Source organism: Mus musculus, chromosome 13 (assembly GCF_000001635.26).
Source record: "Mus musculus strain C57BL/6J chromosome 13, GRCm38.p6 C57BL/6J".
Classification (NCBI taxonomy): domain Eukaryota; kingdom Metazoa; phylum Chordata; class Mammalia; order Rodentia; family Muridae; genus Mus; species Mus musculus.
This window is the reverse complement of record NC_000079.6, coordinates 22,921,649-22,993,737: the sequence shown is the minus strand read 5'-3', so window position 1 is coordinate 22,993,737 and position 72,089 is coordinate 22,921,649. Positions and strand designations below refer to the sequence as shown.

At 40.5% G+C, this 72,089-nt stretch overlaps 4 pseudogenes; 3 read left to right on the top strand and 1 right to left on the bottom strand.

Annotated features, from left to right (window-relative positions):
• Nucleotides 31,965–32,866, bottom strand: Gm11318 (predicted gene 11318; annotated as a pseudogene).
• Nucleotides 49,444–49,926, top strand: Gm11322 (predicted gene 11322; annotated as a pseudogene).
• On the top strand, nt 53,559–53,878 carry Vmn1r-ps120 (vomeronasal 1 receptor, pseudogene 120; annotated as a pseudogene).
• Nucleotides 61,539–62,440, top strand: Gm11321 (predicted gene 11321; annotated as a pseudogene).

The window sequence follows — 72,089 nt, the reverse complement described above, 5'->3', positions numbered from 1 at the left end:
CTAAGGTTGCTTGTTTTTATTCTTTCTGCTAACCCTCAGGGTTTCACTCCTGTCCCCCCCACCACCCCTGAATACCTGATCATGCTCTCATTTTCCCCTCCCCTTTCCCTCTCCAACCCTGGTCCCTCCCTCCTTCTGCCACTCATGATTGCTTTCTTCTCCCTCCCAAGTGTGATTGAGGCATCCTCACCTGGGCCCTTTGTCATGTTATCCTTCTTGAGTTCTGTGGATTGTACCCTAGATATTCTGTACTTTTGGGGCTAATATCCACTTATTAGTGAGTATATACCATGCATGGCCTTTTGAGTTTGAGTTACCTCACTTGGGATGATATTTTCCAGTTCCATCCATTTGCCTGCAAAACTCATAGTGTCCTCATTCTTAATAGCTAAGTAGTATTCCTTTGTGTAAATGAACCACATTTTATGATCCATTCTTTCATTGTGGGACATCTGAGTTGTTTGCAGCTTCTGGCCATCACAAATAAAGCCACTGTGAACATAGTGGAACTCTTGCCCCTGTGGCATGGTGTGGCATCTTTTGGGTATTAGCCCAAGAGTGGTATAGCTGAGTCTTAAGGTAGATATATTCCTGTAACTGTCCAGTAGTCACAGAGAACTGGGTACACCTGAAAGGGAGACTGGGAATGCAATAGGACAGCTGGAAGAGACAAAAATGAAGGCTCAAAGTTTAGTTTTCAGCTCTGCTTTTACGTAAGGAAAACCCAAAGACCTATCCTTTTTTTAGCTGAGTTTTGTTGCTTTGTTTCAGTTGGATTGTGTTGCAAAACAAGCTCAGCAGGTGGTCAGCTCCTCAAGGCTCTGTAGTAAATACCAATGTGGCAAGGCCAGGCACTGACTCTAGCCAGGTTATAAACCTGTCCAAGTTTGTTTAGCCTATTCAAGACTGGGAGAAGGGCACAATTCCCCCCTTTTTTATTTTTTGAAGATGGGGGAGGGCACAAGATTTACTTATTTTTCTTGATCACTTCTTGGAAATACGGTGGCTAGGTAGCTGTGTCTGTCTTAGGTCTGGGTCTATGTATTGCTTCTTCTTACCAGTCTCAAGAGAACTAGTGCAGTGTGTTGGTTTTGCTTGGACAAACATGGCCTTTTGGCACTTGTCTCTGTCTTAGGTAAATAGGAACTCAAGGAAACCAGCTGCCCCTCTCTGACGACTGACCCTCATAAGCACACCCTTTTCCTGTTCAGACCAAAGCCACAAAGGACATATGAATATGCACTCAATGCATTTCTTCATAGTGATGAGTAACTGCTAAGGTGACTAACTGAGCTTGCTGAAGGTGATCCTGTGTGAAGGCAACCTATCTGCTTAAGATACAAAGTCAAAGGTTAAAAGCAACAGGATTAAAGTTGTCTGAGTGAATGTCCTAGGTATTCAATTCAGCTGCTAATTAGCAAAATCCAGACACAAAGTCTGGCTACCAGGTGTATGGGAGGTGGCTTTGAGAATTGATAGAAAACACTTACTTTTCCAGTAAGAGTGGAGACTGTGCTCCAAGTTAACTCAGCTGGCTGATAGGGATTTTGATCTTTCTTCATAATTGGCATCATACTTACTAGAAGACTCAGGATCTATGTCCATTTGGCAGACCAATCTTTCAGGTAGCCATCGGGTTCCATTTTCTTTTTGTGAAAAAAACAAAAAAAAAAAAACAACAAAAAAAAAAAACAAAAAAACAAACAAACAAAAAAACACAGATAGAACCTCACTCCCATATTAAAAACTTGATCTGGATCATGCCATATGCCAGTAAGTGGATCCTTCCATTTCACCTAGGCATAAGTATGCCTAGTTGCCATAGACACTCAGCAGAGAGTTCCTTGGCATGCAAATTTAAAAAATAAAAATACCATGATATAAATAATGTGATGTATGGGGGATATAATTTTCCCTTTTTTGTTTTTTAATGAAGATATTATTTTAAAGTTCCACAATACATTGTCCTTGAGATTTATAAAGAATCCCAGTAATATGTGTAATATTAAATTGTCTACAAAACATCTCAAATGCTTGACTGTATTAGCCAGTTACACAATCGATTTTAATCTTATTTGGAGCATCAAGCATAGAAAAACAATGCAGGCAATGACTAATTACATTTTTATTTGCTTCTCCTGTTAAAGCAGTTGCAACTAGAAAACCTGAAAAGGTGTCAAAAGTCATACGTATTACCTTTCCAAAATCAGGAATATGAGTACCATCCATTTGTAATAATTGATTAGGTATAAATCCTCAAGGATTAACACCAATGTGTAGTACAGGTATAAATTGAGGATACTAAGAAAAAGTCTCTACAATTTGACTTGTATATTCTCTTGAATTCTCTAGAAATAACAAATTATTGTCTCAAGCTATTACTATTTTGATGATGTAAAGAATGAAATTGTAGGGCCCATTGTTGCTGTATAAAGGCCTATAATGTGCCTGGTATAAAAATCTCCAGTGGCATTGCTCTAAGAAGTCTTGTCCAGACAATCTAGGATGAGTCTTAAATGTCCAAAGACAGTCCTTTAGTAGTTTCTCCCAATTTGAGTTGTATTTGCATAAATAATTGCAAAATTTGAGGATTAGCAGTATCTAAAAAACAAACAATTTCAAGCAATTGCAAACCATGAGCTATATATTGGCTATCAGTATACAAATTAAAATCTTGATTTTCAACCTTTCACAAACAGTGGTTATAGCATGTAATTCAATTATTTGTATTGAAGCAGTAGGAAACTCAAGAGAATAAGCATGTGATCCAATCACGTTTCGCTCCCATAGATGAGTTGTTTATAAATACAGTAGATGCATTCTTTATGGGATGCATGCATAAATTTACAGGAAATATAAAAGCACGCATAGAAGCAAATTGTGAGAACTTGTCTTTTAAATAATTGTTGGGCATCGGGCATGGGAGAATAAAGGGGGTTGGAGGGAACCCAACTCCTGCCAGAGTTCCAGTGCTCTGAGCGCAGCTCGGTCAGCCCTCGGGCTGAAAGGTGGAGAGGGCAGGAAGTGAGGGGGCTCTGGGTCGTTCCCACACGGGCAAGAGTCTGGTCCAGTCCATGGCTGGAACATAGGAAGGCCTTTCGTCGGGAGATTGGACACGGCTCTTTAGGGGAAATCCTATTCCATCATTCAAGCACGGTGGGCCTTGATAAGCAGAGATGGTCTATAGTTTTAGAGCTTTATTGTAGAAAGGCATAGAGAAAGAGCAAGGTAGAGAGAGAGAGGCCAGTCATGGCCACTTGAAGAGAGGGGGAAAGGAGAGGGGGGAGAAGGAAAGCTAAAGATAAGAATGAGAGTTAAGAGCTTACAAGAGCAAGGAGGGGCCAAGCAGTTCCTTTTATAGTGGACTGACTACTTTGTTGTTGCCAGGTAACTGTGGGGAGGAGCATACCTGGCTATTGTCAGGTAACTGTGAGGGTGGAATCTAGACAGAATGCCAGGAGCTTGGGAAATTGTCTACATGACTTCTAGTCACAGGATTATGGAGTTGGGGGCTCCATAGACACCTATGTCTGAGAATGTGGCTCACTCTTCTGTCCCTTGGAGAGTTTTCTACTGGGACTCTGGAGTAAGCCTCGGTTGACTAGAAAACAGGCTATTTTTCATGGTCCCACAATTAATGATTATCAATTTTGCCAAAATGTTTGCCATGCAATAGGACAAATATCAGTATTCTGCAATAACCAATTTAATTGCTGTTTGAAATTAGGAATAACTGTTCCATTAGGTTCTTAAGACATTCTCTCCAAAATACTTTCATGATTCTATCCTATAATTGTGTATTAACACAGCAACAGCTTCATAATAGGGTGTTCAAAGAGATGAAGAATGATGAATCCATATTAATGCTCCCTTTTGCCAAAGAATTGCTGTGAAGACATTGAGGAACAATAACTAACACAAACAGCCAACAATTGATTACAGTAGCATCCTCTACTTTCTGCAAAGCTACGTGTCTCCCATCAGTTAATTTGCATCCACCTTGAGAACATCAAACAAAGACTTAAGTCCTCCTGTGGTGAGCTAAAAGAGAGGTCTTAGCCACTTAACATCTCCTAGAAGCTTTTTAAAGTAAGTAAACTGTCTTTTCTTGTTTGTATTTTCTGTGCCACAATTTGTTTAGAATATAACTGATGTCCCAAATATTGAAAAAGACATTGCCTTTTATTCTTTTTCTGGAGCAACAACTGCTCCACAAAATTTTAAAGCTCATTGTATAACAGCAAAGATTTGTAGTAAAATTCCCCTTCAAAGGGATTAACTAATAAAATATCCGTATAATGAATAATATACACTGAAGGACTCAAACTTCTTGTATTGAAGCAGCAACAATTTTTTTAAATAATGAAGGTCTATTCCCTCTGGCAAAAGTTTCCAATGTTATTACTTCATTGGTTCCTTAAAATTACAAGCAAACAGGCTAAATGCAAACATTTTACAACCATCAGGATGCAAAGGAATAGTATAAAAACAATCCTAATTTCATTAACCTTTCATAAACCTTGTTTGAAGTTTGTTTTGGATTAATGGAATAACCAATCCCTTGAAGGTGAGTGCAAGTAGAGACTGCCTTCTAATCAAGCTAAACCAAATCAAGGGATGGATAGCCAGCAGATAAAGTTTTAACCACTTTTTGTTTTGAACATGAAACATAAAACAACAGTCATTCAGACAATGAAACAAAAAATTGACACACATGGACAGATTGGTGGTGTACCATGGACAGACAACACACAGAGAGGGAAGAGAACTTGATGTAACCAGAACCAAGGATATCTCCTGTAGGAGCCAGAGAGGAAGCAGGACATCTCCTAATTTCTTCCTGTCTCTAGGAGAGCTCTGAAATCCATTTTCTTCCTCTTTTGCTAACACTTCCCAGACAGGGGACAACTGCTTTTCTGAAACCTATTCTGTCTCCTATTACAATTCCTACTTCTGGGAACCATGCACAGCATAAATATACTTGAGCTAAGAACTTTTGTAACATCCTATTTTTGCTGTTGTTTTTTTTTTTTTTTTTTTGGTATTTTTCTCATTTTATTTTATTTTATTTTATTTTATTTTATTTTATTTTATTTTAAACCCTGCTCCTCTCACCTGATGCAGCTTCTGGCTGTGGACAAATGCCTATATAGAATTCCCCCATTGCAATGCCACTGTCATACCTCTAAGTTAATTCAGCATCAGGTCAACTCCGACTCAGCCTGGCTCATATTCTTTTGCACCACTTATAAGTACAGCCTCTAAAAGATGAACTTTATGATTAGTGTTAGAATGAGTTCTGTTTGTTGCTTACTGTGCAGGATACAATAACTTCTTCTGTTTTCTGTACATTCACCAAGACTATGTCCTTCAGTTGATCCCCCCAATTTTCAAGCCCTTCTTTCAGGTGCTACCTGTAGCTGTCCAGCAGCCATGGAGAACTGGGTACCTGTAGGGCACCTGGGTACCTGAAAGGGAAGCAGGGAATGAAAGAGGATAGGAGGGCGAGAGAAGAATGCAGCTGATACAAAGATTTCTAATCAAGGTTCAAAGTTTAATTTTCAGCTCTGTGTTTATATAGGGGAAACCCAAAGACCCATCATTTGTTTTGGCTGGGCTCTGTTGCTTTGTTTCATCAGGATTATGTTGCAAAGCAAGCTCAGCAGTCAGTCTGCTCCTGTAGGAAATTGCAGGTGTGGCAAAGTGGAAGACTCCACCCTAGGTCAGCTAGGTTGACTAAAGACCAGCTGAGGCAAACACTTAAGGTCTATTTGACCTGCTCAAGGCTGGGGGAAGGGCACATGAAATAATAAATAAAATATTTAAATAATTTTATTTATTTATTTAGAGACAGGGTTTCTCTGTGTAGCCCTGGCTGTCCTGGAATTCACTCTGTAGACCAGCCTGGTCTTGAACTCAGAAATCAGAAATCCACCTGCCTCTGCCTCCCAAGTGCTGGTATTAAAGGCATTCACCACCACTGCCCAGCTTAAATAATATTTTTTTAATTATAAATAAAATAATTATCTCTGGTCCAATATAGAGTTCTTCCTCCTATTGTCTCTGCTTTTTCCTTTAGAAAATGTCAAAATATTTTCTTTCTTTGAAATACAAAGAAAACTAATAGTTTAAAGCTTGTAGTTTTCTGACTAGTTTATTCAATAAAAATCAAGGAAATATCAAAAAGAGAGAGCACTTTGCTCAGCTTCCATTCAGGAGTTCCATAGATAAAGTTGTTCCCTGCATTGAGAAGACAAGCTAGGGTTCACTGGTGATTTCCCTATGTCCCTCAAGCTTGTGAAGGCTTGATACCCCAGTATACGGGAATGCCAGGGTGGGGAGGCAGGAGTGGGTTGGTGTGTGTAAGAACACCCTCATAGAAGCAGGGGGATGGGGAATGGGATAGGGAGTTTCAGGGGAGGGGACCGGGAAAGAGGATAACATTTGAAATGTAAATTAAGAAAATATCTAGTGGGTTTTTTTTTTTAAAGAAAGATTCTGACTTAGTAAAGTGGAAGAGGAAGGATGATTCTTGATGTCAGCCTCAGTCTCTGTCTCATGTGTATGAGCACAAATGTAAGTGTGTAACCTCACATACTCATGGATCTACTCACTTACACAAATGTACCCACCCACTCACACATATGTGTCCACCCAACACACATATATGCTCACCAATTCACATGCATGTGCCCATCCAGTCACACACATGTGCTCACCCACTAACATACATGTGCCCACCATTCACACACATGTTCATCCATTCTTACATGTTTGCCTTCACAGTACACACAGATACACACACACACACACACACACACACACATCTATGTCTGCCCAATCACAAAATGTGTATATATTCAATACATACATGCTTGTACATGTGTACATGCACACCCACCTACACATCTACACACAATGGAAACTGAAAAGATTTTCACTCCTTTCTTAAACAAATCAGAGAACAAACTGACAAAAACAAACAAACAAACAAAAAACAAAACCAAAAAACGGCTTTAATGATGTTTGGCAAAACTAGAAAGAGAAAGACTCTTCCCTTCTTTTCACATTTTCTATTGCAAGAATTTTATAACAGAAGGAAAAATCAGAAAAGCTGCATATGTCATTAGAACTGTATGAAGCCTTGAGAAGGAAATGTCCTCCCTTGACAGAGCCAGGGTTTCAGCCATTCTCCTCCCGAAGGGTGGAGAATGCTCATTCTTTGGGTTCGTTGAATCAATACCCATTGAAAAGCATTGGATACATGTGCTTCTTTAAAATATCTACCCTTCTGCCTGTATAGTTACTGCTCAACCTAGAAAACATCTTTCTGTCATTGACTAAACTAGTATTTAACATGACCATAATTTAACTATTAACTTGCATTTCTTAATTATCTTAAACAGTTTCTAATAAAATCTTTCAAAAGGACTAGAAGTAAACATTGAAGTTTCAATACTTAGACAACATCTCTAAAAAGTTGATACATAGTATATCATAACCAAATATAACCTTAAGTTTTTATCAATATACAAAGATTTATTGTTGCATCCAACTGGACCAGCAAGGAAAACGCAACCACAGGTTCTTCTTAATGCAGTTTACTCAGGCAGTTTCTCTCTTCAACTCCCCCCCCCCCCCCCCGAGCCTCAGGGTACAAGCATTTTTATCCACTCAAGCCACAACCACGCCTCAACCAATCACCACAGATCACATCACCTCACCAGGCAGGCTTGCTCAGCCAATGGCTTGCTCAGCCAATCAGGGATTAATGGCGAGCCATCCACCAAATATGGGCTTGTTTACTGCCTGGCACAGATTTCTGTCCGGGCCAGGGAGTCCGGAATGGCTTCCTACAATTCCCCCTTTTATATTCTTTTGAAGCAAGCTCCGTGGGTGAAGATAGAGGTCTGATCCCCAGTGTGCAGAAATAGGGGCCATGTACAGGATTGACTCTTAGGCTCACAGGTTTTTACCCAGAGCATCCCTGACCTGCTCCCATGCTGTTTTTCCTGGGGGAAGGACACTCAACGCTCATGCAATCAGACATACCCCCCAGAGATTGTCAAACAGCTTCCAGACTAACCTCTGTGCAGTGCTTAGCCTTACAACCCTACAGAGCAATGGCTTCATTGTTCATTCTTCATGGCAGCAAGCCAAATCTGAGGTGACTACCCTGCTTCCACTGTGGCAAAAGCTTGCACCACCATGGCGGCAGTGCGGACCTGGGCATTCCGCAACCAACACATACACCATACACACAACATGCATGCCAAAACAGGGGCCACAGCGAGGGCACCTATCCCAGCCCATTCTTTCCCAATGCCAAGCCAGGATCCACTCGGGGAGAATTCACAGTGACAATCGCCGAGCGAAGCTCATTTATCTTGCCATCATAATTTGCAGTCCAATTTCTTAACAGGAATTTCTTAACAGGAAGCATCATCACGAAGAGGCATCGGCCTGGGAAACACCAACAGTATTCCCCATCGGGGTTCTGCACCCATCAGGGGCAGACACATGCTCATCATCAGCAAGATCAACTTTTACATTTTGGCAGTGTCACACTAGCCGCTCCAGAACCCACACTGGCTCTGCGCGATTCTGTGGAAACATGCAAACAGACCCTCTTGCCCAGGCCAACACAGGATCCGGACCATTCCATGATCCTGTAAGCACATCCTTCCATTTAGCATACCCCAGTTTACTGGGGCTGGTATTAGCATGTTGTTCAGCAGCAGAGCGACCTTCCTTATCCAATTGCAAAAAATTTAAGGTAAAAAGAGCTAAGGAGAGTCTTTTCTTTGGGGTATGGCCATAGCCTATTCCTCCTTTTTGTTTTATTAATAATTCTTTTAAGGTTCTATGTGCTCATTCAATGGTTCCTTGGCCTTGAGGATTATATGGCAGGCTGTGTTTAACTTGTACTTCCATCTGTAGACAAAAGGACACCAGGGTTTTGGCAGTATATGCAGGGCCATTATCTGTTTTAAGTTGTTGGGGTTTACCCCAAGGGGCCCAGGCCTCCAAACAATGCTATATAACATGGGAGGCCTTTTCCCCTGCCATGGGAGATGCATAAACTATTCCTGAACATGTATCAATGGATACATGAACATATTTCAATTTGCCAAATTCTGAAAAATGTGTCATATCCATCTGCCACACCTGTAGAGGGAGCAGTCCTCTAGGATTCACTCCATAAGAAGGCAGGTGTTGAAACTCTAGGCAATGTCCACAGGTAGTGACTACATCCAGAGCTTGTGCTCTAGAGATTCCAAATTTTCTCTGCAGAGTTTTAGCATTAACATGAAATTTAGGATGAAATTGTGAGGCTAACTCCATAGGGAATGCTAAAAATATGAACTCCATACGAGTATAATTATCCACAATATCATTTTCCCTACTTAAGGGTCCTGGAAGCCCACTATGGGCATGGACATGTCCAATATATAATGATTGGCGTCTTTCCCACAGCAACTTCTGTAATTGTAAGGTCAAGGCTTGGATGGTACTACGAGCTTTTATTTGGCCAGCCACTTCTAGGGAATAAAACTAAATTAACTACATATTGTGAATTTGAAATTAGATTAAAAGGAAAATCACAATCCTTAATGACCTCAATAACTATTTGTAATTCCACCATCTGCGGAGTACAGGGATAATACTGCCTGACCACAGGATCTTTCCTCTCTACTATATATACTTCACATCCGGTTTTTGATCTATCAGTAAATGGGTCAATATTTGCTGTTAGGACCTTTTGCTGATACCCATTGTAAGGGACTACAATAGAGCTGGGTTTTATACCAAACAATTGTAAACAATGCTGAATTCCCAATAAGGCTAAAGAAGCCACTGTTGTAGAGTAATGATCTAATGTCCTTCCAGCGGATATTTTGGAATGGATCCATAACAATGGGCCTTCTTGCCACAATAATCTTGTGGGTTGCATCTCAGTAGGTAATATTATCAAAATGATGGGTAACCCTTCTCTACAATGCTGAAGCTGGGCTTTAATCAATTCTTCTTCCACTAGGGTAAGGGCCTTTCTAGCCTCAGGTGTTAATTCCCTTTTGGAACTTAACTCTGAGTCTCCTTCTAAAATTTGAAACAGAGGTTTTAATTTAACATTTGGGATCTTCAAATTGGGCCGAATCCAATTGATATCGCCTAACAATTTCTGAAAATCATTTAAAGTATGCAAGGAATCAACCCTCAACTGTATCTTTTGAGGCCAAACGGCCGTAGGGGTGATCCTTGCTCCTAAATAGGACACTATTTTATCTTGTTGCACAACTAATTCCTTAGCAGCTTATAATTTTTCTGAGGATAATGGCCACTGAGTCACCCACACCAGCTCCTCAGTTTTCCAGGTTATGGGAATGCTTCCCCCAGTGGCCCCTAGGAAAAATCCATTCCTTCCCGATGCTTTCTTTTAATTGAGAGAATTGGGGACTTCCTTTCTTGCAGCCCTTTTCCCAACCTGAAGGATGGGTGCCATCCCATGTCTTTCATCATCTTCTGGGAGGCATCAGAATATTCATTAGTAAGTCTTAATTGTAGATTCTTCAACAAATCCCTACCCCATAAAGTAATGGGCAGCTCAAGCACATATGGTTGAAACATCCCATCATGCCCTTCCTTATCTTTCCAAGGGAGCATCCTGCCACTTATGTCTGGGCTCTTTGCATAGCCCAGGCCATGTAATATTTGTTCTGACTCCTGAATAGGCCATCCTTTTGGCCAGTCCTTAAACCAAAAGGCAGTAAGAAAAATTACCCAAATGGCTAGAAAAAGAAAGTAACCCATAGACTGTCCCTATTACCCTCTTATTTTCACTACCCTCTTACTTTCACTTTCTCGTCTCCAGAGCCGGAGAGCCTTATTGTCTCTTTACTGAGAGCCTAATTGTCTCTTACCGAGAGCCTAATCCCAACCCCAGGATGGTGAGTTACTTACCGTACTCATCCTGTCGACAGACCCTGACTGCAGAAAGTTCTGAACCTCTTCAGTGGGGGAGTTGGGTCCTGGGTTTCGGCACCACTTGTTGTGTCCAACTCGACCAGCAAGGAAAACGCAACCACAGGTTCTTCTTAATGCAGTTTACTCAGGCAGCTTCTCTCTTCAACTCCCCCGAGCCTCGGAGTACAAGCATTTCTACCCATTCAAGCCACAACCACTCCTCAACCAATCACCACAGGTCACATCACCTCACCAGGCAGGCTTGCTCAGCCAATCAGGGATTAATGGCGAGCCATCCACCAAATATGGGCTTGTTTACTGCCTGGCACAGATTTCCGTCCGGGCTGGCCAGGGAGTCTGGAATGGCTTCCCACAATTTATACCAACATAACCTATTATAATCTTAGTTTTTTATCAATATAGAAAGATCTATCAGTGAAACCAAATAGAACCTTAATTTTCTTTTTTTTTCACTTTTATAAGCATTTAATGATTTGGAGAAATCAGGCATTCCAATATCATTGACTCATTGATACAACAATGTTCAAAAAAGAGAAAATTATAAAGTTTATGTAATTTACAGTTTCTTGAATAGAACCTTAATTTTCTTTCACTATATAAAGATCTATACTGATGTAAAATTTCTGGCTAGTTTAAGAGTAGATTCAGTAATCAACCCTTTATTCCTATTATTCCTACATTTCATTTCCCCTTTTTAGTATTTCAAGCCGTTTCCTTTCCATCCCCCTTAATACTAGATAGGAGAGAAAGGATAGAGGAAAGAGAAAGAAAGAAAAAGAAATCCCTGAGCCCAATTTCCTATATTTTGTTTCCTTTTTGATCAAGACCATTTAAATAACTTGTAACCAAGCATTCTTTAAGGATTATCATCACCCAAAGAACAACCAAACACCATCCACTTCACTTTTTGGGGAATGGGGGACTGTAGGACCATGAAAGGCAGCCTGGTTTCTGGTTGATCTAAGACTAGAAATGCTACCCACCCTATACAGATATCTCCCTTCTGGGGTTCTGCTTCTCTGTTGTGATTACCATACAGGTTTATCTACAGTGCTACTCCCACAGATCTAGCTGAGACTGAAAGACATCTCCTCAGACCTGCCTGGGACAACAAAGCTGCCATCCTCCAGACACCTCATCTGACTGAAGAATCCTGAGACACATGCTGAGATCCAAAGACATGCACTGAGTCCCACAGAGGACAGACTTGGGACATTCCCACTACAGATGAACTCTCTTGCCAAAGTCAAATGGCTATCCAACTTGGGGGAAGTTACATGATAGTAAGGAAAACATGATGTCTATGTAGATGAATCAAATGTTGTTTAAAACCAATGTTAATAGCCTTAGGAACTGTACACCCCATGGAACAATTATTTGATTCAATGAACCCTTGTCTTCCCAACCCCCACCCTCAAACCTCATTACCACTCTGAATTGTGCTACCCCTCCAGGATGTGTAGTGTTGACTTTTGATACTTCTACCCCACCCCAAATTTTCATTACAAATGACACAGTCATCACAGTGATGCCTCTCCTTTAAAAAAGTAAAAGGTGGTGGTGGTGGTGGTATATGTAGGACTATGAAAGGCAGCCTGGTTCCTGGTTGAGCTAAGTCTAGAAACCCTGGTGACCATAAAAGGGCAGAAGGAGTTTCATCTCACCCCCTTGGGAACCCAGCTCCTGACATGAGGATGGAGCCCACAATAGATTTGTGGCCATCAGTCACATAAGGACAATACCCCAAGCCCCTACACAGGTAAAGGACATGACCTGTGTAGACTCAAGACAGATCTCCATTTTAATCAAGTACATAAAGGCCTGGAGGACTAAGCCAATAAGCTTTCCTTCCCAGATACTCCTGCCTGCAAAAGGTATTTAACCTCAGGCCCACCCTGAAAACTAGGGTATGGTTTTACTTATCCACTTTCTGCCATGACAATAAATGCCTTAAAACCATGTACTACCTCTTTTCATTGGGATCTGCATCCTCTCTTTCCCCCTTCAGCCCCAGGCTTGATCTAGCCTGTGGATCCCCACTCTGTTCCCAGCTCTTCTGAGGCATCCAGCCTCAGACTATTCTCCCCTACCCCTCATTCCCCAGAGTGGAATTATGGCTTCCCCATAGCCTGATACTGCCCAGCAATGGCATGGGGTAAGCACAGTCAAAACTCCCATGTCCTGAGCAGCCGAGCCCTATGGCTGAGCAGACAAGGGACCCCACAAACCCTACGGGGCATTGCACTCTAAAAATTCTTTCCTGCTGATTTGGGACATTATTTTCGTTTTGGGGGTCCCATAAAAATTGGGATATTGGTGAGTCTTAACAAAGCTATCTGTAGCATTTGCTATCTAGTCTTTGCATGATGAGAAAGTTCATGGCTTAATTGAAGTCCTGACTGGAACATTCTGTGATGCTGGGCTATCTATCTATCTAGCCATTTCAAAGTTGTCCTAGGTACACAATTTTTTTTTTCTTTTTCTTTTTTTTTTTTTTTTTTTTTTTGTGGAAACAGTATTGAAGCAGTCTGTGGTAGGATCAAGCAGGGTACTGAAATATCTTTGTCTCAGCATCCCCAAGGATGAATCTTGTCAGGGTTGTATTGATTTCACTGGTATCTGCAAGCATGTAAACTCATGCAGGTAATATACATTTCTGCATATGTATGGAATTTTTAGTGTGCACAATTTAGTTAAAGATGATTTGCTTATCTCTGTTTGTGCAGGTAAGGCACCTGTCTTTATAGCTTGCAGTGTGTAACCAAACTGTAATATAAATTTCCATCTATGCCATTTGAAAGGATGGCATGATAAGTCTTGAGGGCTCAGTAGCCAACAGGACATATTGGCTATACGTAGTTGAAGTACTAGCTGGAGACATTTTCATATCTTAGCCAGTCTCAGAGTTGTTTCCATGTATTCTTCTTGATTTCTTTCTTCCTGTCTGCAGCCAAGATCTTCATGGAGTCTCCCTGTCAAGTCTGATTTGTATCAATTTGAAAGGAATCCACAGCTTTTCTTTTCTGGTGAAATGAGAGCATATTATCTTCCTCAACACATTTCCTGCCTTCCATTTTGAGGTTATCATATATTTATATTGATCTAATTCAGCAGTCTTTCTAAAATAGAGTGATTTTCAGCAACTGTGTTATCTGCCTCATTGGCATTTAAACATTTTGAAGTCAATAAAGCATTATTTAAACTATCTTTTGGAGATCTCCCTATTGTTCTATGAGAATATCCTTTAAAGTTTTATTGGATCTCTCTACAATTGCTTGACCCATAATATTGTAAGATATATATGTACACTTTTTATGCCATGTCTAAAAATTTGTTGTATTCTAATGGATACATATGTTGAAACATCATCAGCTTCAACCTGCAACAGCATTCACAAAACATCCATCACCTCTAATAAATGCAATCTCAGAATCAGCCTTTCTAAAAGGCAAACACATATTGAAATCATGAGTATGAATCAACTGTATATTGTATTAACATATATAAATATTTTAATTCCCTAAAATCTACAAAATGAAACACATAATCTATTGTATAACATTGCTCTAAGGTAGCATGATTAAATAGAATCTGGATTCTAAACTCAGAATATTGCATCTCTATGGGCTACTATTCTAATTCCTCAAGCTTTGGTGACTTTTCTCATCTGGAATTCTGTTATCTGCTGTCACCCTAGGTTCCAGATTGAATTCTTTTGAAGATTCTTTAATCTGATTTAAAGAATCTTCTAATCTCTATTATATGAACTATAACCTAGCATATCATCTTCCAGTCCTCTCCTTATCTATGTTTGCCTTCTTTAGATCTCTCTTTAAAGTGGTATATAAAAGTGTAGTCATTGCTGAAAAAAATTATTATTTCTATGCTGACAAGCATAGCAAAACTATATGGAATCCAGATGCCCTGTGCCATTGCATTTTTAACATGGAAAAGATTTTTATTTTTAATCTTTAATTCTATTCTTAAGTATTTCCCAAGTATCTTATCAAGTCTGTTAACTGTTCAGCTTTTCCTGCCATTTCCACTTACCTGCACCTGGCATCTGCCACTGAGATAGCCTGTTACACCAGCAGTTGGCTCCTGGCTCTGACCTCTTCCAATTGGTCTAGCAGGCTGCCCTTGCTGGTTCTGGGCTGGAACTGTTGTATGCCCTTCCACGAGATCCTGGCTCAGGGACCTATCTCTTAGAATAACATTACAGCTATGAATCATTTCTCCTCAGAGCTCTGCTGTACTCCTGGCTTTTTTTTTTTTTTTTAAAGGGATGTAACCTCCTGCCTGGCTAGGAAATTTTGTCTAGCTCTGGGATATGCTTGCTCCTACCTTCCACCAACGTTCACTTTCACAGCTTTCTTGCCTGGCTTTCTGAGCTTTCTCGGGCCTAGCTTGGATAACATGCTGCACAGTGGACATCATTAGTAAACTCAAAGTTTTCTACCCATGCCCAAGTTCATGAAATTACAACTGAGACTGAATTATTATGACTAATTCCCCAGGACAAAGCTTGGGTCATTCCCACTAACTCATAACTCAATTATCTCATTTATTCTAGTCCACATTTGCCACATGGCCCATTACCTCTCCATCAGTCCCAGTACATCTGACTCCCCACATGTTTGGCTGATAAATCACAACCTCCCCCCCCCCCCCGTACCTGTTTCTGTCCCAGAATCCTTCTCACTCTGCTGGATGTCTCTCATTCTAGTCCTGCCTCAGTTTATTGGACATAGGCTTTTAGGCTTTTATTGACAGGCGATGCTTAAGAGATTCCCTCTACAGCTGGGGAACTTCCTTCACAGGATAACCACGGAAGCTCATTGAGAGGATCCTTAGTTATTCCTTCTTTATTTGTAGCTCTAGTTCCTGACAAGGGGGTCATCTTCACTGTTTGCTGCCTGCAGTCCCAGGCATTATGTTGCTCCCAGGTCATGGGGCTTGAACTGAAGATTTGGATAGATCTCCCCTCTTGCTTTTGCTCTGGACAGGACCCTACCTGGGGATCCACTGTCCCACTAGCCAGATATGAGTGCCAAGAAAGGATAGGTAGGAAGTAGTAGTGTGATAGTTTTATAGATTCATCATGGGTCAGGCTGAATCCACTGAGAGATCTATGAATAAAAATGTTCTTTGTAAGTTATTGCTTAAAAAGGGAGTTCACTTTGAAAAACAGCAGCTCTTTGATTTTCTCTGCTTCGTTCCTTCCATGAACCCTTGGTTACCTGATAAAGGGACCTTGAATGAGGCAGCATGGAAAAGGGTAGGAAAGGATATGAAAACCTGGCACCTGAAACATAAGGATGAGGAGGATGAATGACAGGTCCCAGAGAATGCAGTTACGTTCTGGTTTGTGGTAAAACAAGCATTATCCTATGCTGAAATAATGGACTTGCCCAGTTCATCAGAAGATTCTTTTTGTAGTACAGAAAATGTTATGGAAGAAGGTATTCCTCTATTGTACAAAGAAACTACTCAGAAATAAAAAATACCTCCTCCCAGTATATTGTAGAATTGATGGAGAATTCATCCACCTCTGATAAGGAGGAAGAAGAGCCTTTGGATTCTGGAGAAGATGCATCCGAATTAGAGGAGGAAGCAGCTAGATATCATAATCCTGACTGCCCCCCTTTTATGACCTCCTCCTAAGCCTAGGAAAATGGACAAGAAAAGGAGACACCCTCAGTCCTGTATTGTGTAAGCAGTGCAGAAGGCTAGAGAATAAGGGGGGAAATTTGATGCTTCTTTCAGTAGTAAGCATGGATGATGGAGTTCCAGAATGGAAACCCATCTCCTTTAAACTTTTAAAGGAATTAAACAAAAGCACTTCTAAGTATGGCTCCACATTGGGTGCTATGGAATGCTGGGGTCCAGCCTTGACACAGGATCTGGGAAATTTGGAAGGTGCATAATAAACACACAGAGACAACTTTTTTGAGTATAAGCTGACAGTCAAATTTCGAGGGTTGAGGTTCTCTCTCTCTCTCTCTCTCTCTCTCTTCCTCCCTCTGTCTGTTACAGTCTGTCAGTCTCTCTGTCTCACTTGCTCGCTTATAGCTTGAGGCTGCATGCTTTCTAAACTCTTCTGCACACTCTGCTTTTCTCCAGTGTGCTTTTCTTTTCCTGAACTCCCACACTCATACACACCTCTGTGCACTTTCCTTTCATTCATTCACACAATCTTCACACACACCTCATATGCTCTCCTTTCAATCTCTCACACACACTCCTCTTACACACTCTCTCATGCACACCTCACTCTCCCTTCACACTCTCTCTACTCTCTTTCACTCACTCCACACTCCCCTCTCTGCTCACACATTTCTCTCACCTTTAACTTGCCCCATACTTTTATTCCAAAAGCAGGTAGAGGAAAAGATATTGTATAATCATTGCCAAATCAAATTCAGAAAAATGACCACATCCCACAAAGAATCAAGAATTACAATTGTTCTCCAAAGTTTCAAGCTTCCCCTATTCCCAGGCCTGTGGCCAAAATGGTAATAATTGCAAACTTTAATTTTTGACTTATTGTACTGCAAAGCTCAGAGCTCTGAGGTTAGCTACTTGCATTTTCCTGTTAAGTTCTAATGATAAATGACATGGGCAAAGCTGCCAGGCAGTGGCCAGAAAGAGTCAAGTTAACCCTTAACTCAGCAGTTCTGCTAGCTTTCTGCTTCTGCACATTGCACACAACGACTCTCCTAAGAGTCCCAGTGTTTTGACTTAGTTTTGCTACTATATAGTTTTATGTATTCTATACTTGCTTATCCAGGAACAAGTCTCAAATATTGTATAAAACTTATTTCATAACTTCAATAATTTTTCCTTTCTCAGGGTCCCAATATTGCCTCTGGTTCATTTTCTCATAATTTCTAAACATGACTTCTTCAAACTTTCTTTGCAAGTCAAACATTAATCCAAAACTACCTGTGCGTAGTTATTACATTGTTTCCAAGATGAGAATGCATCTGGGCTATTAGGAGGGTGCTGTGCCCCTATTACTCCATTTTTAATTGTTTAAGAATCTTTACATCAAGGAAAATCTAGTTTCACAGAATTCACCAGAGCAGAGGGAGAAGGGAGGAGGAATGTCAGATATAATAGAGTATTTATGCACACAAAGGATAACTGAAAAGCAGTCATACACGAATCTCTACAGTCATTGTCCAAGGTTAAAGCTAGGAAAAATGGGAACAATTTCTTCTTCTTCTTCTTCTTCTTCTTCTTCTTCTTCTTCTTCTTCTTCTTCTTCTTCTTCTTCTTCTTCTTCTTCTTCTTCTTCTTCTTCTTCTTCTTTTCAAAGAGCTACTCACAGGCTACTGAGATGCTCCATCTAGACCTGCTGCAAACAGTCCTTTATTTCTGATGGTAGGTCCCCTGGAGGGATGTGACTCCTGCTTCTCAGGGTCCCAGGCTCCATCTCCTTTCTTACAAAGAGCTGCTGCTGGCTTCTGAGATGTCTCTCCATCTAGGCCTGCTGTGGGCAGGGACTTCTGAGGTGTCTCCATCTAGGCCTGCTTCAGGCACTCCCCTGTTATAGCAACTGTTATTTCCAAGTAAGTAAGATACCCAAAGCCACATTATGGGCACAGTATAGGATGAAATTTAAAGGGTGCAGTTTGTACTCATCTGGCTAACTCCCAAATAATTGAGATGGAGACCTATTGATCTATTCAGCAGGCTTTAGGCACAATAATGGAGCAGATATTTTTAATCCTCTATGTTATCTGTGTCTAAGCTGCATGCTTGGAGTTACTTGCATTTAGTCTCTCAGCTTGCTCTCCTGTAGCTGTCTGTCCTCATGAAAAATTCAATTGGTGACTCTTCCTCATGCCCAATCTTATGGTGACTTCATGACCATTCTTCTCCTGGACCCACTCCTGCTTCATGGTGAACGAACTCCTTCTACTTCAGTCTTCCTTCTGGGACCCTTGGGATGGGAAGTCTGGTCTTTCTATCTTCTTTGCCCAATCTTTGGCTGTTCAGCCTTTTATTAACCAATCAGAAATAACTGGGGAGCATTCTTTATATCACATTGATACAGGAAATTCTCCAATATTCATGAGAATGTCTGTGTTTGGACTATAACTACATCTAAGGGCACAGAAATCAGCATCTGAATATACAGTGCACAAGACCCATTCAACAACACAGTAGAATGGGAGCCAGGTAGGAATCTGTCCTTCCAGCATTTTAAAATCCTTGAGCAGGTCTTAGACTGTCTAGTAATAATTTAATAAAATGCAAAGCTATTTTGAAAAACCTTGATTAACTTACTGATTTAAAATAGTAAAACATGAGGGAACTTCAATGTGTAATATATATATATATATACACTTTTAGCTCACCAAAGAGTGGATGTAAAGAGTAACTGTTGCATTTGTCAGTGTGCCCCTTCTCATTTAGCAATACCAACATTCCTACTGGTGATGACAAAGGTGGTGAGGACAGCAGAGCCAAGGTTTTGAAACATCTTATCATTTAGTGTTATTATGTATTGTAATGTTATTATGTAGTGTTATGTATTAAGGCAGTTAAATGTTTTAGGTTTAGGAATCAAGGGTGACACTGAGGTGGATTATTTTTTGAAGGTAAGAAGTTTATTAGAAGTGCTATTAACACCAGGCACACACAGCAGTATACTGGGTCTCTGAGAAGAGATCTGGCCCAGAGGGACAGTGTTGTCCCTTCTTAGGTTTTTGCCGGAGAGAAGGGGAAGGAGACTGAGAAATTTCCTCTTTTTGTTGCATGTAGCCTCCCCTCCCCCAGCCTTAATGGTTCCACTGTTTACACCTGGATGGAGCTTGCCAGCTCAATCGTTCTGCCACACCCACTGCTGGAACCTGCCCTTTGCTGTTCGGAGCTGTACACGTGGTCATCCTGCTATTGGACCCCAAGATTAATTGGCAGAAATCGGGTTCCTCCCTCTTCCTTTATAACGGAGTGTCAGAATAGTAAAAATTGAACCTTGAGCTGAGACCTTTGTCTTGGTTCCTTCCTTATCTCTCGCAGCCCAGCCCCTCTTCTCTTCCAGGTTTCCAAAATGCCTTTCCAGGCTAGAACCCAGGCTGTGATCTGCTGGCCGGACAGAACATTTGGCGAACCAACTCGGGACTGAGAAATGGCAAAGGATTTTTGGAAGAGGCACTGCTGGTTTGGAGCTCCATAGAAGAAGAAAATAATTAAAGGATAAAGGAAATTCATACCGGAAAAGGTCGGTATGGGCTAAGCTGAAACAGTGTTAAACCCGAGCGCTGGTTCACTTAGGTTCATCAGTGAAGCTTCACAGGAGCTGGGAACTGTAACAGGCGGTAGGCCGTGGCTCTCAGAAGCTACATTTTTAAGCATGAGAAAAGAAAGGGTTTATTAAAAGGAAATTAATAATCAGGTGGATTGTATCATGAGGGAGGAAAATGTCCCAAAAAACAGAGAGAAATTTCAGGAGTGCCATGCTTTGTTCTCTCTGGGCCTTATAGCAGAAGTAGTACTGTGTCCCCTTTTGTGTCTTGTCTAATGTCTGGTGCACCAATCTGTTCTCGTGTTCAATTCATGTATGTTCGTGTCCAGTCTATATGAATGAATGTTCTATGTTTTATGTTGGATAATAAAGATGGTATAAAAAAACTTTATCTGCAAAGCCAAGAGCTGCCATGTGCTTCAGCCAGGAATCAGACACATGGCAGGAGGGCCCCTGCTGGAAAAACTGTTCGTTTTAGGAAAAAAGGGCGAGTGTACAGCCTCTTAGTTTCGGAGTAAAAAAGCTGATAAATGGTTTGTGATTAATGTGTTTGACAAATGGTAAAGTGCCTTTTATTCTATGATTGTATCTATGAAAATTAATATTCTCTGAATGGTCTAAATGTAACTGCTTCATTTGGTTCTTTTTTATTGGTAATGTGCTCTGCATGTTTTCACATTCAGCTCTAAGTTGTTGGTTAAGATTAATAATTGTTACATTGCTACAGATGGTTAGTGTTAAATTTGATAACTCAAGTTTAGAGTCCTTCCAACACGTGGCATAAGGCAGGCCAAGAGGCTGTGTCTCTAAAGATATTTCTAGTTTAGATAACAATTAATGTGGTTCCTATCCTAAATAGTAAAATTTAAGATAAGATTTAAAGCAATGCCTCTTTATTAAAGCATTAAAACTTGCTTTAATAGGTATTCATAGGTATTAATTGGCAGCCAAACTTCGTAATATGATAGTAATGCTTCTAATATTGATATTAAAGATAATAAATTGTTTTAAACTTGGGTTTTGCTTTCTCAAGGTTGTAGATATTATCCTAACGTTACACAAGAAACTTAAAAATTATGGTTAAGACTGCCATTGTTCCATTGACTGCAGCTTGCAGTTTGATTACAAATTTAAGATTTTCTACTCACCCATATATTGTTAATTAAGATTATTACAAGAGTAATCATCTTATGAGAGCACTCATACAGCTCACTTCATACAAAACTGTGACAGAGTTATCTAGTTATGTTTGTCTTTGTGCATAGATTAGACCCTCAAGCAATCAGTTTGGCTATAGTTGCTGCCTGGCAGGAAACTGCAGTATGGACAATTTTTTTCACAACACTAAAGTTGTGAAGAACGTTTTAACTGTAAGTCATCTTAAGATAGAGTATCAAAAATTAGAGGCGTAGACAATTATATCCCCCAAGGTCACCAAAGACTCATTTTGCCTTTACTTTATTTGTTCAAAATTTTTTTGCAAACTGATATTAAGGGTCAGTCTGCAGCAGATCACCACTGGCATCCAGTTACTTCTAATTCTTATACATTGGTAAAATGGAAGGACCCGCTGACTAACGAATGGAAGGGTCCAGATCCGGTTCTAATCTGGGGAAGGGGCTCGGTTTGTGTTTTTTCACGAGATGAAGATGGAGCGCAGTGGCTGCCAGAGAGATTAATTCGTCAGATGAACACAGATTCTGAATCTCCTTATAAGTATCACCTTGAGGACTAAAATCCCTCTTTTGCTTAAAATTCAGCTGGAAACTGAGGCTCCCAGAAAAGCTGTTTTCCTGCTACTCTCTGAGCCAGCTCCCCCACAGGAGACTAGCCTTAGCTTTACAATTTGCAACTGAGTAAAGTACCTGGACTTCCCCAAAAGAAGATCTGCTTTCCTACTTTCTCATTGTCTAGATCTTGTGTTTTTCAAGCAGGTTAATCAACATTCTCCAGCTGACCAGCAGGCATGCATCCCCCGCCCCCAAGAGCACACAGGTGGCAACTGCTGTCTTCATTCCAAAGACATTCCAGCACGTGGCCTTCGGTCTGAATTGAAATTTAGGTTTACCAAGAGGGCTAGAAAAGCAGATATTTCAAATGTTAAAAGAGATTGGTTTTTATTCTGATAGACAGGCTTAGTCCCTTAGCTGGCCTCTGGCTTTTCACCCTTGCTGTTATTGCAAGGTCCCCTTAGTTCCTCAGGCTGTGGGAATAACAGAGATGAGGAAGATGACTTCAAGCTCCTATTTCAGCCACAAATCGTGATGTTACTAATGACATAATTCTTGTCTAGGCCTTGCTAAATCTGAGGTTGACAATTCTCCTTTAGGAGCTGCACAGTACTCAGAACTGTGCATACTGCTTCGTGATCATACGAATACAGTATGGGTATCACTTGGTGCAGAGAATTACTGCAGGGGGAGGTCCAGCCTGACCATTTCTGAGTTTCCTGTGTGATATACCTGTTTGATGGAGGTTGGTATTTATTTACAGCTAAAAACCAAAAATATCTAGGACTCTGCCTCCCCTCCCCAAACGATACCAAGAGCCACAGGTGTGTCAGCACCCACGGGAGGAATCGGGTCAATGTCCACCCAAGCCAAGGTTAAAAGCCCACTCGTCTACGGATGAGAAAATCATTTGATCACCTCAGCTTAAAAATCGTGGCCTTTTTAAACTTAATTAATATGGGGGAGAGAGGTTGGAGACCGTACTGTTGGAAGGGCAAGCCCTTCACAGCCTCCCACCCCCCCAAAAAAAAAAGCCAATTGGCCTTGTACTACGGAGCCAGTCCTTACCCCCTTCTCCCTGTTTCCCACCTGTCATCAAAAAATGCGGAGGAATATCAACTCAGTGTTATTCTTAATAGAGTGCATTTCAAATTTATCCAGTCAAACTTCTCCAGGGATCCAATGCCCTACTTAAAATTCAACTAGGAAGTTACTTATTCAGCACTAATTAGCATTATAAAGTCAGAGCCTACAGCTCAGAGCTTTTCTGTTAGTTGTTTACTAGGATAGAAAGGACAGTCTTATCCAGATACGGTTTACCATAAGAAAAGTTAGGGAATCCCATGGAGACAGGTTTTTTTTTTAGCCCTAAGAATTTAGGCAGAACTATTGAGCATAGATAAATTTTTTGCCTCAGGACAGCCTTTTCTTTTTTTTATTTTTATTTTTATTAATAACAGTGAGGAGATGTAGCCCCCCTCCCCCAGCCTTAATGGTTCCACTGTTTACACCTGGATGGAACTTGCCAGCTCAATCGTTCTGCCACACCCACTGCTGGAACCTGCCGTTTTGCTGTTCGGAGCCGTACACGTGGTCACCCTGCTATTGGACTCCAAGATTAATTGGCGGGAATTGGGTCCCTCCCCCTTTCTTTATAACTGAGTGCCAGAATAGTAAAAATTGAACCTTGAGCAGAGACCTTTGTCTTGGTTCCTTCCTTATCTCTCGCAGCCCAGCCCCTTTTCTCTTCCAGGTTTCCAAAATGCCTTTCCAGGCTAGAACCCAGGCTGTGATCTGCTGGCGGGACAGAACAGTTGCAGTTGGGTGTTTTTGGGTTAAACAGAGTTAGTCATTAATTGGGATCCACAGAGAAGGGACATAACAGTGTGGAAAAATAATTTTCTTCTTTTCTAGAACTTGACTATAGGAATTGTCACAGTTCAACCAAAATAGAGGTGCATTACAAAATAGGATAGCCAAGACCAACAGTTAGAACCCATGTAAGAGAATGAAATGAATCTTACTTGTTGAGAAGATAAGGAAACAGGTCATGAGAATGAGAACACTGAACTGGAAGTGTTTGCTAATGTACAGCAGTGGAGGTAGAGACAAAGGGGCTGAGAACAGCATATAAATAATCTAACATTAAGTTGTTGTAGAAGTATGTATGAGGTAGTAAGTTATTACAGGTTCAGGGCCCAAGGGTGACTCTGAAGTTGATTATCTTTTGAGGACAAGGAGTTTATTATGGGTGTATTAATACCAGGGACAGACAGCAGCATGCAGGTGCTCTGAGGAGAGATATGGCTCACAGGACACAATGCTGTCCCTTCTTAGATTCTTCTCATGAAGAGAAATGGAAAAGAGACTGAAAATTACCTTTTTGGGTCTGCATTTGGCTGTTGTTAGGGGTAAGCAGGACTAGCCATTACTGGTAGTCCATGATGGCAGAGGGTCACAAGAATCTAGGGAAAAAAAAAGATACTTTAATTCTAAAATTTCATTTATCGGAATTGTCACTATTTGACCAAAATGGAAGAGCATTACAAAATGGCATAGCCATGTCTAACAGAACTTATCTAAAAGAATAAAATGAAACTTACTCAATAAATGATAAAGGATACAGGTTATGAGAATGAGAACATTCTGTGCAGGCCTGATTTCTGAAGTGCAACTGTTTTCGAGGGCACCACTGTGATGTTTATACAGGCACCATTGAGCTTCATATGTACCATTATATAGTATCATTGATTCAGTACTCAACCCCATGAGTGTCTGAAAAACTAAACTACAAAGAGTAGCAGAGAGAGAGAGAAGAGAGCAAATGTTGAGGGGAAGGAGGAATGGGTAGAACAGAAGAGAGAGTATAGAGAGGAGAGAGAGGGAAGAGAAAAGCCCTCACCTTACTATCTGTGGGGATGACACTGAAGATAGAAATTTAGGTCCTGGATAGGAAAACAGATGGAATGGCCACAAATAGGTAATAAAAATGGCAAATATACAGATCCAGAGACAAAGACCTAAAGGCCTGGCAGGCATTTTCTTCTGCCACTACGACCCCCTTGCTTACAAACTGGTCCTACAAGTTCAAGGCTGGATGTTGAAATATGGTTGAAGGAATGATGCATGTTGAACATCTTGGGGAACTATAAGAGAGGCTTCTGGAAAAAAAGGCTAAGAAGCTTTGGCCTGAGGTGTATTTTGTTCTCTGGATTATTCTTGGGCATGATTTTGTGCCTCAGGTGACAACCATATACATTAAATTTATGACACATACCCAATAATGCATTTATTCAATAACAGTACTTGACTTCCTTGTGCAGATGCTCAAGGTCTTTCTCCTTTAAATATCCTTCCCTTCACATGGCAATCTCAAATTTGGCACCGAGTTTGCTGTCCTGCTAGAGGCTTTAATAAGTTATGTCTGTACTGAATCTGTGGCCTTTTCCAGAGGTCACAAATTCCAAAACAATAGCAGTAGCATAGTACAATATCCATAATACATTGTAACTCCAGATCTGATCATGTTACTGACTTCTGAGATATAATAGAGAGGTTTGGGGCTCATCAGAGAGTTAAGCATTCAAAGAAGAAATAAATAGGCAAGAACTTGTCATGTAGTCTCTCACCAAAGGAGTGCTCAAAAGGTTCTCCTTGGACTTGGACTGATTGTTATAGCCTCGCCCACAGTGAGGTGACAAACAGATCAGGTAGAACCAAGGAGAAGAAAAATTTGTATATAAGATATAATAAAAATATAATACATGTATATAAAATGCCAGAACTTGCAATCAGGTTTAAGATAGTAACAAGAGCTACAAAACACTGGAATAGTTGAGAACCTAATATTCCACTCAGGCCTTGAGTCTGTGAGCCTCATCAATTGGAGTAGTCTCTATATAGCTGTCTCTCACTGGGGGCATAACTGGTAGTAGTGGTACTGGTACTGAAGTATGTGCCTTAGTAGTCCCAATGTGGATTCAGAAGACTTGACATTTCCTAGAGAGCCACTGGTTCTGTTTTCAGCAAAGGAATCAGCCCCAGCAGCAATAACAGAGTAAATCAGCTCAGAGACATGAGGGAAGTCCAATCAAACCTGAGGCAGGATGGTCTTCCCTCTGACACACGTAGGTTTTTTTTTAATTATTTATTTTTTATACTCCATATTTTATTCCCTCCACCCCATCCACCCCCTGACTGTTCCACATCCCATACCTCTTCCCCACCCCCAGTTTCCACATAGATGTCTCCACCCCCTACCCCACCTGACCTCTAAACACTGTCTCCAATCTCTTGAGGGTTAGGTGCATCATCTCTGAATGAACACGGACCCAACTCAGGAGTCCTGTACTACATGTGTGTTGGGGCCTCATATGAGCTGGTGTATGCTGCCTGTTTGGTGGTGCAGTAATTTAGAAAACTCTGGGGTCCAGATTAATTGAGACTGCTGGTCCTTCTACAGGGTAGCCCTCCTCCTCAGCTTCTTTCAGTCTTTCCCTAATTCAACAAGAGGGGTCAGCTGCTTCTGTCCATTGGCTGGGTGCAAATATCTGCCTCTGACTCTTTCTCTGCTTGTTGGGTCTTCCAGAGTGCTATCATGCTAGGTCCCTTTTTGTGAGCACTCCATAGCCTCAGTAAAAATGCCAGGCCTTGGGACCTCCCCTTGAGCTGGATCCCTCTTTGAGCCTGTCTCTGGACCTTCTTTTCCTCAGGCTTCTCTTCATTTCCATCCCTGTAATTCTTTCAGACAGGAAAAATTATGGGTCAGAGATGTGACTGTGGGATGGCAACCCCATCCCTCATGGCAGAGAGGCATCTACACCTGAGAGCTTTTCTGTGTTTAATGCTCCTGTATCCTTCACTCTCCACCCTACCTCTCCAACCCCCAAACAGGGACACAGACAACTAGTGTCTTTCTACACTGAGCTCCTCCCTGTGAATAAAGGATCAGGAAACAAAGGTACAAAGGCCTCTAGCCTATCATTGATATAAAGAGAAAAATATAACCTTTTGATACTTAAAGATGGGAAATTTTGCCTGTGTTTCGGAATTAGATAGGGAATATCAGTCACTGACTCCAAGTAGAGAGAACAGTGATAATCTCCTGCTATGAACAGGTATTAATTAATAGAAGTCGGTGGCTCCATGTACAACAGATAGATGGTATAACAGGATGGCTACTCTAGGCAGGCAGATTAGCAAAAACTATCTGGTTCCTATAGGCAGAAATTAATGGAAGTTTGAATTAATTGCTTTAAAGATGGTATAAAGATATACTGTACTAATAAGTCTTCCAGGATACTCATATTCTGTCTAACGTGGGCTCCACAGGAATTTTGGGTTTAAGTCCTGGTTTGACCAGCTGCCTCTTATAAGCAGGTATAGATAGAAGTATTAATCAATTGTTTTAAAGATGGCTTAATGAATTCTGCAGGAGACACATATTCTCTAATGTGGACTCCAAGGGAATTTTGGGTTAATATCTTAACATGACAAATTAAATTAGAAAGCCTAAATAGGCTAAAATGTGTGTGATTGGTATGGCCTTCTTAAGGGGCTGAGGGTGGTTATTGTAGGTTGTTTTTCTAGGGAATGTAGGAATGGTCATAATTGGAACAGGGAGGAATATCTAGAATTGATTGCATAGCCCTAATCTCATTTGGTAGAAATCTCTTTAATTGTTACTAAGTTGAAATCATAATCTTTTAAATGGTACATATTTTGATGCAAAATCAAAGGTTTTCATTGGTATAAAATTCTTCTATTGAAACTAAAAATTTTGAAGTGCAGGACTTAGACCCATCCTTCTATTGCTGTTATTATAAACAGATCTGAGATGTTTAAGCCTGTGAGTTAAGGATCAAATAGGAAATTCATGGCTCTGAGTTTATTGTTAGAGTGTTTTCAGTTATTTTAATTAGAAATTTCTGAGAGTAGGTAACAGAGAACAGTCCAGATTACTTCACATAGACGATTGGTTTTCAAAAATGTCACAAGTCCACAGAATGTGGCATTTAATGTTAATGCCTGCCTTCATATGTTACTTGACCTTATTCCCTTGCTGCTTTTAATATTCTATCTTTATTTAGTGCATTTGTTCTATCTGATTCTTATGTGTTGGGGGAATTTCTTTTCTGGTCCAGTCTATTTGGAGTTCTGTAGGCTTCTTGTATGTTCATGGGCATCTCTTTCTTTATGTTTGGGAAGTTTTCTTCTATAATTTTGTTGAAGATATTTGCTGGCCCTTCAAGTTGAGAATCTGTATTCTCATCTACCTCTATTATCTGGAGGTTTGGTCTTCTCATTGTGTCCTGGATTTCCTGGATGTTTTGAGTTAGGATCTTTTTGCATTTTGCATTTTCTTTGATTGTTTTGCCCATGTTTTCTATGGAATCTTTTGCACCTGAGATTTTCTCTTCCATCTCTTGTATTCTGTTGCTGATGCTCGTATCTATGGTTCCAGGTTTCTTTCCTAGGGTTTCTATCTCCAGTGTTGCCTCACTTTGGGTTTTCTTCATTGTGTCTACTTCCCTTTTTAGGTCTTGGATGGTTTTATTCAATTCCGTCACCTGTTTGGTCGTGTTTTCCTGCAATTCTTTAAGGGATTTTTGTGCTTCCTCTTTAATATCTTCTACCTGTTTAGCAGTGTTCTCCTGTATTTCTTTAAGTGAGTTATTAAAGTCCTTCTTGATGTCCTCTACCATCATCATTAGATATGCTTTTATATCCGGATCTATCTTTTCGGGTGTGTTGGCGTGCCCAGGACTGGGTGGGGTGGGAGTGCTGCGTTCTGATGATGGTGAGTGGTTGGTTTCTGTTAGTAAGATTCTTATGTTTGCCTTTCCCCATCTGGTAATCTCTGGAATTAGTTGTTATAGTTGTCTCTGGTTAGAGCTTGTTCCTTAGGTGATTATGTTAGCCTCTATCAGCAGACCTGGGAGACTAGCTCTCTCCTGAGTTTCAGTGTTCAGAGTACTCTCTGCAGGCAAGCTCTTCTCTTGCAGGGAAGGTGCCCAGATATCTGGTGTTCGAACCTGCCTCCTGGCAGAAGTTGTGTTCTACTCACTAGAGGTCCTAAGATCCCGTGGAGAGTCCTCTGGGGACCTTGGGGGTGTTCGCAGACTCCACACCCAAGGTGCCCTGGTGCTGGTGCTGGTGCTGGTGCTGGTGCTGGTGCTGGTGCTGGTGCCTAGTGGAAGGGACTTGTGACCCTGGTCAGGCCAGGTTTTCTGCTTCCCTAATTAATGCTGTCTCAGGTCCCATGCAATTGGATTGGAGCAGCAGTTGTGTTCCACTCACCAGAGGTCCTAACATCCCGTGGAGAGTCCTGTGAGGACCTTGGGGGTGTCAGCAGACTCTGTGCCCAAGGTGGGTTGGTGCTGGCACCGATGGGAAGGGATATCAACCTTTTTAAGTATAAGGGACTGTCCAGGTGGTCAGTAGTCTCTATAAATTGTTTAAGTTTTGGAAGCTATATTTTGTGCTTCTCATATTTTCAAATAATATTAATCATTCTTGGATTTCTAATGGAGTTAAAGACTCGTAGTCTTATAGTCAACCAAGCTGTTTAGCATTGAGGAAGATAAAATAGATTTGAAAAGGTGGTTTTCAGATGACTTACAATCTAAAGTCAGGAAATGAGTAAGGTATATAATTATGTCTTTTATGATAGGATAGATGGCAGAGTTTCTATTTAACTAACTAAGATGATGAACTAGGTGTTAGATCTCTTGTACTTTATAAATTACAAAATAGTAATACTTGTGTTCAATTATATCTGAGATAAAATAATCTTTTAATTGGACAGAAACGGAGAAGTGTTACAGATAGCCGTGGGGCTAATTGTGTTTGATGTTAATTCTGTTCTGCTGTGATGGTCTGTGAAAAAGGAATGAGTCAGCACATAATTCTGTTCTGCTCTGATGGTCTGTGAAAAAGGAATGAGTCAGCACACAGGTGAGTTCCTGTAAACCTGCTTCCCACCTTAAGTTATAAATAAAGCCTAGAGCTGATGATTGGGAGAAGAAAGAGGGGAAGGTGGAGCTGAAGGTTTTAGGAGAGAGAGAGAGAGAGAGAGAGAGAGAGAGAGAGAGAGAGAGAGGAGAGGAGAGAGGAGAGAAGAGAGAAGAGAGAAGAGAGAAGAGAGAAGAGAGAAGAGAGAAGAGAGAAGAGAGAAGAGAGAAGAGAGAAGAGAGAAGAGAGAAGAGAGAAGAGAGAGAAGGGAGGAGAAGAAGAAAAGTAGAGCAGAAATCAGAAACATGTGGCCTGGAGAAACCACAAGTTATAAGAGGTCTCTAATATGGGGAAGATGGTATTATAGTTGTAGATATGCCCAATCTAGGTACACAGAATGTATTCGTATTAACTGAGTTGTGTATTCATTGCCTGGATTTATTTGGGTTGGAGATTTACTACAACAGGTTAGAGTTGTGACTGTGGGAGGCCACCTCCTCCCTCATTTTATGCCCTGTCTTTCTGCTGGAGATGGACTCTATAAATTTCTTCCCCCTACTGTTGGGAATTTCATCTAAGGTCCCCCCTTTTGAGTCCTGAGAGTCTCTCACCTCCCAGGTCTCTGCTGCCTTCTGGAGGGTCCCCCCCCCCCCAACCTCCTGCCTCCCTATGTTGTCTATTTCCTATCTTTCTGTTGGCCCTCAGGGCTTCAGTCCTTTTGTGTGAAGGAAAAGGTCTGACACACACTTTTAACCTGAGCTCTTACCGTTAGGAGTCACCCACAGTTGGGTTGGATCTTCCCACATCAATCAAGACAGAACAACTCTATGTGAGGCTCCTTAATCAGGAGACTCAAATTTGGGACATGTTGACATAAAACCTAAACACAATAGTGGTCCTAATATTATAAAACAATAAAAGCCTAGTTTATCTTTACAAAGAACAGTATTTCAGATACCCACTGCCTGGCCTATCTCTGGCTTTCATCTGGAGAGTTTTACTCTTGACCCAGGGAAGGAGCTCAGGCAGCCTTGACTCCCCTCCAGGCACAGCTCAGCTGCAGAGAGAGCAGTTCACCCCTGCTCCCTAAAAGAACTGTTTGGGTTTTTCTGTTTAGTCTGGGGAGGAATTGCAGTGAGCTGATGGGCAGCTTTGGTGAACAGCCCTTTATGGCTTTGCATCCCTTCAGGAATGGCACTCACACAGCTCAGAGCATCCAGGAGTCTTCCTGGGATAACTGCAGTACAGAGAGACTTGAGGACTCAGAGTTGGAGCCACTTTCTGAGCTCCACATGTTCTCTTGGGCCTGAGGCTGTGGACTTGCCAGCACTACCAATGACCTCCACTTTACAAGGGAGTAAACACATGGGTCCCAATAGGCATATCCCTTATGTGCCCTCAGTCTCACAGGCCACTTGCCCACAACTCAAGAGTGTGCATCTAGCTATGTCAAAACTTATTGGCCAGATTTGTTCTGCTCCGGTGACCTCACTTGTCTCACTATTGTCTTCATTCTGTTCACTCTGCCCTGCAAGCTCAGCTCACATAAGATTCACCACAACTTCACCAACCCTTTCTTATTTTCCTATGCAGCATCTAAGGAAAAAAAGTGAAACACTGAGATTTCTGACAGTAACATTTTCTTCAGTATTATTCCCAGTGATAGTGAGAAGCAAAATGATCCATGATACTGATGGTGGAATGGGAAGATGGTAAGAACCTACTTTTCACCTGCCTAGAAACCCTGAACCAGTCTACAGAGTAAAATATATTATTATAATATTTAATTTAATATTGTGATACATTTGTACATTTCAGGAAATGGCATAATGGTGGGGAATGCTTATGATACCAGCATTTGAGGTCCTGAGGTATCTGAATTGAGACCACCCTGTACTATGCACTGGTTACCAGGTCAGCCTATGCTACATAGCAAAGAACATAGCCCCTATCCCTAAAATTCATCATGGCAAAGCAGTATACGATATATGTGCATTTAACTCATAGGAAATAGCTATAGAATGTAATTTCTACACTTCTCAGTGAGCATGCAAAGCATTAGGAACATGGACAATTCTGCTAATCAGAACATAGGGGCTAAAACTAGCATAACCTAGTTCTAAGTATGTTTTAATATTTAGTGGTATAGAATCGTGTGTCACTGTGAAACCTGTATAGAAAGAGAGAAGGAAATCTACCCAATAGAAAAAAAGGAAGAATAAGAATGAGAACACTCCATGTAGCTCTGATTTCTAGAGGGGAGTTGTTTGCAAACCTGGAGCTGTGAAGGTAGAGGACACGATTGTGGTACTTATACAAATGGAGAGCCATGGACCCACTACTCCAGCCCATGAGACTCTGAAAGATGACATCACAAGGTGTCATGAGAGAGAGGAAAAACCACTTGATGATATGTCTGGATGGTAGCATATAGCAGGGCCCAATGTACATTATAGCCACAGACCTGTTCAAGGCACTGCCTCCTTTGATATAGGAGAGCAAGTTGGAGTTTATGAGAACATTAACAATCCAAAAGAGGAGGAGAAAGGGAAGAATGTGCCACGAGGCCTGTGGTTTGAGTTTTGTCCAATGGGTGGTCCTGGGACTGATGGTGACAGCCTGGACCAAACTGAGGAGACAGGTTGTACAGATGGAAACACCCCGTGCCATCCTTGCCAGATAAACTGTAGTTTTGCAGCCAATATCTCCTAGGAAGTTTCTGAAATAAAACACTGTGGCAAGCTCTTTCAACCCTGTTATACAAATGATGATCATATTAGAAAATGCCAAGTGGATGAGAATTAGGTCAACTGGCCTTTTCTCAGTCCCTAAGGCAGAAGTATACCCCAGTGTTGCAAACATTAGGACATTCCTCACAGTTCCAGGTCCAATAAGAGAAAAGAAGATTATTGGGTGGATAATATTAATTACTCCAGTTCATCTTCTGAATTCAGGCACAGCACTGGGGAAAATCAATTGAGAGATGCACATGAGGTTTTCTGTCTATTTTGATGTAATGCATCATTTCACGTATGTAAATACATAGGGGTTTTCCTCATTCTTTTTCCTGGTTTGTCTGTTTTCTGTCACCATGCAAGTGATGATAGCTATAATTGGGGCAGAAACTTCAGTTTTCCTGTCTTTCAGAAAGATCCTTCTTTGTCCCCTATATCCATTAAGTTCACATGACCATGATTTTTCCACACATAAGCATGGCATCACTTTTTCCCTCATATTACTCAGTATGACCTCAGGCTACTGGTCTGTGTTTGTGACTTATCCTGTCCCTCTTCACTGCTCCATATGCAACCATCACTCAAATGACGTTGATCTCATAAAAAGCTTTCAGCTTCTTAGAAAGTTATGCTTTGTCACCTGGATCATTTCTTAGGGGAAATGATATGGTATTCTCTCATCCCAAGACCTTTGATCAATTAAGTATAGGTAGGTTAGTGACAGAGGCAGGGCATGAAACTCTAGATCATAGGGCTTAAGGTGGGACCAAGTGTGGTTAAAAAATGTTTTTCCCATCTTCATGGGTAGAACCATGCTCTAGGTGATTTCATTTTTAGTCCTATTTATCTTGTTTACTCTTTCTTCTGAGACTACTTTCCCCAACAAAACTCTAGGAAAACTGTCCTTGTAGTACTCAATAAAGGCATGGCTTGCTGAGTGTTTTAAGGTTGGTTGAATCTAGCATTGTTCTCAGTCAGAAACCCCTCAGCCTGCCAGTCCTTGCAGTATCTCACTCTAAATATATATATATATATATATATATATATATATATATATATATATATATATATATTCTGTTCTTTATTTTCTATATTGTAGAAAAGATAAGTGTTTAGAAATCTTCTATTTGTTTCACTCCTCAGAAAATACATAGAGCTTAAAATTACAACTGCAATCTCAATTTGTCCTCTTCAGTTTGGTATCTGCTCATTAAAATTGTTTCTGAGTTTCTTTGACACACCATGTAACATCAGCAGTTTTCTGTCCACAGGAGCATATGTAATATCCAAGGCTGATTTTTACTGAACCGCTATGCCTAAAAGCATTGTGCTTAGAATCTCATCTTGTAGGCTTTCCCAGCTCCCAGAAGTCTATGTTAGGCTTTCCTTGCTCTCAAAAGTTTATGACACCTAAGAAGTAAATATTAGTATAATGCTTGCTTAAAAGGTTATAGGTTGCTCAATGAAACTGTTGGCTTTCAAACTTTATTTTAATCACAGAAAGGAACTGGCAAGAAAATTTGAAGAAACATTTGAATTAGACTCTTTCTTTAAGATTATCCTGGAGAAGTCAATTTAATCTCCATGGCACATTTGGTAAGTATTTAGCACTTTCCCACTTGTACAATGATAGGAGCTTCTATACTCCAACCAATTTAGTAAAGGGCATGGGCTATCCTTCAAAAAACTAATCAACAATGTTTTATTTCCTCTCAAAATCCATCTTTATTGATCTCTTTACAATTTGATAGCTTGTCAGATGATTTATGTTATCTCTTCAATGATAGTAGCAAAACTTATAATGATATAATACTCTGTGATTTTCTAAACAGTATTCAATCTAAATTGAAACACACACACACATACACATCTATTCTAGGTAAATTAGGAGATTTATATATTTCTAAGTAATATGTACTTATATTTATTTAATGTATATGTCATATAATGCATTATATTAAATTATCAATTTAAAGAATATATATGTATACGTATGTTTAATTACCTTTTTCTTTTTTTTTTCTTTTCCAATTTTTATTAGGTATTTAGCTCATTTACATTTCTAATGCTATACCAAAAGTCCCCCGTAGCCACCCACCCCCACTCCCCTACCCACCCCCTACCCCTTTTTGGCCCTGGCGTTCCCCTGTACTGGGGCATATAAAGTTTGCGTGTCCAATGGGCCTCTCTTTGCAGTGATGGCCGACTAGGACATCTTTTGATACATATGCAGCTAGAGTCAAGAGCTCCGGGGTACTGGTTAGTTCATAATGTTGTTACACCTATAGGGGTGCAGATCCCTTTAGCTCCTTGGGTACTTTCTCTAGCTCCTCCATTGGGAGCCCTGTGATCCATCCATTAGCTGACTGTGAGTATCCACTTCTGTGTTTGCTAGGCCTCGGCATAGTCTCACAAGAGACAGCTACATCTGGGTCCTTTTGATAAAATCTTGCTAGTGTATGCAATGGTGTCAGCATTTGGATGCTGATTATGGGGTGGATCCCTGGATATGGCAGTCTCTACATGGTCCATCCTTTCATCTCAGCTCCAAACTTTGTCTCTGTAACTCCTTCCATGGGTGTTTTGTTCCCAATTCTAAGGAGGGGCATAGTGTCCACACTTCGGTCTTCATTTTTCTTGAGTTTCATGTGTTTAGGAAATTGTATCTTATATCTTGGGTATCCTAGGTTTTGGGCTAATATCCACTTATCAGTGAGTACATATTGTGTGAGTTCCTTTGTGAATGTGTTACCTCACTCAGGATGATGCCCTCCAGGTCCATCCATTTGGCTAGGAATTTCATAAATTCATTCTTTTTAATAGCTGAGTAGTACTCCATTGTGTAGATGTACCACATTTTTGTATCCATTCCTCTGTTGAGGGGCATCTGGGTTCTTTCCAGCTTCTGGCTATTATAAATAAGGCTGCTATGAACATAGTGGAGCATGTGTCCTTCTTACCAGTTGGAACATCTTCTGGATATATGCCCAGGAGAGGTATTGCGGGATCCTCCGGTAGTACTATGTCCAATTTTCTGAGGAACCGCCAGACTGATTTCCAGAGTGGTTGTACAAGCCTGCAATCCCACCAACAATGGAGGAGTGTTCCTCTTTCTCCACATCCACGCCAGCATCTGCTGTCACCTGAATTTTTGATCTTAGCCATTCTGACTGGTGTGAGGTGGAATCTCAGGGTTGTTTTGATTTGCATTTCCCTGATGATTAAGGATGTTGAACATTTTTTCAGGTGCTTCTCTGCCATTCAGTATTCCTCATGTGAGAATTCTTTGTTCAGTTCTGAGCCCCATTTTTTAATGGGGTTATTTGATTTTCTGAAGTCCACCTTCTTGAGTTCTTTATATATGTTGGATATTAGTCCCCTATCTGATTTAGGATAGGTAAAGATCCTTTCCCAATCTGTTGGTAGTCTTTTTGTCTTATTGACGGTGTCTTTTGCCTTGCAGAAACTTTGGAGTTTCATTAGGTCCCATTTGTCAATTCTCAATCTTACAGCACAAGCCATTGCTGTTCTGTTCAGGAATTTTTCCCCTGTGCCCATATCTTCAAGGCTTTTCCCCACTTTTTCTTCTATAAGTTTCAGTGTCTCTGGTTTTATGTGAAGTTCCTTGATCCACTTAGATTTGACCTTAGTACAAGGAGATAAGTATGGATTGATTCCCATTCTTCTACATGCTAACAACCAGTTGTGCCAGCACCAATTGTTGAAAATGCTGTCTTTCTTCCACTGGATGGTTTTCGCTCCCTTGTCAAAGATCAAGTGACCATAGGTGTGTGGGTTCATTTCTGGGTCTTCAATTCTATTCCATTGGTCTACTTGTCTGTTGCTATAGCAGTACCATGCAGTTTTTATCACAATTGCTCTGTAGTAAAGCTTTAGGTCAGGCATGGTGATTCCACCAGAGGTTCTTTTATCCTTGAGAAGAGATTTTGCTATCCTAGGTTTTTTGTTATTCCAGATGAATTTGCAAATTGCTCCTTCTAATTCGTTGAAGAATTGAGTTGGAATTTTGATGGGGATTGCATTGAATCTGTAGATTGCTTTTGGCAAGATAGCCATTTTTACAATGTTGATCCTGCCAATCCATGAGCATGGGAGATCTTTCTATCTTCTGAGATCTTCTTTAATTTCTTTCTTCAGAGACTTGAAGTTTTTATCATACAGATCTTTCACTTCCTTAGTTAGACTCACACCAAGGTATTTTATATTATTTGTGACTATTGAGAAGGGTGTTGTTTCCCTAATTTCTTTCTCAGCCTGTTTATTCTTTGTGTAGAGAAAGGCCATTGACTTGTTTGAGTTAATTTTATATCCAGCTACTTCACCGAAGCTGTTTATCAGGTTTAGGAGTTCTCTGGTGGAATTTTTAGGGTCACTTATGTATACTATCATATCATTTGCAAAAAGTGATATTTTGACTTCCTCTTTTCCAATTTGTATCCCCTTGATCTCCTTTTGTTGTCGAATTGCTCTGGCTAATACTTCAAGTACTATGTTGAAAAGGTAGGGGGAGAAGCCCCTTCCGCTCCACTCAAGCCCGAGTGTACCTTGCCAGCGGACTCGCCCGACACCCGCAAGGGCCCTCACAGGATTCCCCACAGGATCCTAAGACCTCTGGTGAGTGGAACACAACCCCTGCCCCAATCCAAACGCGCGGAACCTGAGACTGCGGTAAATAGGGAAGCAGACTACCCGGGCCTGACCTGGGGCACAAGCCCCTTACCGCTCCACTCGAGCCCCAGGGTACCTTGCCAGTGGAGTCGCCTGACACCCGCAAGGGCCCACACAGGATTCCACACTGGATCCTAAGACCACTAGTGAGTGGAACATAACATCTGCCAGGAGTCTGGTTCGAACACCAGATATCTGGGTACCCTCCCTGCAAGAAGAGAGCTTGCCTGTAGAGAATACTCTGCCCACTGAAACTAAGGAAAGAGCTACCCTCCCAGGTCTGCTTATAGAGGCTAACAGAGTCACCTGAGGAGCAAGCTCTTAACAGTGACAACTATAACAGCTAGCTAGCTTCAGAGATTACCAGATGGCGAAAGGGAAACGTAAGAACCCTACTAACAGAAATCAAGACCACTCACCATCATCAGAACGCAGCACTCCCACCCCACCTAGTCCTGGGCACCCCAACACAACCGAAAATCTAGACCCAGATCTAAAAACATTTCTCATGATGATGATAGAGGACATCAAGAAGGACATTCATAAGTCACTTAAAGAATTACAGGAGAGCACTGCTAAAGAGTTACAGGCCCTTAAAGAAAAGCAGGAAAACACAACCAAACAGGTAGAAGTCCTTAAAGAAAAACAGGAAAACACATCCAAACAGGTGATGGAAATGAATAAAACCATACTAGAACTAAAAGGGGAAGTAGACACAATAAAGAAAACCCAAAGCCAGGCAACGCTGGAGATAGAAACCCTAGGAAAGAGATCTGGAACCATAGATGGTGAGCATCAGCAACAGAATACAAGAAATGGAAGATAGAATCTCAGGTGCAGAAGATTCCATAGAGAACATCGGCATAACAATCAAAGAAAATACAAAATGCAAAAAGATCCTAACTAAAAACATCCAGGAAATCCAGGACACAATGGGAAGACCAAACCTACGGATAATAGGAATTGATGAGAATGAAGATTTTTCAACTTAAAGGGCCAGCTAATATCTTCAACAAAATAATAGAAGAAAACTTCCCAAACATAAAGAATGACATGCCCATGATCATACAAGAAGCCTACAGAACTCCAAATAGACTGGACCAGAAAAGAAATTCCTCCCGACACATAATAATCAGAACAACAAATGCACTAAATGAAGATATAATATTCAAAGCAGTAAGGGAGAAATGTCCAGTAACATATAAAGGAGGCCTATCAGAATTACACCAGACTTTCACCAGAGACTATGAAAGCCAGAAGAGCCTGGACAGATGTTATACAGACACTAAGAGAACACAAATGCCAGCCCAGGCTACTATATCCGGCCAAACTCTCAATTACCATAGATGGAGAAACCAAAGTATTCCACGACAAAACCAAATTCACACATTATCTTTCCATGAACACAGCCATTCAAAGGATAATAACAGAAAAGAAGCAATACAAAGACGGAAATCACGCCCTAGAACAAGCAAGAAAGTAATCCCTCAACAAACCAAAAAGAAGACAGCCACAAAACAGAATGCCAACTTTAACAACAAAAATAACAGGAAGCAACAATTACTTTTCCTTAATATCTCTTAATATAAATGGTCTCAACTCCCCAATAAAAAGACATAGACTAACAGACTGGCTACACAAACAGGACCCAACATTCTGCTGCTTACAGGAAACCCATCTCAGGGAAAAAGACAGCACTACCTCAGAGTGAAAGGCTGGAAAACAATTTTCCAAGCAAATGCTTTGAAGTAACAAGCTGGAGTAGCCATTTTAATATCGAATAAAATCGACTTCCAACCCAAAGTTATCAAAAAAGACATGGAGGGACACTTCATACTCATCAAAGGTAAAATCCTCCAAGAGGAACTCTCAATTCTGAATATCTATGCTCCAAATGCAAGGGCAGCCACATTCATTAAAGACACTTTAGTAAAGCTCAAAGCACACATTGCACCTCACACAATAATAGTGGGAGACTTCAACACACCACTTTCAGCAATGGACAGATCGTGGAAACAGAAACTAAACAGGGACACAGTGAAACTAACAGAAGTTATGAAACAAATGGACCTGACAGATATCTACAGAACATTTTATCCTAAAACAAAAGGATATACCTTCTTCTCAGCACCTCACGGGACCTTCTCCAAAATTGACCATATAATTGGTCACAAAACAGGCCTCAACAGATACAAAAATATTGAAATTGTCCCATGTATCCTATCAGACCACCATGGCCTAAGGCTGATCTTCAATAACAACATAAAGAATGGAAAGCCAACATTCATGTGGAAACTGTACAACACTCTTCTCAATGATACCTTGGTCAAGGAAGGAATAAAGAAAGAAATTAAAGACTTTTTAGAGTTTAATGAAAATGAAGCCACAACATACCCAAACCTATGGGACACAATGAAAGCATTTCTAAGAGGGAAACTCATAGCTCTGAGTGCCTCCAAGAAGAAACGGGAGACAGCACATACTAGCAGCTTGACAACACATCTAAAAGCTCTAGAAAAAAAGGAAGAAAATTCACCCAAGACAAGTAGATGGCAGGAAATAAACTCAAGGGTGAAATCAACTAAGTGGAAACAAGAAGAACTATTCAAAGAATTAACCAAACGAGGAGTTGGTTCTTTGAGAAAATCAACAAGATAGATAAACCCTTAGCTAGACTCACTAGAGGGCACAGGGACAAAATCCTAATTAACAAAATCAGAAATGAAAAGGGAGACATAACAACAGATCCTGAAGAAATCCAAAACACCATGAGATCCTTCTACAGAAGGCTATACTCAACAAAACTGGAAAACCTGGACGAAATGGACAAATTTCTGGACGGATACCAGGTACTAAAGTTGAATCAGGATCAAGTAGACCATCTAAACAGTCCCATATCCCCTAAAGAAATAGAAGCAGTTATTAATAGTCTACCAGCAAAAAAAGCCCAGGACCAGACGGGTTTAGTGCAGAGTTCTATCAGACCTTCAAAGAAGATCTAATTCCAGTTCTGCACAAACTATTTCACAAAATAGAAGTAGAAGGTACTCTACCCAACTCATTTTATGAAGCCACAATTACTCTGATACCTAAAACACAGAAAGATCCAACAAAGATAGAGAACTTAAGACCAATTTCTCTTATGAATATCGATGCAAAAATCCTCAATAAAATTCTCGCTAACCGATTCTAAGAACACATTAAAGCAATCATCCATCCTGACCAAGGAGGTTTTATTCCAGGGATGCAGGGATGGTTTAATATAAGAAAATCCATCAATGTAATCCATTATATAAACAAACTCAAAGACAAAAACCACATGATCATCTCGTTAGATGCAGAAAAAGCATTTGACAAGATCCAACACCCATTCATGATAAAAGTCTTGGAAAGATCAGGAATTCCAGGCCCATACCTAAACGTGATAAAAGCAATCTACAGCAAACCAGTAGCCAACATCAAAGTAAGTGGAGAGAAGCTGGAAGCAATCCCACTAAAATCAGGGACTAGACAAGGCTGCCCACTTTCTCCCTACCTCTTCAACATAGTACTTGAAGTATTAGCCAGAGGAATTCCACAACAAAAGGAGATCAAGGGGATACAAATTGGAAAAGAGGAAGTCAAAATATCACTTTTTGCAGATGATATGATAGTATACATAAGTGACCCTAAAAATTCCACCAGAGAACTCTTAAACCTGATAAACAGCTTCGGTGAAGTAGCTGGATATAAAATTAACTCAAACAAGTCAATGGCCTTTCTCTATACAAAGAATAAACAGGCTGAGAAAGAAATTAGGGAAACAACACCCTTCTCAATAGTCACAAATAATATAAAATACCTTGGTGTGACTCTAAGGAAGTGAAAGATCTGTATGATAAAAACTTCAAGTCTCTGAAGAAAGAAATTAAAGAAGATCTCAGAAGATGGAAAGATCTCCCATGCTCATGGATTGGCAGGATCAACATTGTAAAAATGGCTATCTTGCCAAAAGCAATCTACAGATTCAATGCAATCCCCATCAAAATTCCAACTCAATTCTTCAACGAATTAGAAGAAGCAATTTGCAAATTCATCTGGAATAACAAAAAACCTAGGATAGCAAAAACTCTTCTCAAGGATAAAAGAACCTCTGGTGGAATGACCATGCCTGACCTAAAGCTTTACTACAGAGCAATTGTGATAAAAACTGCATGGTACTGCTATAGAGACAGACAAGTAGACCAATGGAATAGAATTGAAGACCCAGAAATGAACCCACACACCTATGGTCACTTGATCTTTGACAAGGGAGCGAAAACCATCCAGTGGAAGAAAGACAGCATTTTCAACAATTGGTGCTGGCACAACTGGTTGTTAGCATGTAGAAGAATGGGAATCGATCCATACTTATCTCCTTGTACTAAGGTCAAATCTAAGTGGATCAAGGAACTTCACATAAAACCAGAGACACTGAAACTTATAGAAGAGAAAGTGGGGAAAAGCCTTGAAGATATGGGCACAGGGGAAAAATTCCTGAACAGAACAGCAATGGCTTGTGCTGTAAGATTGAGAATTGACAAATGGGACCTAATGAAACTCCAAAGTTTCTGCAAGGCAAAAGACACCGTCAATAAGACAAAAAGACTACCAACAGATTGGGAAAGGATCTTTACCTATCCTAAATCAGATAGGGGACTAATATCCAACATATATAAAGAACTCAAGAAGGTGGACTTCAGAAAATTAAATAACCCCATTAAAAAATGGGGCTCAGAACTGAACAAAGAATTCTCACCTGAGAAATACCAAATGGCAGAGAAGCACCTGAAAAAATGTTCAACATCCTTAATCATCAGGGAAATGCAAATCAAAACAACCCTGAGATTCCACCTCACACCAGTCAGAATGGCTAAGATCAAAAATTCAGGTGACAGCAGATGCTGGCGTGGATGTGGAAAAGAGGAACACTCCTCCATTGTTGGTGGGATTGCAGGCTTGTACAACCACTCTGGAAATCAGTCTGGCAGTTCCTCAGAAAATTGGACATAGTACTAAGGGAGGATCCCGCAATACCTCTCCTGGGCATATATCCAGAAGATGTTCCAACTGGTAAGAAGGACACATGCTCCACTATGTTCATAGCAGCCTTATTTATAATAGCCAGAAGCTGGAAAGAACCCAGATGCCCCTCAACAGAGGAATGGATACAAAAATGTGGTACATCTACACAATGGAGTACTACTCAGCTATTAAAAAGAATGAATTTATGAAATTCCTAGCCAAATGGATGGACCTGGAGGGTATCATCCTGAGTGAGGTAACACATTCACAAAGGAACTCACACAATATGTACTCACTGATAAGTGGATATTAGCCCAAAACCTAGGATACCCAAGATATAAGATACAATTTCCTAAACACAAGAAACTCAAGAAAAATGAAGACTGAAGTGTGGACACTATGCCCCTTCTGAGAATTGGGAACAAAACACCCATGGAAGGAGTTACAGAGACAAAGTTTGGAGCTGAGATGAAAGGATGGACCATTTAGAGACTGCCATATTCAGGGATCCACCCCATAATCAGCATCCAAACGCTGACACCATTGCATACACTAGCAAGATTTTATCGAAAGGACCCAAATGTAGCTGTTTCTTGTGAGACTATGCCGGGGCCTAGCAAACACAGAAGTGGATGCTCACAGTCAGCTAATGGATGGATCACAGGGCTCCCAATGGAGGAGCTAGAGAAAGTAGCCAAGGAGCTAAAGGGATCTGCAACTCTATAGGAGGAACAACATTATGAACTAACCAGTACCCCGGAGCTCTTGACTCTAGCTGCATATGTATCAAAAGATGTCCTAGTCGGCCATCCCTGGAAAGAGAGGCCCATTGGACAAGCAAACTTTATATGCCCCAGTACAGGGGAACGCCAGGGCCAAAAAGGGGGAGTGGGTGGGTAGGGAAGTGGTGGTGGGTGGGTATGGGGGATTTTTGGTATAGCATTGGAAATGTAAATGAGCTAAATACCTAATAAAAAATGGAAAAAAATCATAGAAAAAAAAAAAAAAGAAAAGGTAGGGAGAAAGTGGGCAGCCTTGTCTAGTCCCTGATTTTAGTGGGATTGCTTCCAGCTTCTCTCCATTTACTTTGATGTTGGCTACTGGTTTGCTGTAGATTGCTTTTATCATGTTTAGGTATGGGCCTTGAATTCCTGATCTTTCTAAGACTTTTATCATGAATGGGTGTTGGATCTTGTCAAATGCTTTTTCTGCATCTAACGAGATGATCATGTGGTTTTTGTCTTTGAATTTGTTTATATAAAGGATTACATTGATGGATTTTCGTATATTAAACCATCCCTGCATCCCTGGAATAAAACCTACTTGGTCAGGATGGATGATTGCTTTAATGTGTTCTTGGAATCGGTTAGCGAGAATTTTATTGAGGATTTTTGCATTGATATTCATAAGAGAAATTGGTCTGAAGTTCTCTATCTTTGTTGGATCTTCGTGAGGTTTAGGTATCAGAGTAATAGTGGCTTCATAAAATGAGTTGGGTAGAGTACCTTCTACTTTTATTTTGTGAAATAGTTTGTGCAGAACTGGAATTAGATCTTCTTTGAAGGTCTGATAGCACTCTGCACTAAACCCGTCTGGTCCTGGGCTTTTTGGATGGTAGACTATTAATAACTGCTTCTCTTTCTTTAGGGGATATGGGACTGTTTAGATGGTCAACTTGATCCTGATTCAACTTTGGTACCTGGTATCTGTCCAGAAATTTGTCAACTTCGTCCAGGTTTTCCAGTTTTGTTGAGTATAGCCTTCTGTAGAAGGATCTCATGGTGTTTTGGATTTCTTCAGGATCTGTTGTTATGTCTCCCTTTTCATTTCTGATTTTGTTAATTAGGATTTTGTCCCTGTGCCCTCTAGTGAGTCTAGCTAAGGGTTTATCTATCTTGTTGATTTTCTCAAAGAACCAACTCCTCGTTTGGTTAATTCTTTGAATAGTTCTTCTTGTTTCCACTTGGTTGATTTCACCCTTGAGTTTATTTCCTGCCATCTACTTGTCTTGGGTGAATTTTCTTCCTTTTTTTCTAGAGCTTTTAGATGTGTTGTCAAGCTGCTAGTATGTGCTCTCTTTCGTTTCTTCTTGGAGGCACTCAGAGCTATGAGTTTCCCTCTTAGAAATGCTTTCATTGTGTCCCATAGGTTTGGGTATGTTGTGGCTTCATTTTCATTAAACTCTAAAAAGTCTTTAATTTCTTTCTTTATTCCTTCCTTGACCAAGGTATCATTGAGAAGAGTGTTGTACAGTTTCCACATGAATGTTGGCTTTCCATTCTTTATGTTGTTATTGAAGATCAGCCTTAGTCCGTGGTGGTCTGATAGGATACATGGGACAATTTCAATATTTTTGTATCTGTTGAGGCCTGTTTTGTGACCAATTATATGGTCAATTTTGGAGAAGGTCCCATGAGGTGCTGAGAAGAAGGTATATCCTTTTGTTTTAGGATAAAATGTTCTGTAGATATCTGTCAGGTCCATTTGTTTCATAACTTCTGTTAGTTTCACTGTGTCCCTGTTTAGTTTCTGTTTCCACGATCTGTCCATTGCTGAAAGTGGTGTGTTGAAGTCTCCCACTATTATTGTGTGAGGTGCAATGTGTGCTTTGAGCTTTACTAAAGTGTCTTTAATGAATGTGGCTGCCCTTGCATTTGGAGCATAGATATTCAGAATTGAGAGTTCCTCTTGGAGGATTTTACCTTTGATGAGTATGAAGTGTCCCTCCATGTCTTTTTTGATAACTTTGGGTTGGATGTCGATTTTATCCGATATTAGAATGGCTACTCCAGCTTGTTTTTTCAGACCATTTGCTTGGAAAATTGTTTTCCAGCCTTTCACTCTGAGGTAGTGTCTGTCTTTTTCCCTGAGATGGGTTTCCTGTAAGCAGCAGAATGTTGGGTACTGTTTGTTTAGCCAGTCTGTTATTCTATTTCTTTTTATTGGGGAATTGAGTCCATTGATATTAAGAGATATTAAGGAAAAGTAATTGTTGCTTCCTGTTATTTTTGTTGTTAGAGTTGGCATTCTTTTCTTGTGGCTGTCTTCTTTTTGGTTTGTAGAGTGATTACTTTCTTGCTTGTTCTAGGGCGTGATTTCCGTCCTTGAATTGCTACTTTTCTGTTATTATCCTTTGAAGGGCTGGATTTGTGGAAAGATAATGTGTGAATTTGGTTTTGTCGTGGAATACTTTGGTTTCTCCATCTATGGTAATTGAGAGTTTGGCCGGATATAGTAGCCTGGGCTGGCATTTGTGTTCTCTTAGTGTCTGTATAACATCTGTCCAGGCTCTTCTGGCTTTCATAGTCTCTGGTGAAAAGTCTGGTGTAATTCTGATAGGCCTTCCTTTATATGTTACTGGACATTTCTCCCTTACTGCTTTGAATATTATATCTTCATTTAGTGCATTTGTTGTTCTGATTATTATGTGTCGGGAGGAATTTCTTTTCTGGTCCAGTCTATTTGGAGTTCTGTAGGCTTCTTGTATGATCATGGGCATGTCATTCTTTATGTTTGGGAAGTTTTCTTCTATTATTTTGTTGAAGATATTAGCTGACTCTTTAAGTTGAAAATCTTCATTCTCATAAACTCATATTATTTGTAGGTTTGGTCTTCTCATTGTGTCCTGGATTTCCTGGATGCTCTGAGTTATGATCCTTTTGCATTTTGTATTTTCTTTGACTGTTGTGTCGATGTTCTCTATGGAATCTTCTGCACCTGAGATTCTCTCTTCCATTTCTTGTATTCTGTTGCTGATGCTCACATCTATGGTTCCAGATCTCTTTCCTAGGGTTTCTATCTCCAGCGTTGCCTGACTTTGGGTTTTCTTTATTGTGTCTACTTCCCTTTTTAGTTCTAGTATGATTTTGTTCATTTCCATCACCTGTTTGGATGTGTTTTCCTGTTTTTCTTTAAGGATTTCTACCTGTTTGGTTGTGTTTTCCTGCTTTTCTTTAAGGGCCTGTAACTCTTTAGCAGTGCTCTCCTGTAATTCTTTAAGTGACTTATGAAAGTCCTTCTTGATGTCCTTTATCATCATCATGAGAAATGTTTTTAGATCTGGGTCTAGATTTTCGGTTGTGTTGGGGTGCCCAGGACTAGGTGGGGTGCGAGTGCTGTGTTCTGATGATGGTGAGTGGTCTTGATTTCTGTTAGTAGGATTCTTACGTTTGCCTTTCGCCATCTGGAAATCTCTGAAGCTAGCTAGCTGCTATAGTTGTCTCTGTTAAGAGCTTGTTCTTCAGGTGACTCTGTTAGCCTATATAAGCAGACCTGGGAGGCTAGCTCTCTCCTTAATTTCAGTGGGCAGAGTATTCTCTGTAGGCAAGCTCTCTTCTTGCAGGGAAGGTACCCAGATATCTGGTGTTCGAACCTGCCTCCTGGCAGAAGTTGTGTTCCACTCACTAGAGGTCTTAGGATCACGTGTGGAATCCTGTGTGGGCCCTAGCGGCTGTCGGGCGACTCCACTGGCAAGGTACCCTGGTGCTTGAGTGGAGCAAAAGGGGCTTGTGCCCCAGGTCAGGCCCGGGTAGTCTGCTTCCCTATTTACCGCAGTCTCAGGTTCCACGTGATTGGATTGGGGCAGACGCTGTGTTCCACTCACTAGAGGTCTTAGGATCACGTGTGGAATCCTGTGTGGGCCCTTGCGGGTGTTGGGCGACTCCGCTGGCAAGGTACCCCGGTGCTCGAATCTATCCTGTATTTTTTTAAGGGAGTTATTTATTTCCTCCTTACAGACCTCCATTGTCATCATGAGAAATGACTTTAGATCCATATCTTGCTTTTCTGGTGTGATGGTGTATCCAGGACATGCTATGGTGGGAGAGTTGGGTTCTGATGTTGCCAAGTAACCTTGGTTTCTGTTGCTTCTGTTCTTATGCTTACCTCCCACCATCTGATTATCTCAAGTCCTCAGTATATCTGTTTGGAGCCTGTCCTTCCTGTAATCCCAGTTGATTCACAACTTCTCAGAGTTCAGCTTTCTTTGTGATCCTGTGATTCTGGGATCCTGGGATGCTGAGATTATGGGTGCATCAGAGTTCTTGGCAGTCAAGTTTCCTCTGAAACCCTGAGATCCTGGTGTGACCAAGCTCCTGGGATCCTGGAATCAAAGATCTAAGATCTAAGATCCTGGGTGTGTTTGAGCACCTGGAGGTGGTACCTCCTCTAGCGACTATAGGGCTGTCAGCTAAGTTCAAAACAAAGGTAGACCATCACTGACTGGAGGGAACCTGAACCACTGACCAGGCAGGGTTCAATTGTCTGTGCTCCAGCTGTCCGCTGGCACCCTTGGTTCTGTTGGAACAGATGTTGTGTTCCACTCACCGGTGATCCTAAGATCCTGCACGTGCTAGAGTGCCTGTGGCGTGGAGAGTCCTCCGGAGTTTGTGGGACTGCCTGCTGATTTTGGGCCCAAGGTCGCCCGGTGCTCAAATTTAACTTTAAAAATTAAAAAAAACTGATAGCAGATGTATAATTGTTGATACAACATGACCAAGGATGGCCTGAACTTTGAGTATACCATAGAGTTGATATTTTTAATTTCTCTATAAAAGTCAGAGTAGATTATGAATCAATAAAATAAAATCTTGATCAGAACATAAATTTGAATTTTTGATATATGATCAAAATAGTTAAAAGTCTAAATACTTAGAGGATAGTGAAGGCAATCTAGGAATGGAATTAAACTTCAGATACCTCACCAGTTATATGGCTATTGGATTAATATAAACATCACCTCAAGTTTTATCATTTATTTATGGTGGACACATTGTATGTCACTAGCATGGACCTGTGCGACATTATGATATGTGTAATACATCACCTGATTTGGGCAAATTCAATATGATTTTAATAGTTTTGTAGAATCTAAATAAAGAAGAGAATAGAGCCTTATGTGTGTGGTATGAAGCCTGTTGCCCTCAGAAACTGGCTCCATTTGTGAACCCTGTTTTTGCCTGTTTCCTCACATAATCAGTAAGTTGAAGCTGTGACTACTCAGAACTTACGAGCTTTCACCTTCAGATTTTCCATGTCATCTGACTTTTCTTAAGAAAACATTTTAACACGTCTCTTCACCCCAAATATGGTTGGCAAAGTGTGCAAAGAAATGGTTCCACCTAAGTTGAGCTGAGTGAACCAGTTTACATGGTTCACCCAGGCACATCATCATTATAGGAACAAAGCAGACACGAATGCAGCTGCATCACCAGCACATCTGATCCAACATGATGACAACCCCCCAAATTCTGTACAACAAAACATTCCAACCCTGTATAAAGCTACTACATCCTATTTGTCTCCCCAAGATAATATGCAGCTGTGGCAGGAAGAAATGAGACTGGAATGTCAGGAGCAGGTGTGAAAACAGGCTCCAGTCCCTGTCCACAACACACACACACACACACATTAGACTTCAACTATTTTCCTATTTAGTTCAAGAGGACACTCTTTTCTTCAGCTTATTTCATTGCTGCAACTGTAAGTAAATATAATCTGTGAGACATACAGTTACTCTGCTTCATGGTGGCCAATGTTTACATCATTCGTGAAGGAAATAGATATACCACAAATGTCTAATAGTCCTCTGGTTCAAATATTGTCTCCACTCCTTGAAAAACACTCTCAATATCTTTAGATGATGAACCTCAAGCCCATGTGGGCCCCCAAGCTCGTTCATAGCTTAGAAATGTGGGCTGAGGAGGATGAGTTTGGGAAAACTGGAAACTAGTTACAGAACCTAGTTGGGCCTTTGTGTTGTTGCTTTTAACTTTGTGTTGTCAGTTTATGTCTTTCTTTTGCACAGTTATGCCCTAGTAACTGCTAGAATAACTTCTGAGCCAAGGAAAGGTAGTGATTGTGGAAGAAAAAGGGAGCTGTACTTCAGAGGATGAGACTGCAGTCTTTCTGACAGGGAGACACTGACAACTGAAGTCTTTGTCATGCTTCCTTGGATGTAAGAATCATAGGAACCCTAAAGTACAAGAACAAACTTCGGAGCCTTTACCCTGGCAGGTCTGACCCAGCACTCACCTTCAGTACATGCTCCAGGATGTTCTCAGAAGCTTCAACTTATTCTGTTACATCAAACAGGCAGTAGTTAAACAGGTCTGTACCTGGAACGTTCATAGGCCACTGCTATATGCTGCCATCCAAGCATATCATCAAGTAGCTTTTTGTCTTTCTCATGACTCTTCATGATGTTATCTTTCAGAGTCGGGTGGGTTGGAGCAGTGGGTCCACGGTTCTCCATTGGTATAAGCATTACAAGCATGTCCTCTACCTTTACAACTCCAAGTTTACAAACTACTGTCCTCCAGAAATCAGAGATACATGGAATGTTCTCGTTCTTGTGACCTGTTTTCTTTTATTCTATTGAGTATATTTTATTCTCTCCTTTTACACAGGTTTTGTAGTGACTCTTAATATTTCACAAAATATTAAAACATTTTTAGAACTTGGTTATGCTGATTTCAGCCCCTATGTTCTGATCAGCAAAGGTGTCTATGTTACTAATAACTTGCTTGTTCACTGAGAAATGTAGAAATTAAATTCTACATCTATTCTCTATAAGCTAAAATTATATACATTGTAAACTACTTTTCCAGAATGAATTTTAGAGATGGGACATAATGTTTTCTATGTATCATAGGTTGAACTGGCAGTCAGGTTGTAGCACTCCAAATGCTTAGATTACAGTGTTTATTCCTCCCCAAACCATCATATGCCTCGATGCTCTAATTCTCACAATTAAATATTAAATTAAATATTAAATATTATGATAATAGATTTCCTTTTTTAAAGAAGTCTGGCACTACACAATCTTAAGATTTGTTGAGGATTTCTAGGGAGATTTAATTGGATTCTTACTATCTTCCTTTTCTATAATCTGTCACATGACTTTATCCTTTCATTTGCACTGGAGAAATGCTGGAGGTAGGACTTCTGTCAGAAATTACTATTGTATTTTTTTCCCCAAAACCAGAGCATGAAAAACAATGTGTTAGCTGGAGAAGATGAAACACCCCTCATCTGAGGTAAGCTAGTACTGTAGAGTGAAGATGACAGGAGGTCAAGCAAATTAACCACAGCACAGCAGACATGGTCACCAATTGTGTGACATGGCTAGACTGCAGAATGCAAAATAACATGTCAATGCTCTGGCCAAGTATAAATAGGTTAGAACTTATACTATTAGTACAAGAAGCTATGGCAAATGGGATCTCAGAAATGATGCTTTTCTGGTTCTGTAGCTCCATTCTCCATTCCAGGTCTTCACTGGCCCTCTGATGTGTTAAAACCTTGATGTCACAGTGTTAACACTGGAGTTTTTCCCTTCACTCAGGATCACTAACTTTGGCCCTTACTGAACATCCCTATGTTTGCTAGGTCTCCTTGTCTTCTGAATACCTGACTCATCTTATAGTTTCTACACCAACTCTTACAAATTTGAATCACCTGAGTGGGGAGTCACCTGAAGAAATGTTCTGTATTGATTGATGTGGGAGGACCCATCCTGCTTGTGGATAACCCCTAATGGTAAGAGCCTAGGTTAAAGGTATATTTCAGAGGGAAGACATTCCTGCCTTATGCTTGCTTGATCTTCGCTCTTGTCTCTAAGTTGATTTGCTGTTGCTACTGCTGGGGTTGACAACTTTACTGAGAACAGATCCAGAGACCCTAGGAAACTTCCGGGCTTCTGAAGCTACATTGGATCCTTGAGTCACCTGTTGAGTCTGCAGTGAGGGACAGCTCTGGTGAGAGTAATCCAACTGTCAGGCACCCAAACTCAAGGACCAAGTAGAACATGGATTCTCAGCATCTCCTATGTGATTTAGCTCTTGTTACTAATTTAAAGCTGAGTTAGTAAATTCTAGCATTATATTTTCATATATTATATTATATTATGTGTGTATAATATTTTTATCTGCTTCATTTTATTCCTTTAGTGACCTGTCCAACAGGTCCAGTTATTCGAGAGTCTCGAGGGGACCTTCTCCTAAGAACTAAATGGGGGGATAGAGAGAGATGAGGACCAAGTGCAAGAACAACACGCAAACATTCTGAGTGGCATCAAGGTCCCACTGTATTAGCCAGGCCCAAGGTTTAAATGTACAAGCAGAAGGGGAAGTACTTCTCAGCAGGAGGGATGGGGCAGCGGAAATTTTTCTTTTGGCGACTACATGGGGAAGCAGGAACTTGGTGGTATCAGGGTACATCTTGAGGTCAGGACATCCAGCGCTGACTTAGGGCTGGAACAATCTGTGGCTGTTTTTGGAGTAGTGCGTTGGTGGCCCACTTTTGACCCCCCTTTCTTCTCGGGGGGAGAGTCCCAATTCAGAGATCAGGACAATTGTGTTGTCTTAATAGCTCTCAACACTTTAGAGAACCCTAACTTTTTTTTTCATCTATAAAAAGACTTTATTCATTTATTTTCTTTTTTTAAAATTAGGTATTTTCTTCATTTACATTTCAAATGCTATCCCAAAAGTCCCCCATACTCTCTCCACCACTCCCCTACCCACCCACTCCCACTTCTTGGCCCTGGCATTCCCCTGTACTGAGGCATATAAAGTTTGCAAGACCAAGGGGCCTCTCTTTCCAATGATGGCCGACTAGGCCATCTTCTGTTACATATGCAGCTAGAGACACGAGCTCTGGGGGGGGGGGGGGAGAGTTCTAGTTAGTTCATATAGTTCCACCTATAAGGTTGCAGACCCCTTTATCTCCTTGGGTACTTTCTCTAGCTCCTCCATTGGGGGCCCTGTGTTCCATCCAATAGCTGAATGTGAGCATTCACTTCTGTGTTTGCCAGGCACCAGCTTAACCTCACAAGAGACAGCTATATCAGGGTCCTTTCAGCAAAATATATTGCTGGTGTATGCAATGGTGTCAGCGTTTGGAGGCTGATTATGGGATGGATCCCTGGGTGTGGCAGTCTCTAGATGGTCCATCCTTTCATCTCAGCTCCAAACTTTGTCTCTGTAACTCCTTCCATGGGTGTTTTGTTCCCAATTCTCAGAAGGGGCAAAGTGTCCACACTTTGGTCTTCATTCTTCTTGAGTTTCATGTATTTTGCAAATTGTATCTTGTATCTTGGGTATTCTACTAACTTTTTTTTTTAAGCCAATCTTTTTAGAGTGTACTGGGGTAGATTTATGGTTGGGGAGGAGGGCTGTCTCTCCAAAGACCTTGTGAGTGTTCACATGGTAAATCCACTCTCTTCTCATGGAGTGGGCAATGTGGGTGAGACTGAGAGGTCAGTGCCCAGTGGAACATTTTAATCCAAAGTGATTTACTTTCTGTGCTTTCTATTGCATTATTAAAAATATACATCATATTTACTTAACTATGGATTGCTGTTTATATGCAGGTAAAGGCAGACACAAGATAAGGGCAGTGGAAAAAGAATGTGGGCTGAGAGTTTTAGATACTGGACAGATAGGGACAGAGAGGACATAAGGAGAGAAGATAGAGGAAGAATAGGACAAATTTGATTCACTTGGCATTAAATAGCCACAGTCGCTATGACTATCATAGATGGGATGGAATAATATAGGACAATTTGTTCAATCTAGGTGGGCTCAGTTGGCTCTGAGTTCATTGTGTGGGCATTTTGTGGGTTAAGAATTTACTGATGTAAATCTGACTGATAAATTAAAAGCCTCTAGAGTTTTAATTTACTGGGTTACAGGGATTTGTGACTGCTAGCCACGGGGTTTGGGGGAATGGCTGGGAATGTGAGCAAGTTCCAAGGCAAGTGAATAGTGAGTAGGGTGGATGTCTCATGTGGACCATAGGGGTGGGGAAACCACATTACTAGAGTATAGCTGGCAATAGTGTAGCTATCCTGGATAGATTTTTAATATTACACGTAATACTTAACCTTCAACATACATAGTTTTGATACAACTCTCAAATCTTACTGATGAGCTAAAATAACATATACATTTGCTATTTCATTATCATTTCCTAGGTAAAGTGAAAGCCCCCGAAGTCTCAGTTAATTCCTAGTGCACACCACAACACCATGTGTGTACTACATCCATGGAATTACTCTATGTATGGACATACTTGTACCTGTGACCAACAGCTCACCTACTTCCCAGCTTCCTGCCCAAGAGAAGCACAATTCTGCTATCTCTGTGTGCTCAGTGAGTCAGAGGTATGACTACAGTTTTTCTTTCATTCCAGAAATACCTAAGCAATGTTTATAAAAGCATGATTTACCTAGAATTAGCAAATCAAAAGTCTCTGAACTTTTTCACCTGTTCTGCCTGTACCTCACTATGGTCCAAGCTGTCATTGTCAATTCCCAGACCCCTCTTTGGACAAAACATCAACCACAGACTATATGACAAGTTATTATATATTTATTCCTCTTTTGGATCTTACATTTTCTGATGAGCTCCACATATTTCCATTGTATCACAGCAGCCAACAGAATAAAGAAAGACTTTTTTTTAGGGCAGAGGACACACACATAGTGAGGCAATCACAGAGAAGGACTGTCTGCAAAGCATAGGGTGGACTTGAAAAGACTAATCCCAATTTTTGCTTGAACACAAGATGTTATAAATATCTTTGTGGGGTCCTCATGCCCTCATTTCATCTTGTTCAGCTTGAATAAAAAAAGGCCCACAATGGTGGTGTAAACATGTCCTGATCCTGCCTTGAACTGTGGGACTAATCTACACACAGGGGCCCTCCTGGCAGGAGAAAACACCTGCCTGTCCTTTAGGTCTTTGTCTTTTGATCTGGTTGTTTGCTTTCTCTATCATCTATTTCTAATTCCTCATCTGTCTATCAAGGATTTAACTTCTTGTCTTCTGTGTCATCCTGATATACAGTGAAATGAGTGTTTTCTTTTATTACTCTCTCTCTCTCTCTCCTTCAACCTTTCTCCTTTGTCTCCCTCTTCTCCCCCTATAGTCTCTCTGTTCTCTTTGTGATGTAATCTTTCAGAGTGTCATGTGTTGAGCAGTCAGTCAATAGTTCTCTTCCTGTATAGACTTCCCAGGTGTGTCCTCTACCTTCACAACTATACATTAGCAAAGAGTTCCAGCTCAGAAATCAATAGTGCTCCCATTATTGTGACCATGTTTTTTATCTATTATTGAACAGATTTTATTTTAGCCTTTTATATATCTTCTAACTGTTGTCAATGGCTATGCCATTTTGTAATGCTCTCCCATTTTGGTCAAACTGTGACAATTCCCATAGGTGAAGTTATGAAAGTAAAGTAACCTCTTTTTCATCCTTACCTCCACAACATCTGAACCTCCATTAATGACTAACTTCATTTATCCCTAACAATAACCAATCACACAAAAAAAGGGAACTTTCAGTCTCCTAGAAAAATCTAAAACAGGTCTACACAGTGCTCTGAGGGTCTGGTCTCTGTTAAGAGCCCTGCATGCTGCTGTTTGTCCCTGGTGTTAAAATGAGAATAAGTATCAATAACTACATGAGCATAAGATAATTTACCAAATTGTGGAACATGTATAACATCCATTTGCCATAAATCATTAGGCCATAAACCTCTGGGATTTACACCTTAACGAGGTACAGGCAAGAATGGAGCACAAGAAGAACATTGCTTTAAAATCATTCTAGTTTGCTCCTTAGCGATCTTATGTAGGAGCCTTAAGGTATGAGTAGAAAGATTAATTTTATAGTGACCACATTTAGCCAAAACAATAGGATCCAAAACTAAAGCTTCTCCTATCAAAGCTTTGTTAATACAATCATTGCCTACAGTTAAAGATCCGGGAAGATCAGAATGAGCTTTTATATGACCAATATAAATAGAATTTTTTTCGAGCAAGAATGGTGTTTGTGCCACACCACTTCCAGCAGGATCTCTGTGACAAGTTCCACAGACTGAGGCAATTGACCTCAAAAGGCCCTGTAGGTGTATGAGTCATATTAAAAATCAACAATTGTAAAGGCAAAGAATAATCTACATAAGTAACAAATTGTTTTTCAGTAGCTCTTTCTACTTGTTGTAAGGCCAACAAGTTAAAACTCGAAGAGAGGTACGATCAGCACTCCCCCTAAGAATATCAAATAAGGGTTTCAATTCTCCTGTAGCAAGCTTTAAATAAGGATGAAGCCAATTAATATCACTTAACAGCTTTTTACAATCATTTAATGTTTTTAAATTGTCCCTATGAATAAGTATTTTCTGAGGGAAAGCAGCTTTATCTGTAAGTCTAAAACCTAAATGATTATAAGCATCTTGAGTTTGCACTTTTTCTGGAGCTATTTGTAATCCTTTATCAGATAATGCCTATTTTAAATTTCTATAACATAGAAGCAAGTTCTGAGGATAGTTCCGTGCTAATAAGATGTCATCCATGTAATGTATAATGTACATTATTGGTTATTGCTGTCTATTAGACTGAATGGCTTGTGCCACAAATTTTTGACATAATGTAGGACTGTTAGCCATGTCTTAAGAAAGAACTATCCATTGATACCTTTTCATTGGCTCTTTAAAATTACCAGAAAGAACACAGATATCAAATCTTTCACAATCCTGAGAATGCAAAGGAAGAGTAAAGAAACGATTTTACAAATCTACTGCTATTTTATAATATCCTTTTTATTTGTTTGTTTGTTTGGTTTTGGTTTTTTTTTGTTTGTTTGTTTTGTTTTTGTTTTTTTTGAGGCAGGGTTTCTCTGTATAGCCTTGGCTGTCCTGGAACTCACTTTGTAGACCAGGCTGGCCTCAAACTCAGAAATCCACCTGTCTCTGCCTCCCGAGTGCTGGGATTAAAGGTGTGCGCAATCACGCCTGGCTTATAATATCCTTTATGAATGTCTCCAATTGCTTCATTTTTCAAGATTTCAAAACACTGGATACAGGACACAATTTGATTATCTGTGCTGAAGCAGGAGGAAACTCCAAAGAATAAACCTGTGATCCAATCACATATACTTCTTTCCCATAGAAGGGCTATTTATAAATATAGTAGATGTATTCTTTATGGGATGCATGAGTAAAATTACAGGAAATACAAAAGCATGCATAGAAGCAATTTTAACAACTATCTTTTGTGTAATGATTATCAATTTTACCTAAAAAGTTTACTATGCAAGAGACCAAATGTCAATATTCTGCAATAACCCATTTAATTGCTGTTTGAGACAAGAAATAGACATCTCATCAGGTTTTTAAGACTTTTTTTCCTTTTTCTTTTTCTTTCTTTCTTTTTTTAATATCTTCATGATTTTATCTTACAATTTTTTTATTAACACCACAACAGCTTCATAATAGGATGTTAAAACTTTACTTTGAGATGAAGAAAGATGATTCCACATTAATGTTCTCTTTTACCGAAGAATTGCTGTGGTCACAATAACTAAAATAAGCAGCTAATGTTTGATTACCATTTATTATAATTGATAACAATTGATTACAGAATATTCCTCTATTCTATATGTAGTGGGCAGGCCAGATTGTAGTGCCTTTAGAAGTTCCATAGCCTCATTGACATTTCATATATCTAAGTTTAAACATTATTTTGAACATCTGAATAGATCTGTAATAATGTTGTTTTGTCTTAAAAATAATTCTCAGGAGGCAAGGAGAAGTGAGGTCCCAAAACTTCCCTAGGCAGGGCTTGCAAAACCAAAGAAATGCCACACAAACCTCGATGAGGCTGCTCTAAGCTTTGCTTAACTCAAATATAATCTGAGCATATTGCCAGAGTCCTGGCCCAAAGATTATCCCTTCAGCAGTGAGGACAGATTCCAGGGGAACAATTCGACTGTCTGTCCATGGATCTAATTTTTGGACATTCTTTCTTAAGAAGATTTATGCTTAAAACATTCCTTATACCCTTAGTGCTGGAAGCATTAAATACCTCATAGAAGAGACATTATTTTAAATTCTATCCTTTATAAATCTAGTTTCTAACATAATAATTACACAAAATATTATCCCAATTTAGAAGTATCTTTAAAGACCTGTTTTCCTGGGTTGGCTCATGCCACGTGTTGTTTAGAATGACTCCAACCCTGAGTTACCATTTTTAAGCTAACTTTCTGTTACAAGCAAAAATCTGTTGGACCCTTTAGAGTTGCTTGTGTAGATAATCAGCCCCTAGAAGGGTTTTTCAGCTGTACTTGACTCCCAGCCACAGTGCAATGTAACTTATCAGTTTTTGCTGTGCAAATTGAGACTTCCCTATAAACAAGTTAAACTAAATCAAAGGATGGACAGCAAGTAGATAAAGTTTTAACCATTTTTTTCCAACATGAAACATAAAACAGCAATCATTCAAACAACAAAACAAAAACAAACATAAATTGACAGACATATGGACAATCTGGTGCACCAAAGGCAGACAATAGACAGAGAAAGCATAGAACTTGATGTCTCAAAGGGACCCAGATATCTTAACCAGAAGTAACAATATCTCCATAGGAGCCAGAGAGGAAGCAGAACGTCTCCCAGTTTCCTCCTGTCCCTAGGAGAGCTCTGAAATAGCTTATTTCCATTTTCCTTCTCTTTTTCTAAAAGGTTCTGAACAGGGGATAACTGCTTTTCTGAAACCTATTCTCTCTCTCTCATGTTCAAAGTCAAATTCTTTATCTCCTTCTTCTGGGAATTCTGCCAGAGAAGGGAGAGGAGTCACATTGGTAGCTTCTGATAGTTGCTCCCCAGTGCCCTGCTTTTCTAACTTTCCTAATTACTCCTCAGACTTGTCAAATTCTTTCATATATATATATATATACCATTCCTACTCCTGGGAATTAAGAACAACATAAATGTACGTGAACTAAGAGTTTTTCTAACACCTGTTATTTTGTTTTTGTAGTTTTGTGTTTTACTCTTTTTATTTATTTTAGTTTATTTTATTTTAAACCCTATTCCTCCCACCTGGAGCAGTTCTTGGCTGTGAACACATTTTCTTAACCCATATTCCTCGTGTCTTGAGGGATTCCTTGAGATCCCGTTAAAAACAATTCATGTTTACTTAATACTTGTCCCATAGTCTAGCCACTCTTCCTACCTTTCTCGGATTTACTGTCGACCGAGTCCCCTGTACCCATTTCTCATTTCCTGTATCTCCTCTCAGGCATTTCTTTACTAAGGACCACAAAGTAAAAGCTTCAATGAGCACCTTTGCAGGACCATGAGCAGCATAAAAACTTCTAATTCGCTCACCAACTTTATTCCATGTTTCCACATTAATAGTACCATCCCTAGGAAACCAGGAGCACACATCCTCTATAAAAGTAAGAAAGCAACAAATCTGTTTTGCATGTACAGAAATCCCTCTAGCTTTTAACAATGATTTAAGCATTCCTTCAAAAGGAGCTCTTTCAGCTCCATTAGTACTACCGGAGGATCCCGCAATACCTCTCCTGGGCATATATCCAGAAGATGTTCCAACTGGTAAGAAGGACACATGCTCCACTATGTTCATAGCAGCCTTATTTATAATAGCCAGAAGCTGGAAAGAACCCAGATGCCCCTCAACAGAGGAATGGATACAAAAATGTGGTACATCTACACAATGGAGTACTACTCAGCTATTAAAAAGAATGAATTTATGAAATTCCTAGCCAAATGGATGGACCTGGAGGGCATCATCCTGAGTGAGGTAACACATTCACAAAGGAACTCACACAATATGTACTCACTGATAAGTGGATATTAGCCCAAAACCTAGGATACCCAAGATATAAGATACAATTTCCTAAACACATGAAACTCAAGAAAAATGAAGACCGAAGTGTGGACACTATGCCCCTCCTTAGAATTGGGAACAAAACACCCATGGAAGGAGTTACAGAGACAAAGTTTGGAGCTGAGATGAAAGGATGGACCATGTAGAGACTGCCATATCCAGGGATCCACCCCATAATCAGCATCCAAATGCTGACACCATTGCATACACTAGCAAGATTTTATCAAAAGGACCCAGATGTAGCTGTCTCTTGTGAGACTATGCCGAGGCCTAGCAAACACAGAAGTGGATACTCACAGTCAGCTAATGGATGGATCACAGGGCTCCCAATGGAGGAGCTAGAGAAAGTACCCAAGGAGCTAAAGGGATCTGCACCCCTATAGGTGTAACAACATTATGAACTAACCAGTACCCCGGAGCTCTTGACTCTAGCTGCATATGTATCAAAAGATGTCCTAGTCGGCCATCACTGCAAAGAGAGGCCCATTGGACACGCAAACTTTATATGCCCCAGTACAGGGGAACGCCAGGGCCAAAAAGGGGTAGGGGGTGGGTAGGGGAGTGGGGGTGGGTGGCTACGGGGGACTTTTGGTATAGCATTAGAAATGTAAATGAGCTAAATACCTAATAAAAATTGGAAAAGAAAAAAAAAAGAAAAAGGTAATTAAACATACGTATACATATATATTCTTTAAATTGATAATTTAATATAATGCATTATATGACATATACATTAAATAAATATAAGTACATATTACTTAGAAATATATAAATCTCCTAATTTACCTAGAATAGATGTGTATGTGTGTGTGTGTTTCAATTTAGATTGAATACTGTTTAGAAAATCACAGAGTATTATATCATTATAAGTTTTGCTACTATCATTGAAGAGATAACATAAATCATCTGACAAGCTATCAAATTGTAAAGAGATCAATAAAGATGGATTTTGAGAGGAAATAAAACATTGTTGATTAGTTTTTTGAAGGATAGCCCATGCCCTTTACTAAATTGGTTGGAGTATAGAAGCTCCTATCATTGTACAAGTGGGAAAGTGCTAAATACTTACCAAATGTGCCATGGAGATTAAATTGACTTCTCCAGGATAATCTTAAAGAAAGAGTCTAATTCAAATGTTTCTTCAAATTTTCTTGCCAGTTCCTTTCTGTGATTAAAATAAAGTTTGAAAGCCAACAGTTTCATTGAGCAACCTATAACCTTTTAAGCAAGCATTATACTAATATTTACTTCTTAGGTGTCATAAACTTTTGAGAGCAAGGAAAGCCTAACATAGACTTCTGGGAGCTGGGAAAGCCTACAAGATGAGATTCTAAGCACAATGCTTTTAGGCATAGCGGTTCAGTAAAAATCAGCCTTGGATATTACATATGCTCCTGTGGACAGAAAACTGCTGATGTTACATGGTGTGTCAAAGAAACTCAGAAACAATTTTAATGAGCAGATACCAAACTGAAGAGGACAAATTGAGATTGCAGTTGTAATTTTAAGCTCTATGTATTTTCTGAGGAGTGAAACAAATAGAAGATTTCTAAACACTTATCTTTTCTACAATATAGAAAATAAAGAACAGAATATATATATATATATATATATATATATATATATATATTTAGAGTGAGATACTGCAAGGACTGGCAGGCTGAGGGGTTTCTGACTGAGAACAATGCTAGATTCAACCAACCTTAAAACACTCAGCAAGCCATGCCTTTATTGAGTTCTACAAGGACAGTTTTCCTAGAGTTTTGTTGGGGAAAGTAGTCTCAGAAGAAAGAGTAAACAAGATAAATAGGACTAAAAATGAAATCACCTAGAGCATGGTTCTACCCATGAAGATGGGAAAAACATTTTTTAACCACACTTGGTCCCACCTTAAGCCCTATGATCTAGAGTTTCATGCCCTGCCTCTGTCACTAACCTACCTATACTTAATTGATCAAAGGTCTTGGGATGAGAGAATACCATATCATTTCCCCTAAGAAATGATCCAGGTGACAAAGCATAACTTTCTAAGAAGCTGAAAGCTTTTTATGAGATCAACGTCATTTGAGTGATGGTTGCATATGGAGCAGTGAAGAGGGACAGGATAAGTCACAAACACAGACCAGTAGCCTGAGGTCATACTGAGTAATATGAGGGAAAAAGTGATGCCATGCTTATGTGTGGAAAAATCATGGTCATGTGAACTTAATGGATATAGGGGACAAAGAAGGATCTTTCTGAAAGACAGGAAAACTGAAGTTTCTGCCCCAATTATAGCTATCATCACTTGCATGGTGACAGAAAACAGACAAACCAGGAAAAAGAATGAGGAAAACCCCTATGTATTTACATACGTGAAATGATGCATTACATCAAAATAGACAGAAAACCTCATGTGCATCTCTCAATTGATTTTCCCCAGTGCTGTGCCTGAATTCAGAAGATGAACTGGAGTAATTAATATTATCCACCCAATAATCTTCTTTTCTCTTATTGGACCTGGAACTGTGAGGAATGTCCTAATGTTTGCAACACTGGGGTATACTTCTGCCTTAGGGACTGAGAAAAGGCCAGTTGACCTAATTCTCATCCACTTGGCATTTTCTAATATGATCATCATTTGTATAACAGGGTTGAAAGAGCTTGCCACAGTGTTTTATTTCAGAAACTTCCTAGGAGATATTGGCTGCAAAACTACAGTTTATCTGGCAAGGATGGCACGGGGTGTTTCCATCTGTACAACCTGTCTCCTCAGTTTGGTCCAGGCTGTCACCATCAGTCCCAGGACCACCCATTGGACAAAACTCAAACCACAGGCCTCGTGGCACATTCTTCCCTTTCTCCTCCTCTTTTGGATTGTTAATGTTCTCATAAACTCCAACTTGCTCTCCTATATCAAAGGAGGCAGTGCCTTGAACAGGTCTGTGGCTATAATGTACATTGGGCCCTGCTATATGCTACCATCCAGACATATCATCAAGTGGTTTTTCCTCTCTCTCATGACACCTTGTGATGTCATCTTTCAGAGTCTCATGGGCTGGAGTAGTGGGTCCATGGCTCTCCATTTGTATAAGTACCACAATCGTGTCCTCTACCTTCACAGCTCCAGGTTTGCAAACAACTCCCCTCTAGAAATCAGAGCTACATGGAGTGTTCTCATTCTTATTCTTCCTTTTTTTCTATTGGGTAGATTTCCTTCTCTCTTTCTATACAGGTTTCACAGTGACACACGATTCTATACCACTAAATATTAAAACATACTTAGAACTAGGTTATGCTAGTTTTAGCCCCTATGTTCTGATTAGCAGAATTGTCCATGTTCCTAATGCTTTGCATGCTCACTGAGAAGTGTAGAAATTACATTCTATAGCTATTTCCTATGAGTTAAATGCACATATATCGTATACTGCTTTGCCATGATGAATTTTAGGGATAGGGGCTATGTTCTTTGCTATGTAGCATAGGCTGACCTGGTAACCAGTGCATAGTACAGGGTGGTCTCAATTCAGATACCTCAGGACCTCAAATGCTGGTATCATAAGCATTCCCCACCATTATGCCATTTCCTGAAATGTACAAATGTATCACAATATTAAATTAAATATTATAATAATATATTTTACTCTGTAGACTGGTTCAGGGTTTCTAGGCAGGTGAAAAGTAGGTTCTTACCATCTTCCCATTCCACCATCAGTATCATGGATCATTTTGCTTCTCACTATCACTGGGAATAATACTGAAGAAAATGTTACTGTCAGAAATCTCAGTGTTTCACTTTTTTTCCTTAGATGCTGCATAGGAAAATAAGAAAGGGTTGGTGAAGTTGTGGTGAATCTTATGTGAGCTGAGCTTGCAGGGCAGAGTGAACAGAATGAAGACAATAGTGAGACAAGTGAGGTCACCGGAGCAGAACAAATCTGGCCAATAAGTTTTGACATAGCTAGATGCACACTCTTGAGTTGTGGGCAAGTGGCCTGTGAGACTGAGGGCACATAAGGGATATGCCTATTGGGACCCATGTGTTTACTCCCTTGTAAAGTGGAGGTCATTGGTAGTGCTGGCAAGTCCACAGCCTCAGGCCCAAGAGAACATGTGGAGCTCAGAAAGTGGCTCCAACTCTGAGTCCTCAAGTCTCTCTGTACTGCAGTTATCCCAGGAAGACTCCTGGATGCTCTGAGCTGTGTGAGTGCCATTCCTGAAGGGATGCAAAGCCATAAAGGGCTGTTCACCAAAGCTGCCCATCAGCTCACTGCAATTCCTCCCCAGACTAAACAGAAAAACCCAAACAGTTCTTTTAGGGAGCAGGGGTGAACTGCTCTCTCTGCAGCTGAGCTGTGCCTGGAGGGGAGTCAAGGCTGCCTGAGCTCCTTCCCTGGGTCAAGAGTAAAACTCTCCAGATGAAAGCCAGAGATAGGCCAGGCAGTGGGTATCTGAAATACTGTTCTTTGTAAAGATAAACTAGGCTTTTATTGTTTTATAATATTAGGACCACTATTGTGTTTAGGTTTTATGTCAACATGTCCCAAATTTGAGTCTCCTGATTAAGGAGCCTCACATAGAGTTGTTCTGTCTTGATTGATGTGGGAAGATCCAACCCAACTGTGGGTGACTCCTAACGGTAAGAGCTCAGGTTAAAAGTGTGTGTCAGACCTTTTCCTTCACACAAAAGGACTGAAGCCCTGAGGGCCAACAGAAAGATAGGAAATAGACAACATAGGGAGGCAGGAGGTTGGGGGGGGGGGACCCTCCAGAAGGCAGCAGAGACCTGGGAGGTGAGAGACTCTCAGGACTCAAAAGGGGGGACCTTAGATGAAATTCCCAACAGTAGGGGGAAGAAATTTATAGAGTCCATCTCCAGCAGAAAGACAGGGCATAAAATGAGGGAGGAGGTGGCCTCCCACAGTCACAACTCTAACCTGTTGTAGTAAATCTCCAACCCAAATAAATCCAGGCAATGAATACACAACTCAGTTAATACGAATACATTCTGTGTACCTAGATTGGGCATATCTACAACTATAATACCATCTTCCCCATATTAGAGACCTCTTATAACTTGTGGTTTCTCCAGGCCACATGTTTCTGATTTCTGCTCTACTTTTCTTCTTCTCCTCCCTTCTCTCTCTTCTCTCTTCTCTCTTCTCTCTTCTCTCTTCTCTCTTCTCTCTTCTCTCTTCTCTCTTCTCTCTTCTCTCTTCTCTCTTCTCTCTTCTCTCTTCTCTCCTCTCTCCTCTCCTCTCTCTCTCTCTCTCTCTCTCTCTCTCTCTCTCTCTCTCTCTCCTAAAACCTTCAGCTCCACCTTCCCCTCTTTCTTCTCCCAATCATCAGCTCTAGGCTTTATTTATAACTTAAGGTGGGAAGCAGGTTTACAGGAACTCACCTGTGTGCTGACTCATTCCTTTTTCACAGACCATCAGAGCAGAACAGAATTATGTGCTGACTCATTCCTTTTTCACAGACCATCACAGCAGAACAGAATTAACATCAAACACAATTAGCCCCACGGCTATCTGTAACACTTCTCCGTTTCTGTCCAATTAAAAGATTATTTTATCTCAGATATAATTGAACACAAGTATTACTATTTTGTAATTTATAAAGTACAAGAGATCTAACACCTAGTTCATCATCTTAGTTAGTTAAATAGAAACTCTGCCATCTATCCTATCATAAAAGACATAATTATATACCTTACTCATTTCCTGACTTTAGATTGTAAGTCATCTGAAAACCACCTTTTCAAATCTATTTTATCTTCCTCAATGCTAAACAGCTTGGTTGACTATAAGACTACGAGTCTTTAACTCCATTAGAAATCCAAGAATGATTAATATTATTTGAAAATATGAGAAGCACAAAATATAGCTTCCAAAACTTAAACAATTTATAGAGACTACTGACCACCTGGACAGTCCCTTATACTTAAAAAGGTTGATATCCCTTCCCATCGGTGCCAGCACCAACCCACCTTGGGCACAGAGTCTGCTGACACCCCCAAGGTCCTCACAGGACTCTCCACGGGATGTTAGGACCTCTGGTGAGTGGAACACAACTGCTGCTCCAATCCAATTGCATGGGACCTGAGACAGCATTAATTAGGGAAGCAGAAAACCTGGCCTGACCAGGGTCACAAGTCCCTTCCACTAGGCACCAGCACCAGCACCAGCACCAGCACCAGCACCAGCACCAGCACCAGGGCACCTTGGGTGTGGAGTCTGCGAACACCCCCAAGGTCCCCAGAGGACTCTCCACGGGATCTTAGGACCTCTAGTGAGTAGAACACAACTTCTGCCAGGAGGCAGGTTCGAACACCAGATATCTGGGCACCTTCCCTGCAAGAGAAGAGCTTGCCTGCAGAGAGTACTCTGAACACTGAAACTCAGGAGAGAGCTAGTCTCCCAGGTCTGCTGATAGAGGCTAACATAATCACCTAAGGAACAAGCTCTAACCAGAGACAACTATAACAACTAATTCCAGAGATTACCAGATGGGGAAAGGCAAACATAAGAATCTTACTAACAGAAACCAACCACTCACCATCATCAGAACGCAGCACTCCCACCCCACCCAGTCCTGGGCACGCCAACACACCCGAAAAGATAGATCCGGATATAAAAGCATATCTAATGATGATGGTAGAGGACATCAAGAAGGACTTTAATAACTCACTTAAAGAAATACAGGAGAACACTGCTAAACAGGTAGAAGATATTAAAGAGGAAGCACAAAAATCCCTTAAAGAATTGCAGGAAAACACGACCAAACAGGTGACGGAATTGAATAAAACCATCCAAGACCTAAAAAGGGAAGTAGACACAATGAAGAAAACCCAAAGTGAGGCAACACTGGAGATAGAAACCCTAGGAAAGAAACCTGGAACCATAGATACGAGCATCAGCAACAGAATACAAGAGATGGAAGAGAAAATCTCAGGTGCAAAAGATTCCATAGAAAACATGGGCAAAACAATCAAAGAAAATGCAAAATGCAAAAAGATCCTAACTCAAAACATCCAGGAAATCCAGGACACAATGAGAAGACCAAACCTCCAGATAATAGAGGTAGATGAGAATACAGATTCTCAACTTGAAGGGCCAGCAAATATCTTCAACAAAATTATAGAAGAAAACTTCCCAAACATAAAGAAAGAGATGCCCATGAACATACAAGAAGCCTACAGAACTCCAAATAGACTGGACCAGAAAAGAAATTCCCCCAACACATAAGAATCAGATAGAACAAATGCACTAAATAAAGATAGAATATTAAAAGCAGCAAGGGAATAAGGTCAAGTAACATATGAAGGCAGGCATTAACATTAAATGCCACATTCTGTGGACTTGTGACATTTTTGAAAACCAATCGTCTATGTGAAGTAATCTGGACTGTTCTCTGTTACCTACTCTCAGAAATTTCTAATTAAAATAACTGAAAACACTCTAACAATAAACTCAGAGCCATGAATTTCCTATTTGATCCTTAACTCACAGGCTTAAACATCTCAGATCTGTTTATAATAACAGCAATAGAAGGATGGGTCTAAGTCCTGCACTTCAAAATTTTTAGTTTCAATAGAAGAATTTTATACCAATGAAAACCTTTGATTTTGCATCAAAATATGTACCATTTAAAAGATTATGATTTCAACTTAGTAACAATTAAAGAGATTTCTACCAAATGAGATTAGGGCTATGCAATCAATTCTAGATATTCCTCCCTGTTCCAATTATGACCATTCCTACATTCCCTAGAAAAACAACCTACAATAACCACCCTCAGCCCCTTAAGAAGGCCATACCAATCACACACATTTTAGCCTATTTAGGCTTTCTAATTTAATTTGTCATGTTAAGATATTAACCCAAAATTCCCTTGGAGTCCACATTAGAGAATATGTGTCTCCTGCAGAATTCATTAAGCCATCTTTAAAACAATTGATTAATACTTCTATCTATACCTGCTTATAAGAGGCAGCTGGTCAAACCAGGACTTAAACCCAAAATTCCTGTGGAGCCCACGTTAGACAGAATATGAGTATCCTGGAAGACTTATTAGTACAGTATATCTTTATACCATCTTTAAAGCAATTAATTCAAACTTCCATTAATTTCTGCCTATAGGAACCAGATAGTTTTTGCTAATCTGCCTGCCTAGAGTAGCCATCCTGTTATACCATCTATCTGTTGTACATGGAGCCACCGACTTCTATTAATTAATACCTGTTCATAGCAGGAGATTATCACTGTTCTCTCTACTTGGAGTCAGTGACTGATATTCCCTATCTAATTCCGAAACACAGGCAAAATTTCCCATCTTTAAGTATCAAAAGGTTATATTTTTCTCTTTATATCAATGATAGGCTAGAGGCCTTTGTACCTTTGTTTCCTGATCCTTTATTCACAGGGAGGAGCTCAGTGTAGAAAGACACTAGTTGTCTGTGTCCCTGTTTGGGGGTTGGAGAGGTAGGGTGGAGAGTGAAGGATACAGGAGCATTAAACACAGAAAAGCTCTCAGGTGTAGATGCCTCTCTGCCATGAGGGATGGGGTTGCCATCCCACAGTCACATCTCTGACCCATAATTTTTCCTGTCTGAAAGAATTACAGGGATGGAAATGAAGAGAAGCCTGAGGAAAAGAAGGTCCAGAGACAGGCTCAAAGAGGGATCCAGCTCAAGGGGAGGTCCCAAGGCCTGGCATTTTTACTGAGGCTATGGAGTGCTCACAAAAAGGGACCTAGCATGATAGCACTCTGGAAGACCCAACAAGCAGAGAAAGAGTCAGAGGCAGATATTTGCACCCAGCCAATGGACAGAAGCAGCTGACCCCTCTTGTTGAATTAGGGAAAGACTGAAAGAAGCTGAGGAGGAGGGCTACCCTGTAGAAGGACCAGCAGTCTCAATTAATCTGGACCCCAGAGTTTTCTAAATTACTGCACCACCAAACAGGCAGCATACACCAGCTCATATGAGGCCCCAACACACATGTAGTACAGGACTCCTGAGTTGGGTCCGTGTTCATTCAGAGATGATGCACCTAACCCTCAAGAGATTGGAGACAGTGTTTAGAGGTCAGGTGGGGTAGGGGGTGGAGACATCTATGTGGAAACTGGGGGTGGGGAAGAGGTATGGGATGTGGAACAGTCAGGGGGTGGATGGGGTGGAGGGAATAAAATATGGAGTATAAAAAATAAATAATTAAAAAAAAACCTACGTGTGTCAGAGGGAAGACCATCCTGCCTCAGGTTTGATTGGACTTCCCTCATGTCTCTGAGCTGATTTACTCTGTTATTGCTGCTGGGGCTGATTCCTTTGCTGAAAACAGAACCAGTGGCTCTCTAGGAAATGTCAAGTCTTCTGAATCCACATTGGGACTACTAAGGCACATACTTCAGTACCAGTACCACTACTACCAGTTATGCCCCCAGTGAGAGACAGCTATATAGAGACTACTCCAATTGATGAGGCTCACAGACTCAAGGCCTGAGTGGAATATTAGGTTCTCAACTATTCCAGTGTTTTGTAGCTCTTGTTACTATCTTAAACCTGATTGCAAGTTCTGGCATTTTATATACATGTATTATATTTTTATTATATCTTATATACAAATTTTTCTTCTCCTTGGTTCTACCTGATCTGTTTGTCACCTCACTGTGGGCGAGGCTATAACAATCAGTCCAAGTCCAAGGAGAACCTTTTGAGCACTCCTTTGGTGAGAGACTACATGACAAGTTCTTGCCTATTTATTTCTTCTTTGAATGCTTAACTCTCTGATGAGCCCCAAACCTCTCTATTATATCTCAGAAGTCAGTAACATGATCAGATCTGGAGTTACAATGTATTATGGATATTGTACTATGCTACTGCTATTGTTTTGGAATTTGTGACCTCTGGAAAAGGCCACAGATTCAGTACAGACATAACTTATTAAAGCCTCTAGCAGGACAGCAAACTCGGTGCCAAATTTGAGATTGCCATGTGAAGGGAAGGATATTTAAAGGAGAAAGACCTTGAGCATCTGCACAAGGAAGTCAAGTACTGTTATTGAATAAATGCATTATTGGGTATGTGTCATAAATTTAATGTATATGGTTGTCACCTGAGGCACAAAATCATGCCCAAGAATAATCCAGAGAACAAAATACACCTCAGGCCAAAGCTTCTTAGCCTTTTTTTCCAGAAGCCTCTCTTATAGTTCCCCAAGATGTTCAACATGCATCATTCCTTCAACCATATTTCAACATCCAGCCTTGAACTTGTAGGACCAGTTTGTAAGCAAGGGGGTCGTAGTGGCAGAAGAAAATGCCTGCCAGGCCTTTAGGTCTTTGTCTCTGGATCTGTATATTTGCCATTTTTATTACCTATTTGTGGCCATTCCATCTGTTTTCCTATCCAGGACCTAAATTTCTATCTTCAGTGTCATCCCCACAGATAGTAAGGTGAGGGCTTTTCTCTTCCCTCTCTCTCCTCTCTATACTCTCTCTTCTGTTCTACCCATTCCTCCTTCCCCTCAACATTTGCTCTCTTCTCTCTCTCTCTGCTACTCTTTGTAGTTTAGTTTTTCAGACACTCATGGGGTTGAGTACTGAATCAATGATACTATATAATGGTACATATGAAGCTCAATGGTGCCTGTATAAACATCACAGTGGTGCCCTCGAAAACAGTTGCACTTCAGAAATCAGGCCTGCACAGAATGTTCTCATTCTCATAACCTGTATCCTTTATCATTTATTGAGTAAGTTTCATTTTATTCTTTTAGATAAGTTCTGTTAGACATGGCTATGCCATTTTGTAATGCTCTTCCATTTTGGTCAAATAGTGACAATTCCGATAAATGAAATTTTAGAATTAAAGTATCTTTTTTTTTCCCTAGATTCTTGTGACCCTCTGCCATCATGGACTACCAGTAATGGCTAGTCCTGCTTACCCCTAACAACAGCCAAATGCAGACCCAAAAAGGTAATTTTCAGTCTCTTTTCCATTTCTCTTCATGAGAAGAATCTAAGAAGGGACAGCATTGTGTCCTGTGAGCCATATCTCTCCTCAGAGCACCTGCATGCTGCTGTCTGTCCCTGGTATTAATACACCCATAATAAACTCCTTGTCCTCAAAAGATAATCAACTTCAGAGTCACCCTTGGGCCCTGAACCTGTAATAACTTACTACCTCATACATACTTCTACAACAACTTAATGTTAGATTATTTATATGCTGTTCTCAGCCCCTTTGTCTCTACCTCCACTGCTGTACATTAGCAAACACTTCCAGTTCAGTGTTCTCATTCTCATGACCTGTTTCCTTATCTTCTCAACAAGTAAGATTCATTTCATTCTCTTACATGGGTTCTAACTGTTGGTCTTGGCTATCCTATTTTGTAATGCACCTCTATTTTGGTTGAACTGTGACAATTCCTATAGTCAAGTTCTAGAAAAGAAGAAAATTATTTTTCCACACTGTTATGTCCCTTCTCTGTGGATCCCAATTAATGACTAACTCTGTTTAACCCAAAAACACCCAACTGCAACTGTTCTGTCCCGCCAGCAGATCACAGCCTGGGTTCTAGCCTGGAAAGGCATTTTGGAAACCTGGAAGAGAAAAGGGGCTGGGCTGCGAGAGATAAGGAAGGAACCAAGACAAAGGTCTCTGCTCAAGGTTCAATTTTTACTATTCTGGCACTCAGTTATAAAGAAAGGGGGAGGGACCCAATTCCCGCCAATTAATCTTGGAGTCCAATAGCAGGGTGACCACGTGTACGGCTCCGAACAGCAAAACGGCAGGTTCCAGCAGTGGGTGTGGCAGAACGATTGAGCTGGCAAGTTCCATCCAGGTGTAAACAGTGGAACCATTAAGGCTGGGGGAGGGGGGCTACATCTCCTCACTGTTATTAATAAAAATAAAAATAAAAAAAAGAAAAGGCTGTCCTGAGGCAAAAAATTTATCTATGCTCAATAGTTCTGCCTAAATTCTTAGGGCTAAAAAAAAAACCTGTCTCCATGGGATTCCCTAACTTTTCTTATGGTAAACCGTATCTGGATAAGACTGTCCTTTCTATCCTAGTAAACAACTAACAGAAAAGCTCTGAGCTGTAGGCTCTGACTTTATAATGCTAATTAGTGCTGAATAAGTAACTTCCTAGTTGAATTTTAAGTAGGGCATTGGATCCCTGGAGAAGTTTGACTGGATAAATTTGAAATGCACTCTATTAAGAATAACACTGAGTTGATATTCCTCCGCATTTTTTGATGACAGGTGGGAAACAGGGAGAAGGGGGTAAGGACTGGCTCCGTAGTACAAGGCCAATTGGCTTTTTTTTTTGGGGGGGTGGGAGGCTGTGAAGGGCTTGCCCTTCCAACAGTACGGTCTCCAACCTCTCTCCCCCATATTAATTAAGTTTAAAAAGGCCACGATTTTTAAGCTGAGGTGATCAAATGATTTTCTCATCCGTAGACGAGTGGGCTTTTAACCTTGGCTTGGGTGGACATTGACCCGATTCCTCCCGTGGGTGCTGACACACCTGTGGCTCTTGGTATCGTTTGGGGAGGGGAGGCAGAGTCCTAGATATTTTTGGTTTTTAGCTGTAAATAAATACCAACCTCCATCAAACAGGTATATCACACAGGAAACTCAGAAATGGTCAGGCTGGACCTCCCCCTGCAGTAATTCTCTGCACCAAGTGATACCCATACTGTATTCGTATGATCACGAAGCAGTATGCACAGTTCTGAGTACTGTGCAGCTCCTAAAGGAGAATTGTCAACCTCAGATTTAGCAAGGCCTAGACAAGAATTATGTCATTAGTAACATCACGATTTGTGGCTGAAATAGGAGCTTGAAGTCATCTTCCTCATCTCTGTTATTCCCACAGCCTGAGGAACTAAGGGGACCTTGCAATAACAGCAAGGGTGAAAAGCCAGAGGCCAGCTAAGGGACTAAGCCTGTCTATCAGAATAAAAACCAATCTCTTTTAACATTTGAAATATCTGCTTTTCTAGCCCT